Source organism: Lactuca sativa, chromosome 9 (assembly GCF_002870075.4).
Source record: "Lactuca sativa cultivar Salinas chromosome 9, Lsat_Salinas_v11, whole genome shotgun sequence".
NCBI classification, from domain to species: domain Eukaryota; kingdom Viridiplantae; phylum Streptophyta; class Magnoliopsida; order Asterales; family Asteraceae; genus Lactuca; species Lactuca sativa.
Genome location: NC_056631.2, coordinates 58404196 through 58476284, shown reverse-complemented (window position 1 = coordinate 58476284; position 72089 = coordinate 58404196). Strand labels below are relative to the sequence as shown.

General features: G+C 36.0%; 3 protein-coding genes across 7 annotated transcripts; 2 read left to right on the top strand and 1 right to left on the bottom strand.

Moving 5' to 3' along the window:
- Positions 1 to 39375: 39375 nt before the first annotated feature.
- LOC111911219 (cationic amino acid transporter 6, chloroplastic) lies at positions 39376 to 44405 on the top strand. Its single transcript, XM_023907032.3, has 5 exons — positions 39376 to 39808; positions 39898 to 40120; positions 40220 to 40568; positions 41555 to 41789; positions 43531 to 44405. The coding sequence occupies exons 1-5, from the start codon at positions 39391 to 39393 to the stop codon at positions 44103 to 44105; spliced, it is 1800 nt and encodes a 599-aa protein (XP_023762800.1). The 5' UTR covers positions 39376 to 39390; the 3' UTR covers positions 44106 to 44405.
- Positions 44406 to 45936: 1531 nt separating this feature from the next.
- Positions 45937 to 49562, bottom strand: LOC111911139 (crossover junction endonuclease MUS81). 2 transcript variants are annotated; one of them, XM_023906955.3, is made up of 14 exons: positions 49038 to 49562; positions 48796 to 48875; positions 48637 to 48715; positions 48479 to 48565; positions 48290 to 48418; positions 47938 to 48172; positions 47568 to 47825; positions 47340 to 47485; positions 47195 to 47252; positions 46964 to 47122; positions 46793 to 46872; positions 46474 to 46711; positions 46278 to 46364; positions 45937 to 46162 (listed from the first exon to the last, which is right to left on the bottom strand). In XM_023906955.3, exons 1-14 carry the CDS (start codon positions 49208 to 49210, stop codon positions 46058 to 46060), a joined length of 1914 nt encoding a protein of 637 aa, XP_023762723.2. In that variant the 5' UTR covers positions 49211 to 49562; the 3' UTR covers positions 45937 to 46057. The 2 variants fall into 2 exon arrangements, with proteins under 2 accessions (XP_023762723.2, XP_052623560.1); XM_052767600.1 differs by having other exon boundaries at positions 47574 to 47825; positions 49038 to 49560.
- A 404-nt stretch (positions 49563 to 49966) lies between these two features.
- On the top strand, positions 49967 to 51077 carry LOC111910869 (40S ribosomal protein S17). 4 transcript variants are annotated; one of them, XM_023906704.3, is made up of 2 exons: positions 49967 to 50124; positions 50456 to 51077. In XM_023906704.3, the coding sequence occupies exon 2, from the start codon at positions 50469 to 50471 to the stop codon at positions 50907 to 50909; it is 441 nt and encodes a 146-aa protein (XP_023762472.1). In that variant the 5' UTR covers positions 49967 to 50124; positions 50456 to 50468; the 3' UTR covers positions 50910 to 51077. The 4 variants fall into 4 exon arrangements, with proteins under 4 accessions (XP_023762472.1, XP_023762515.1, XP_023762629.1 ...); XM_023906747.3 differs by having other exon boundaries at positions 49979 to 50124; positions 50459 to 51077; XM_023906861.3 differs by having other exon boundaries at positions 50020 to 50124; positions 50433 to 51077.
- The last annotated feature ends 21012 nt before the right edge of the window (positions 51078 to 72089 follow it).

Here is a 72089-nt window from a genome sequence, read left to right as displayed (position 1 = left end):
CTAATTTGTTAATTGATAGAGATTCGATTCGAATGGACAACATCATGCTTGTTAAACAGCGTAATATTTACTATAATTATGCGAAAAGGTTGTATGCTAAAATTATTGAATTGCATCATTCAACTAAATTTGTAGTGAACAACATCGTGAACTTCTTCCTTTTCTTGCTTACAAAAGAGAACAAATAGATGAAACTACTTATGATTGGGAAAGTAAGATCGCAGAATTTGACAAGATTCCAAATGATCCGTATGCGTATGGAATTATAAACATTAATGGCCATTTGAATGATGATGACCTTGTGCATATTGTGAATGAAACTTTAACTAAAATGAATAAGTCAAGATTTTGAACATGACTAAGAAGTCGACACTTGATTCTCAACAAAAATTTTCTGATATCGAAAATGATTATGATGATATCAGTGAAATTGAGGCTGAGGAGAGCGTCGATTGCTCACGATTGTCAGTTATTAATGTCAATTTGATGGCTAAAGGCAAAGAAAAATGTCATGATTTAATCTCGAAAGTAAACAGTGATTGACCTTCTACATCCAAAGTCTATGATCCTCTTGATCATGTTGTGGTTGAAGACTATGTGAGTGATGATGATGATGTCTCGAATGAGAAACCTATTCCTAGAGTAGTAGTCAAAAAAGTTTTCGAAGAATTAAAGGAGTACACAAAGGTGTTGAAAGATAAAGAAAGGAAAACATTATCTGGAATAAAATTCATTGGTCTATCCAAGGTTCAAGGATACAGATGAAGTTGTATTTCCAAATCAAGTATTTGTCACCATAGGAAATGGTGATAAGGTGAATCCAGAATTGAACATACTGGTCAAGGAAGACAATAAAGGAGTGACAAAAGAAGGTTTTTATTTGAATCAAAACACTATAGAAAATGGTTTGAACAAAAACTCAACAACAAAAACCAAAACGTGTTTGGGTTGTGAAAACTGAAAAATCAATTGTTGTTAATAAAAAGAAAGTAAAAGGAGATAACTCTTTACCCAATGTTTTAAAACCTCAAACGCTAAAATCTCAATTTTTCAAAGGAATTGTAGAAAAATTGGCTTGTGAGGAAGGACTTTCGAATTCGAAGGCACGAAACAAATCCTATTGGAAAAATGTAAAAACTTTTCATAAACAAAAAGGTATTTAAGAAAAAATCTTCTGAAAACGCTCAGACATTTTGATGAAGAACAGGAATTAGGGTTTAATGAAATTGAACGAATACAAAGAAGATTTGTAAGAAAGAAGATGAAATAGATTGAAAATTAAACACAATCAAGAGATTGCTCCAGGGGAAACCCCTCTCTCACAGCCACAAGGCTTGAGTCGATACAAGAGTATCACTATCACTAAAATATCTGAATCCGTACAAATTAAATCATTCCTACCTATTTATTACTCTCTCTCTCTCTCTCTATATATATATATATATATATATATGTATAACAGATCTTAGCCATTTTCCAAATTTACCCTTATTACATCTTCCAGAATAATCCTGTAGCATCTCTGATTCATTTTCCCTTTTAACTACCATATTAGGATCTATATCATTACTCACGCCTTCAAAAAAAGTCTTGTCCTCAAGACTTGCTTCTTGAATATGACTTGTAATATTCAACACAACCTCTCTTTGAAATTGACTTGTAATATTCAACACAACCACTCTTGTAGCTTCTCCATCCGGTCGACCATTCCACTGGATTAACCACTTGTGTACTTGGTCCAATCAACTCTCAACTGCACAAGTAACCAAGAAAACCATAGGAATAACCCAATAAACAACCCTAGTTTTCATATCAGGAGGTAAAAAGAAACTTAAACCAGAATGCACGTTGGACTTCTTCAAAAAATCATCCCATTCTTGCCCTTCTTTCATCATTTCTTGGAACCGTACCCCACCTTAAAGTGTGCCCAACCATTGCTGCAGTGATGCTTGAACCTGCTGGCCCGTGATTAACCTTTGAAAATGAACCGCTATACCGTTATACATAAATCTCATCCATGCCTTGTCCCAATTGTATGTCATCTCACTTAAAGAAAGCAACAATTCCATTCCTGAAATCATGTCTATATGCCCTGTGTCAAAAATCAGAGCATTTACCCTAAAAAAAGATGTCTATCTCTCATTATCATATTATTGATCCCCTGAAAGTCCATATCTGTAAACCCGGTTGCCAAAACTAATGTCTTCATCACAACTGAACAGCTACCCATTTGAATGTTTGAATTCATGTATTGTTCAATAAACAACACCACAAATCTCTTACCGATTGTGATGTTCACACCACTAAACACAAACCCAGGTACCTCTAAAGAAATTACCCTCTATGGGTGAACTAAAATGTGGGTAGCCCTACTAACTACAAGAATTACCACAATGACCATTGTAATATCACAATTGATTCCTTTTAATTTCAAAGTTTTACCTATTGATTGAGAACTAGCCACAACTCCAAAGAACTCCAAAATTTGACACGATCCAATAGAAGCCTTCTTTGACAAATGATCGATTAGTAACTGATTAGCATCCAACGAATAAAGATTGCAGTCTTCTTTGCATTTATGACATTTGTGAGACAAGCCAACTTGAGAACCACCATTTAAACTTAGGCCCTTCTTCTTTCGTTCCTTCCATTCTGTGCGAATCGATGACCTAACTCTCCAATCCTGTTGAAACACGTAAGCCATTGTTGGTGTTGGGGACGGTGATGGTAGTTGATTATGATAAACGTCGTTATTTTCATTCCAATTAACTAGTGTGCTTATATTTTGTTTGCTCGTTAAAACCAAGTCCATATTTCCATTCAACAATTATGAGCCCCATGAATCAACTGCAGCCCAATTGTCATTTTTAAGCTCATTGGAAGGGTAACCTAGATAACCCCATTCTAAACAGTTGTTAAACAGAGCCGCTTTCTCCCATGTGCTCCGTTGATGCTCTGTCAGCCTCTCGACATGGAAATCCGTTGCACGCTGCTCTTCTATCACCGATTTTTCTGCTCCTGGAACTTCCCTACCGGAATTATCCCCGTCACGGAGGATTAAGCTCAAAAACTTGTTTAGTTTTTCTTGTTTCCGACCTGCACTCTTGACACTAGTCTCGAACCATGGAGGTGGAGATGGTGGTGGTGATGGTGGTATCAGAAACGGCGGTGGTGTTTTGGAATCCCTTTCCAACTCTTTGTCAAGGCAATCATGACCGTCATCACCCAAATCCAATGGAAATGTCGAATTCTACCCATGTTGCCTAGACCCTGTTAGGCTTACTTGGAGACGACGAACAAGAGAATTAGAAGAAGTACCATTAATCTCGAAGTGGAGATTCGTGTTCTGAATCTGCTCTTGGTAATCAATCTTCTTCACTGTTCCTGGAAAGCTCTCCACCACCGCTGATGATTTCGGGATGGAATAGTCATCCAATAAACACTCGGAACACTCGATTACCGGCTCCGGAGTGACTAAAGAAGTATCAAAACCATTAAACTCTGCTAATTTCTTATTCTTCACTGCCCATGGAAAACTCTCCACCTCCTTTGATGTATTCGGAGTGGAATTGCCACCAAAGAAACACACAAAACCCTCACTCATAGGAACATGGGTGACCGGAGAAGTACATGAGGAATCTCAAATTCCAGAAGACGTGTCCCTTGGAGCATCATCAACCACCGATTCTAGTAACATCTAGATCGAATCTGGAAAACTGCTAATATCAGAGAAAAACTCAGGATCCCATTGCTTCATCCAAGTCAACATCGCTTTTCGGAATGCTATTTCTTCTTCCGGTTCACGAGCCATCATTTTGTGAAACTCATTGATATCAAACATGGTGAACAAAGGCAGGTCGTAGCAGGTCGGACCAATGATGAAGAACAGGAATTAGGGTTTAATGAAATTGAATGAATACAAAGAAGAATAGTAAGAAAGAAGATGAAATAGATTGAAAATTAAACACAATCAAGAGATTGTTCCAGGGGAAACCCCTCTCTCACAGCCACAAGGCTTGAGCCGATACAAGAGTATCACTATCACCAAAATATCTTAATCCCTACAAATGAAATCATTCCTACCTATTTATTTGTAACAACTAGTTTTCAAAACAAAATTTTCATTTTTCAACAACCAAATTACATTTAAAAACATTCTCAAAAGAGTATTTCACCATTGTTATTACTCAAAACATATTCCCAAGATCATAAACAAATATCCACTCTGTGTGTATGGTTCACGTCGGCGCCTTCCCACGGATCTCGCTAGTACCTGAAACACATAACACAACAACTATAAACATAAATGCTTAGTGAGTTCCCCAAAATACCGCATAAAACACATACACCACTCGAGGCTATCGCATGACCCTCCGGTCATTGTGTCTCAGCGGGTCCCTCCAGTCTCGTAGCTCGTTGGACCCGCTGGTCCGGTCATAGCTCGTTGGGCCCTCTTGCCTGGTATGTATCGTTGGACCCTCCGGTCCGGTCTGTAGCATTGGACCCTCCGGTCCGATCTATAAAATCATACAACATACATATATCACATAACACATAATCTCATACTTAGCACATAAGACCCTCTGGTCAACACATAATACCACTCTAGGTAACGTATAGTGAGAAGACTCACCTCGGATGTCTAGGTAAATCTCTGACTCGGTAGAAATAGGGTCTAGCCTCCACCTAATCACATAAAGTAAATACTCTCATAAATATAATCCTCGAGACTAGACTCAACCCTCTCTTAGCATCCTCAAAAGGGTAAAAGACCATTTTACCCCTCTCTTGACACAAAGGCCCCATTGTTGACCAAACCCTAAAACTCAACAAAAGTCAACGGTCAAACTTTGACCCAACTCGTCGAGTTCATACGAGTGACTCGGCGAGTCCATGCGAGTTCTCTCTTTTAAACCTCTCAGACACGACGAGTTCCCTCTTCACTCGCCGAGTTACTCGACAATGAATCGCGGGGCAACCCCGACTCGACTCGTCGAGTCTACTTATGGACTCGGCGAGTTGCTCCCATGACAACATTCATCTGACCTTCTAAGGTCAGATTTGCTCCTCTAATCCACAGATCTATCTTCCATGTAGTCCATAATCTCGTAAAGGTCGAATCTTGGGCCCCCATACAAAGTCCTTTATGCTCATTTGAGTGAAATCCCTCATTTCATGACAACTCTATCTCATTACCCCAAGGAGAAGGCATAAAGTCGAATGGAAGGGATCCTCTGGACTTCTTAGGGTCCAGATCTATGAATAATTTCACCATGGGACCTCTCTTACTCTAGATGCAAGCTAAATAAAGCATGAAGAAACCCTAAATTCAACCATAACAACAAAATACGAGAATGGACTCGAGTTTATACCTCAAAGATGATGATTCAAGCTGAAAGCTCTCTGGAATGAAGTCCTCTTGCCCCCTTCTTGCTGGAAACCCTTTCCTCCTTAGCTAAATCACACCACAAATGAATAAGAAGCTCTAATTCTCTCACAACGCGCTCAAGATCGAAAGGGATACTCTCTCTGGACAGGTAGCCGCAAATGGAGGATATAAAGCCCTTTAAATAGGGCTCAGACCCGGGGAATTAGGGCTTCATTAAATAGCACGGACTCGCCGAGTCCACTAGTCGACTCGCCGAGTCCGGTCATTAACTCAGATGGAGAATCGCGACTCTACTCGGCGACTCTAAGCATCAACTCGCCGAGTCCCTCTCAAAATCTCCAAAATAAATGAATAAATAATGTACCTGGAAATCCGGATGTTATAATTCTCCCCCACTAGAATCAGACTTCGCCCTCGAAGTCTTACTCTGCAAACAGCTCTGGATACTGCTCACGCATCTCTCGCTACGGCTCCCAAGTAAGCTCGGACCCTTTCCGATGTTGCCACTGGACCTGCACCAGGGGCACTTCCTTGTTCCTCAGAACCTTGATCTTCCAATCCATAATCGCAACCGGTCTCTCAACATAGTTCAGGCGCGCATCCACCTGAATATCCTCTAATGGTACCACTGCTGACACATCGGCAATACACTTCCTCAGTTGCGAAACGTGAAAGGAGTCATGAATCTGGCCCAACTCGGCAGGTAACTCCAACCGGTAGGCTTCCCGGCCTACCCTCACAATCACTCGGAATGGACCAATATAACGAGGCCCCAGCTTTCCCCTCTTCCTGAACCGGATCACTCATTTCCAAGGAGATACCTTTAGGATTACAAAGTCACCGACCTGGAACTCGAGCTCCGAGCGACGCCTGTCTGCGTAGCTCTTCTGACGACTCTGAGCCGTCAGTTGTCTCTACCTGACCTGCTGAATCTGCTCAGTCATCTGAAGTACTATCTCGATATTACTCAACATACGTTGACCGACCTCACCCCAGCAAATGGGAGTCCGACACCTCCTCCCATACAACAGCTCAAAGGGTGGCATACTGATGCTCGAATGATGGCTTTTGTTGTAAGAAAACTCAGCCAAAGGCAAAAATGTGTTCCAACTCCCTCCAAAGTCCAGTACACATGCCCGAAGCATATCCTCGAGCATCTGAATCGTCCGCTCGCTCTGCCCGTTAGTCTGTGGGTGGTATGTGGTGCTAAAATGGAGCCTCGTGCCCAACTCCTCATAAAACTTCTTCCAGAACCTGGAAGTGAAACGCACATCTCGATCCGAGACAATCGAGATTGGCACTCCATGCCTTCATACCACCTCTTTCACGTACAACTCTGCCAACCTCTCAGCAGAAGAGCTCTCACTTATAGCAAGGAAATGAGCGCTCTTCGTCAATCTATCCACAATCACCCAAATTGCATCGACGCCCCTACCAGTCCTCGGCAATTTGGTGATAAAATCCATGATAATCTGTTCCCACTTCCACTCGGGAACCTCCAACGGCTGCAACTTACCATGTGGTCTCTGGTGCTCGGCCTTAACCTTGCGACAGGTCAAACACCTCTCAACGAACCATGCAACAACCCTCTTCATACAGGGCCACCGATACTCTCTCTTCAGATCCAAATACATCTTAGTGGCCCCGGGATGGATCGAAAACCTCGACCTATACGCCTCCTCCATCAATATGGTACGCGTTTCACCCACAAATGGCACCCAAATCCGACCCTGAAAAGTCATAAGCCCTCGGCTATCGGTGACGAACTCTGATACCTTCCCAATAACCCACTCCCTCTTACGGTTCTCTGGTCTCAAGGCCTCAGCCTAGGCCCCTCGAATGGCGTCAAACACTGGGGTCATTACCGTCAGCCTCAAACAAACATCTCGTATCGGGGCGCCCTCCGCCCTACGACTCAGGGCATCAGCTACAACGTTAGCCTTGCCTGGGTGGTACAGAATCTCACAGTCGTAATCCTTTACCACATCCAACCATCTCCTCTGGCGCATATTTAGATTAGGCTGATCCATCAGGTACTTCAAGATCTTGTGGTCCGTATATATGGTACACCGAACCCCATACAGATAGTGACGCCAGATCTTGAGGGCGAACACCACTGCACCCAATTCCAAATCGTGGGTGGGATACCTTACCTCATGAGGCTTCAGCTACCTCGATGCGTATGCTATCACATGCCCTCTCTGCATAAGCATCGCTCCAAACCCCAATATCGACGCGTCGCAATATACTACGAAGCCCTCCATTCCCTCCGGAAGGGCTAACACCGGGGCTTCGCATAGTCTTTGGCAAAGTGTCTCGAAGGAGGCCTGCTGCTTTGGGCCCCAAGAAAAAGCAACACCCTTTCGAGTCAACTTGGTGAGTGGCACGACGATCTTGGAGAAATCTAGGATAAATCTCCGGTAATAGCGTTCCAATCATAAGAAACTCCTGATCTCGGTGGGGGATCTCGGCACCTCCCAACTCATCACTGCCTCAATCTTGGCCGGATCGACCAATATCCCATTATGGTTAACGAGGTTCCCCAGGAACTAGACCTCTCGTAACCAGAAATCAGACTTGGAGAATTAGGCGTAAAGCCTCTCCGATCTCAAAACTCCAAGGATCTCCCTCAAATGCTCCTCATGTTGCTCTCTGGTTCTCGAATATACCAATATATCATCGATGAACATGATCACCGAGCGGTCCAACATTGGCCTGCACACTCTGTTCATAAGATCCATGAACGCCGCCGGTGCATTGGTGAGCCCGAAAGGCATCACCACGAACTCGTAATGCCCGTAACGAGTCCTGAATGTTGTCTTTTGGATATCCTCATCTCGCACCCTCATCTGATGATATCCAGACCTCAAGTCAATCTTGGAGAACCAAGATGCTCCCTGCAACTGATCGAACAAATCGTCGATCCTTGCCAACGGGTAACGGTTCTTAACCGTCAACTTGTTCAACTCCCGGTAATCAATACACATCCGGTGTGAACCATCCTTTTTCTTGACAAAAAGGATCGGCGCTCCCCAAGGCGAGCTACTTGGTCGAATAAACCCCTTCCCCAGCAGCTCCTGCAGCTGCGAGGATAACTCTTGCATCTCTGGCAGCGCAAGGCGATAGGGCGCCTTGGCGATAGGTGCCGCTCCCGGAACCAAATCAATATGAAACTCTATCTGCCGCTCAGGAGGCACACCCGGCAACTCCTCAGGAAAAACATCCGGGAACTCACGCACTATTGGAACGTCATCCACCGAACTTGACCCCCCCCAGTGGCCTCTCGTGTGTCCATGATATAAGCTACAAACCCACAGTAGCCCTGTTGTAGACTCTGTCTTGCTCTGGCAACCGAACGGAAGGCTGACCCACAACGGGTCTCGTATCGTCACCAACTGACGCTCACAGTCTATAATTGCCCCAAATCGGCTCAACTAATCCATCCCCGCTATAAGGCAAACGTCCCCCATCGCAATCAGGACTACAATCAATCGGAAACTCAACACCGAAGATCTCGAGTACACATACTAGAACAACGTCTGTAGCATATACCACTCACTCGTCAGCTATGGAAACTCGTAAAGGTCGACTCAACGCCTCTCGCTGGATACTGATGTGCTGACTAAATGCTAATGACACAAAAGACCGACTCGCACCCGAGTCAAACAACACCAAAGCAGGTACAGAATTCACAAGAAAAGTACCTACGCTTAACATAAAATAAGCACAATATCTCAATACTCAGCATAAACAATGAAGGAATACATACCAGCCACGACATCGGGCGCAGCGCGGACCTCCACCACTGTCAACTGGAACGCTCTCCCGCGAGCACTCAGTGCCTCGGCCTTCAGTGGCTGGGTCTCACTAGCTCGAGCAGCAGGTGCAGACCCCTGCGTTGATCCCTGCAGTAGCTGTGGGCACTCGGCCTTCCGATGGTCGGTGTGGTTGCAATGAAAGAAAACTGAAAATCCCTTGGGACAGTCCCTCGCGTAATGCCCCTCCTTCCCACACTTGTAACACACCCCAACTCTGCACGCTCCCTCGTGGCTCTTGCCACACTTTCCACAAGTGCGGCCCTTCAGACCCCCAGATCTCGAATCAGCGGGCTTTGCCCGCTTGGCTGCCGGCTGAGACTGTGTCGGCTGCCGATCCGTCCTCTGAGACTCGGCCTCCTTCCTGGCCTGAGTCTCCAGCTCTATCTCCCTCTTCCGGGCATTTTCCTGGAGTTCGGCAAATGTCCGGTATGTCGAGTTCGTCATGAACTCCCGAATATCCCTCCTCAGCACACTTAGATACCGGCTCATGCGAGCCTGCTCCGTAGACACCTGCTCAGGGCAAAACATCGCCCTCTCATGGAACTTCCGTGTGATCACAGTAACTGAATCAGTACCCTGCTTGAGGGTCAAAAACTCTTGAGCTAGTCGTTCCCTTTCCATAGGGGGAATGTACTCATCACAGAACATGGTGGTGAACCTCTCCCAGGTCACCGAAGCAAGCTCAGCTGGGGTGAAATCTGCTGACACAAACTTCCACCAGTCCTTCGCCCCCATGCGAAGCTGGTTAAGCGCTAACCGCACTCTCAAGTGCTCTGGACATGAACAAGTGTAAAAACATCCCTACACATCTGCAATCCATCTCATAGCACCAATCAGATCCTGTGTCCCATCGAACTCTGGTGGCTTCGTGTTGCTGAACTCCCGATATAGCAACGAATCACCCCCCTGTGGCCTGGCAGCCGCGATAGCCGCGGTGGCCGCCGCAACAGCAGCATCAGTAAGAGCAGCATACCGCTCATCAAAAGTCTCAATCAACATGGTCTTGATAGACCCAAACATCTCCGGTATCTCCGCCCGAATGGCCGCAGCCACCTCCTCATGAATCAACCGACGGATCTCCTCGTCACTGACACCGCTGCTCTCAGGTGTGTGTCATGTCCCAACCATGATGTCTCTGAAATACGACATAAAAACATTAGAGACTTGATCGAGCATGCTCGCACTCGATAACGCAACCTTACTCGTCCTCCAGCATCCTAAGGATTCTTACTTGGATTGCTCACCGATCCGGTGTCTTCGGTAGTACGGGCCCTATACTACCGACTACACCACATCAGCATTCACCCCACGTCCTCCTCCTTGGATTCCGGATCGCAAGTACTCTACTCTCGCTATGCATTGGCTACCCTATGGTAGACCTCTCATGAGCTCCTCACTGCTACCTACTCACTCTCAAGGCATCTCATAGCAGTAATCTCCTAGGCTAAGGCATCACAAATCAGGCCCCTCTAGTCCTAATATGAATACCTAGCCTACTCTAGCATGCATAACATAACATAGCATATCTCATAACACATAATGTAAGGGTATTTTGGGGATCCACCGTTCGGGCGTTGGCTGTCCGTACACACTGCTCCACTCTGGTTGTCTCTAAACCTCTCACTCTTTTAAGAAAATTTAGTTTTTTTGTTGTTGAAAATTTCTCAAATCCTCAGTTTGAGTTCAGATACGCCCGAAGGTGCATCCGAGTCCCTCAAACCAAGGCTCGGATACCAACTTGTAACAACGTAGTTTTCAAAACAAAATTTTCATTTTTCAACAACCAAATTACATTTAAAAACATTCTCAAAAGAGTATTTCACCATTGTTATTACTCAAAACATATTCCCAAGATCATAAACAAATATCCACTATGTGTGTACGGTTCACGCCGGCGCCTTCCCACAGTCCCCGCTAGTACCTGAAACACATAAAACAACAACTGTAAGCATAAATTCTTAGTGAGTTCCCCAAAATACTGCATACAATACATACGCCACTCGAGGCTATAGCACGACCCTCCGGTCGTTATGTCTCAGCGGGACCCTCCAGTCCCGTAGCTCGTTGGACCCTCTGGTCCGGTCATAGCTCGTTGGGCCCTCTGGCCTGGTCTGTATCGTTGGACCCTCCGGTCCGGTCTATAAAATCATACAACATACATATATCACATAGCACATAATCTCATACTTAGCACATAAGACCCTCTGGTCAACACATAATACCACTCTAGGTAACATATAGTGAGAAGACTCACCTTGGATGTCTCGGTAAATCTCTGACTCGATAGAAATAGGGTCTACCCTCCGCCTAATCACATAAAGTAAATACTCTCATAAATATAATCCTCGAGACTAGACTCAACCCTCTCTTAGCATCCTCAAAAGGGTAAAAGACCATTTTACCCCTCTCTTGACACAAAGGCCCCATTGTTGACCAAACCCTAAAAGTCAACAAAAGTCAACGGTCAAACTTTGACCCGACTCGTCGAGTTCATACGAGTGACTCGGCGAGTCCATGCGAGTTCTCTGAATCCTTTTAAGCCTCTCAGACACGACGAGTTCCCTCTTCACTCGTCGACTTACTCGGCAACGAATCACGGGGCAACCCCGACTCGACTCGTCGAGTCTACTTATGGACTCGGCGAGTTGCTCCCATGACAACATTCATCTGACCTTCTAAGGTCAGATCTGCTCCTCTAATCCATAGATCTATCTTCCGTGTAGTCCATAATCTCGTAAAGGTCGAATCTTGGGCCCCCATACAAAGTCCTTTATGCTCATTTGAGTGAAATCCCTCATTTCATGACAACTCTATCTCATTACCCCAAGGAGAAGGCATAAAGACGAATGGAAGGGATCCTCTGGACCTCTTAGGGTCCAGTTCTATGAATCATTCCACCATGGGACCTCTCTTACTCTAGATCCAAGCTAAATAAAGCATGAAGAAACCCTAAATTCAACCATAACAACAAAATACGAGAATGGACTCGAGTTTATACCTTAAAGATGATGATTCAAGCTGAAAGCTCTCTGGAATGAAGTCCTCTTGCCCCCTTCTTGCTGGAAACCCTTTCCTCCTTAGCTAAATCACACCACAAATGAACAAGGAGCTCTAATTTTCTCACAACGCGCTCAAGATCGAAAGGGATACTCTCTCTGGACAGGTAGCCGCAAATGGAGGCTATAAAGCCCTTTAAATAGGGCTCAGACCCGGGGAATTAGGGCTTCATTAAACAGCGCGGACTCGCCAAGTCCACTAGTCGACTCGCCGAGTCCGGTCATTAACTCAGATGCAGAATTGCGACTCTACTCGACGAGTCTAAGCATCAACTCGCCGAGTCCCTCTCAAAATCTCCAAAATAAATGAATAACTAATGTACCTGGAAATCCGGATGTTATATTATTACTCTCTCTCTCTCTCTCTCTCTCTCTCTATAACACATCTTAGCCATTTTCCAGATTTACCCTTATTACTTCCTCCAGAATAATCCTGTAGCAGCTTTGATTCATTTTCCCTTTTAACTACCATATTAGGATCTGTATCACATTTTCTCAAAATAAAATGATATTTCAAAATAAACCGTCTCAAAAGCAAAGTGTTTTTCAAAAAGTCGAACAGATGTTCAAAATCAATTTCAACCACATAATTTTTAAAATCATGGAATGGAAGCTATGTTGAAATTCATAATCAAAGAAGTTTTGGTAAAAAATATGGAAATGGATATTTTGTTCAAAACAATGAACAAAGGATTTTTGTTAAAAATAATGGACGAAGGAATTTAGTCCAAGTCATGCTAATTTTTGATCAAAATAAAAAAAGTTTTTCAACAAAATGGTGTTGGTTATCGAAATCAAAACCAAAATCGTTTTCAAAATCAACCAAAAAGATCATTTCCAAAATGAGAATTTAAAAACTTGGAAGTTAAAGAAAGAAAAGTGAACCTTTTAAACCTAAAAATCCTCATTTTCCTAATCCTTATTCGAAGCAGAAGCTAAAAACATCATTTGCAAAAGAAAGAAGTGATGTAAGGAACATCAATCACTGGATTGAGGGAAAAGGAAAACAATATCAGTCAAGAAAGCATTCCCAAGAGCAAATTCAATCTTCTTACGAGATGTACTTGAATCATTCGATGAGTGGAAGTACTTCGTCTCAAGAATCTACTCCTATAGTGGGAAAGTGAAAAGAAATTCCAAAGAAGAAAATTGATGGATTTCAAAAAGGGATGAAAGAGTGAATGTCAATGTTGAACCTTTCACATCGGATGATTACATTTCGATGCCCAAAGCTAATGAAATTGACTTAATTGACAGTTTTAAGTCGAAAGTTTGTAGTTTGGTTATAGGTTCTTCGTTGCATAATGTGTTTCAAGCTAATATCCAAGGACCTAAATTCTTCTAATTGATCGCAGGTTCTTTGTGACAAGCAATATGATGAAAGCTGGTATATTGATAGTGGATGCTTGCATCACATGACTAGAAGGAAGGAGAATTTGCATGATTTCGAAAGCTGGATAATGCTGGAGTTGTAAAGTTTGGCAACAATAATAAGTGTAAAGTCCAAGGATACAGAAAAGTAAAAAAAAGGAAATTCACTGTGAATCGAGTTGCATATGTTGAAGGCTTAAAGCATAATCTGATTAGTGTTTCACAACTAGTTGTTGGCACTGGAAATCGGGTTCTCTTTGATGAGGACAGAAGTATTATTTACAACAAGCAAACGAAGGAGATTCTACCAAATTCGAAAAGCAAAGGGGGTATGTTCACTCATGACTTGAAACCAATCGTGGGTGTACCCTTTATATGTTTGCTTTCGAAAGCATCCTCTGATCTCATATAGTTATGGCATCGACGTCTTTCTCATCTTAACTTCAAAAATCTTAAAAAACTTGTTTTAAATGATCTTCATAGAGTTTTACATGTTTTAAAATTTGATAATGATTCATCGTGTTGCATGTGAACAGGGAAAGCAACATCGACAAAGTCATCCAATCATAATAGATTCAAAAATCATTGAACCTTTGGAACTTCTTCACATTGACTTATGTGTACCTTCGACTGTTGAGACTCTCAATAAGAAGAAGTACATATTAGTCATTGTTGATGATTTTTCCAGGTTTACTTGGATTTTCTTTCTTCGATAGAAGTCTGAAACTGCACAAGTGATGATTGACTTTATCAAGAACATAGAGTTGAGTTTAAAGAAAAAAGTTCGAAGGATAAAGAGTGATAATGGATCAGAATTCAAGAATCGAATTCTAGATTCATTCTTGTCTGAGTTGGCAATATCACACAAATTTTCGTCTCCTTACACACTGCAACAAAATGGTGTTGTTGAAAGGAAGAATCATTCTTTATGTGAAGCTGTAGGAACAATGCTTACTTATGCGAGCTTGCCTCAATATCTTTAGGCAGAAGTTGTTTTGACTGCTTGTTTCACACAAAATCATTCTTTTATTCATCGTCTTTTAATATTACACCTTACGTTAAATTCTTTCATGTTTTTGGGTGCATATGTTTCATCATGAATCTCAAGGACAATCTTTCTAGATTTTAGTCGAAAGCTGATGAAGGGATCTTCTTAGGATGTTCACACAACTCTATAGCCTATAGGGTGTTGAACAAACGAACAAGAAAGATCAATGAAACTTTCAATATTACCTTTGATGACTATTACGTCAAAATATTCGAATAATGTTTCGTTCAAAATCCTATAATGGCTGAAATAAATATTGAATCTGAAATCATGAATTCTTATGATATTGATCATGATTTGATTTTTGGAATTCCTGATAGCGCCATTAATGTGGAGAACCATGCTGATGATAATCATATTCCTGAAGAATCGAAACACTCTAATCATTCGACTGATACAAGAAAAGAAAATTACACATATTCTTCATTAACTTCAAGGGTGAATGTTGAAAGAGTATCGGTTTCGACTGATGATCAAGTGGAGGGAGAGCACTTGAATTCAAAATTACAAAATGAAAATCATGATTCAACTATTGAGTGGGAGCATATTCCAACTACATCTCAATTCGAGGGGGAGCGTGTACGGAACCATGATGATGTTGAGGGGAGCATAACTTATCAAGTCCATTGGTCGAAGGGGAGCCAAGTCGATAGAATTTTGATAGCAAGCATGATCAAAATAATGATTTTCATGATGTAACTGTCAATATCTCGATTGTTGGAGAAGGTTTAGAAGTAGATGATATTTTTGAAGATGCACCTTTAGACCTTGATTCTGCATATCCACCGATGGATAAGTGGACAAGAGATCATCCAAAGGAACATATTCTTAGTGATCCAAATTCTCGTGTGTTGACTCGATCCCAGAATCGAGCAAGAAATGAAGTGTTGAATGTTCATCAAGAATTATGTATGTTTAATGTGTTCATTTCGAAACTAGAACCAAAAACAGTAAACGTTGCATTAGAACACTCAGATTGGGTTATTGCAATGAAATCTGAACTTGCTGAATTTTGACGAAATAAAGTTTAGAGGTTAATTCCTAAACCAAAGGATGTTTTGTTAATTGGTTTAAAATGGATTTTTAAAAATAAAACTAATAAAGAACGAACTGTTATTCGAAACAAAGCAAGACTACTCGTAAAATGTTATTCTCAACAAGAAGGTATTGATTATGACTAAACCTTTTCCCTTGTTCCAAGACTCGACGCAGTACGAATTTTTCTTGCTTATGCAGCTCATAAGGATTTCGATGTTTATCAAATGGATGTCAAATGTGCATTCCTCAATGGAGTTTTAGAGGAAACAGTATATGTCGAACAACCACATGGTTTCGTTAACGATAATTATCCTGATCATTGTTATATTTTAGATAAGGTAGTCTATGGGTTAAAACAAGCACCTCGTTCCTGGTATGTAACTCTGAAAAACTTTTTGAAAATCGCTAAATTTAAACAAGTATCAATTGATCCTACTTTATATTGAAAGAAAGTAAGGGATCACCTGATGCTTGTTCAAATTTATGTCAATGACATTATTTTTTGTTCAACTGATCCTTTATTATCTAAGGAATTTGTCCAACTCATGAAAAGTCAATTCAAAATGAGTATGATGGAGAAAATTAATAAATTTTTGGGTTTGCATATTTGTCAAAGCAGGGAAGGCAATCAAGAAAAATATATGTGCAATCTACTTGAAAGGTTTGGTATGAAGAATAACACTAAAGTTAAAGTACCTATGGATGTTGGCACACGCTTGAATCCTTCGTTGGATAATCCTGCTCTGGACTTAAAGACGTATAGAAGTATGATTGGTTCACTTTTTTATTTAACTGCAAGTCGACCTAATATTATGTTTGCTGTATGTAATTGTGACATGTACCAATCAAATCCAAGAAAACCCCATCTTAATGTTGTTAAGAATATCTTTCGATACCTCAAAGGAACAGTTTCATTGGGATTATGGTATCCATCGAAGTCAGGCTTATTTATACAAGCTTTTTATGATGTAGATCTATGTGGATGTCAACTTGATCGAAAGAGTACAATAGGAGGATGTCAATTATTAGAAGGAAAGCTTGTGAGTGGGCAATCGAAAAAGCAAACTTGTGTTTCGATTTCGACTGCAGAAGTAGAGTATGTGTTTGTTGTTGCATGCACATCAGAAGTTATTTGGATTCAAATCCAATTGCAAGACTATGAAATCAATATGAAGAAAATTCCTTTGTACTATGATTCACAAAGTACCATTCGCATTTGCCACAATCCGGTCCAACTTTCAAAAACCAAACACATTGCACTTCGATATCACTTCTATAACACCCATAAAATTCATGAAAAATTTAAACTTTTTAAAACATTCAAAATCATCATTGTTTAAAAAAATGTTTCCAAAATAATATTCATATCAGAGATATCCCAAAAACGTGAAATAAAAACATAAGGAGGTGCACGATCACGCCTTCGCCTTCCTGCGATCCTGAGAAGTACCTGAAACATAATCCAACAACTGTAAGCCCAAAACTTAGTGAGTTTCCCCAAAAATACCAATACATAACAAATAACACAATATAATAACAACATGCAATGGGTCCATAATTTTACAGATTGGATTACCCCTAATCCCACATCATAAGTCTGGATTGCCTCACAGGCCCACAACTTATGTCTGGCTTGCTCCCTGGCCTGGTCAGTCAATAGAATGAATATCGCTAACCCTCAGTACAAGTCTGGCATGCCCAACCCGGCCCTCAGCTCATATCTGGAATGCTCTTGAGTCCTCAGTATGAGCCAGGCATGCCCTCCTTGGCCCTCAACTCATATATGGCATACTCCATGGTTTGTTGGTTACAGTACAAAGTAGTACAACCTCAACCCAACCCACACAATATGTCAACATATAACAGATAATATCGTAAACATATAAACATGCAATTCACAAGCAGTGCTACAGATCTACCGGACTAGCATAGCAAGACTAGCATTCATAGCTATAACATACTCATCATATCATCAATATCAGGTTATCAAACCAATCGGCCGACCTTGCTGCCTTCGACCCAAAAGTATAGTGAAGAAGACTCACCTCACAAGTAGCTGAACTGATAAGATCTAACTCAGAAACTCCGCTCCCAGCTCAAATCTTACAACCAGCATGACCAATCCATCAAAACCTCACAATACCCAAAATGCCCTCAAAAGTCAAACTTGCTCAACCATGGTCAAAGTCAAAGTCAACAGTCAAGGTCAACAGTCCATGTTGACCCAACTCGTCGAGTGCATATACCAACTCATCGAGTTTCTTCAGTACTTAGACAAACGGGAAAAACCGAGCCAACTCGCCGAGTTATCAGGACAGCTCGTCAAGTTCCTACAGTTTCCAGAAAAACGGGAATACCCAAACCAACTCGTTGAGTTTTCAGGAAAACTCTTTGAGTTTTCCCAACTTAACTCATTCAGTCCTTTTTCCTCCCTTCTAACGCTCAAGAATATAGATCTGGAACCCAGAAGTTGAGAAACCACATAAAGTTGCTAACTTTACGTCCATGTACAACATCAAGAGGCTAAAACACCCAAACAAGGATTATTAAGGGACTTAGAACATGAAAGGAGCCTAGATCTAGATAAAGCTTGAAACTTTAAGCTTGAGGAGGCCACAAAACGTCCAGATCTGAAGTTATAACTTCATGACATGCTCAAACCAAGAACAAACCCAAAAATGAGCCAAAATGACAATAAACTTCTATAGAAGAGATCTAAGCAATATATGAGCAAGTTTTTGACTTTTTACCTCAAAAGAGAAGCTAAAATCAATAAGATTTTGGATCTAAAGCTTCCCCCTTCAAGCTATGCACCACCAACTTCAAGCTTCTTCAAGAGAACACCAAGGAAACACTCTTTAAGCTCACACACACACACTCAAAAATAGGAGAGAGAACATGAGGATAGGGTTTCTAGGGGGAGATTAGGGAGGCCAACAATGGGACTTAAGGCCTTTAAATAGAGTGCAACACCCTAAAAATTAGGGTTTCATATTCAGCAACCAACTCATCGAGTTTCCTTCTCCAACTCGTCGGGTTTGTCTAAAAAGATCCGTGACCCATAGAATTTCAACACGTCGAGTTCAGGCCATCAACTCAATGAGTTCCAATGAAAAAAATGCATTTTTAAATAAAATTATCATACCTGGGAATCGAGATGTTACAACTTCATAAAGGACCATGTAGACGACGGGAACATTGAAGCCCATTTTGTCAAGACAATAGATCAACTTGTAGACATTTTCACAAAAACTTTAGATGAAAATTCATTCTTAAGGATTTTGAATGGATTGGGAATAATGGACACAAGTTCTGTTCCATGTTCTTTTTGATCGAATAACTGTCGATTTGTTGGTGTTTTTATGAACCCTTCACAGGTTACTGTTTCAGTTCAGCGTTCAACTGCATTCGCATTCGAATTCACTCTAAACTGTTCTAAACTGAATTCGCTTTTAGTATAATATGTTCGATGTGTAACACATGATTGATGGTTGCTATCTGATAGGTCGAACGTATCTCGGTAACATTTTATAGTTCATTTATTTTTGTTTGTTATTTTTCAAAAATCAAAAATTAAAATTATTTTCTTATTTTTGTGCTTGATTTCTATAAACAAAAATTCAAAAAGACATTCTTATTTTTGTGTTTGATTTCTAAAAACAAAAATCAAAAAATATTTTCTTAGTTTTGTGTGTGATTTCTAAAAACAAAAATTCAAAAAGATTTTTTTGTTTTTGTGTTTTGATTTCTACAAACAAAAATCCAAAAAGATTTTCTTGTTTTTGTACTTGATATTTTTTTTCCTAACGGTTCATATCTCATTGTAACAACATGATGCTTTGATGCATACTCAACGAACATATCCATCAAGGGAATAGGTATTCATTCGAATTGATGTACTAGTTAAGCATCCCTAGAAGTGTAACATTTCATTTAAAATAAAATAAATAAAATACAATAAGTAAATAAATAAATAATAAGCCGTAAAACCCTAAGATGTATTCTTTATATTTTTATTGTTTTATGTTGGCCCTAAATCCGTAATAAATTATTAGAGTATTAGCGCAAGGAGATAAATTTTATAAATTCTGAAAGTCGGGGTTTAAAGTGTAACTTTCGGACTAGTTATGAATAGATTTTTGGAGGTTGGGGGTTGTTTGCTAATTTTTAGACTTGAATTGAAAGGATTTTTGGAATCAGGGGGCTACAGAGTAAATTGTGGACTTAATTTGGAAAAGATTGGGGAAGGAGGGACTAAAAGTGAAAATTTGGCGTAAGTTTGAAGTTAGAGACGGATTAAGACCCGTCACACCCTCTTGGCTTTCATGTAGACACCTCCTCAAACCTTAACCTTAAACTTGTAGCTTCCACCCTTATCTCTCCACACCTCCAGCCGCCGCCACCTCCATTGTAGCCATCGTGAACCGTCGAGCACCCCGTCGCTGCACCCGCTGCCGACGAAGACGAGAACCGCGAGACGACGTCGCGTCAGTCGGGATAACAAAAGAGAGAAGCCATGTCCGTCGTGCTCTTCTCGGTTGGAGGTCATTCAAACTTGTTCCCTCTCCGTCTCTTTTCTGTTGATACGTCGTCGTCGTCGCTCCGAACGCCTGCCCATTTTCTGTGTTCTCCGGTTACCGTCTGCCACCACGAGGGTGCCTGAGTTTGGGTGCGTGATTTAATGTTGGAACTTGTGTTCGTGTGTGTGTGTTTTGCTGCTGCAAGCCGTGAAGTACGTACGGATATTTTTGTTGGCCAGAAAACATGAAGAACCACTATGACAGCCAACCATGGTGGCTGCCGCCCTTACTGCCCTTTTCTACCACCACCAGCCATCGTGTGAGGTGCCTGTGTATGTAATATGGGGTGTGTGTGTGTGTGCATTTTTAATGGTGTGATGTCGTATGGTCATTTCTTCGTCAGAAAATCAAAGAAAACCCACCACCGTGAGGTGCTGGCTACCACCTACTGCCACCGTCTGCCACCATCATGGTGGATGTATTGGACAATTTTTTTGTATCCTTTTGGTGCTAGTGTGTGCTTGTATGTGGGATCCTCTATGGCTTGGTTTTTTAATTTATCACTCGAAACTTTCGTCATGTGCGGGTGGCTGCGGCCATGGATCCCCGCCGACCACTGTTGTCGGCTGAGCATGGGTCGGTTTGGGTCGGTTTTGCCCCAAAACCGAACCCAAACCGATGAACATCGGTTTTTGAAGATTTGAACCCAAACCGACCCTAAACCCATGGGCTCAGTTGTATGGTTTATTTCGGGTTCGGTTTCGGTTTATGAGCTAAACCAAACCTGAAATTGTTTTTCTATCTTCCCATATCCTCACTTATATAAAAGTGAAGATGGCTTCAACATTGATCCCTCAAGCGATGTGGGACAAAGGTAATAGCTTAATAAAACTCAAGAGGATATATGTTGTGCTTATGTACGCAAGCATATCTAGCTACGTTTCAATCATGTGCCGATGTGGGATGGGATTATCTACATGCGAAAATAAAAGAAGTGAAATATTGCCACACAGGTTTCGAACTTGAAACCTCTAGGAAAACACACGAGATCCTTACCCACCTAAACCAACTCATGCTTTTGACATTACTTCGCTAAACATATTTATATTTGTATATAAATTATATATATATATATATATATATATATATATAATCGATTCGGTTCGGTTTCTATCGGTTTTACCAAACCCAAAAACCGAACCCAAACCGAAATTTTCAGTTTTCTAAAAATCTAAACCCAAACCGTCGGTTTATGCTTTGGTTTCGGTTTCTCGGTTTTGGTTTTGTCGGTTTTTATCGGTTTTTCGGTTTCCGAGTTCAGTTTTGCTCACCTCTAACTTCTGCCTGCGGTGACAGTGGGTGGTGCCCGACTTATTACACATTAACTTTACCTAAGCATCTAACTTTAGACCGATGGCACATGTTTGGGTTGGAAACCCTAATTAGGGTTTAGAAAACCCTAATGTCAAGAAAACCCTAATTTTGGAGTTTTGTTGGGACCTGCATTAAAATATTTAATTGAACTTTAAATAATACTTAATAATTCTCTACAATTAACTTAATGCAACATTGGTCTTAATGAATTAAGTCCTTAAGCGGTTTAGTCTGGAACACTAACCCTAGTTATGATTTTATGTGGAAAACCCTAGGATCGGGGTGCTCCATTTTGGACAATGATCGGGCGCGTATTTGGGCCATTGATTGGATTATTATTACACCCGAGAATGACTAAGTCAAACCTTAATTAGTCCTACCCTTAGGTGATTAAGTCCTTAATGGGTTAGGTGTTCTTACTTAACCCTAATCGTTATTTTATGTGAAACCCTAATCGTCATTTAATGTGAGGTGGTCACGGTTGCAAGTGAATAGACCTGTGAGCGGGTATTGACACAAGTATCTTCCTGTAGGTGATTGGAAGTGAGTTGAAGCTGCTAGAGTTCTTCGTTGCTACAGTGGTTACCAACGTGCATATCAAGGTGAGTTTCGCCTCACTGTACCTGTGGGTCGCCGCCACCTCCATTGTAGACATCGTGAACCGCCGAGCACCCCGCCATTGCACCCGTTGTCGATGAAGACGAGAACCACAAGACGACATTGCGTCAATCGGGAGATCGAAAGAGCGAATTTGTATCTGTTGTTGCTACTGTTATCGGCTGGAGGTCCTTCAAACCTATTCCCTCTCCGCCTCTTTTATGTTGATACGTCACCGCCGTCGCTCCGAACGGCTGCCATTTTTTTGTGTTCCCCGGTTACCATTTGCCGCCACGTGGATGGCTGAGATTGGGTGCGTGTTTCAACGTTGGAACTCGTTTGTGTGTGTGTGTGTGTTGTTGCTGCAAGCCGTGAAGTAAGTATGGATATGTTTTGTTGGCCGAAAAATTTGAAGAACCACCATGGCAGTTAACCATGGTGGCTACCGCCGTTGCTGCCCTTTTCTGCCACCACCAGCCACCATGTGAGGTGCCTGTGTGTGTAATATAGTGTGTGTGCATGTTTAATGGTGTGATGTCGTATGATCATTTCTTGGTCGGAAAATCAAAGAAAACCCACCACCACCACCGTGAGGTGGTGGCTGCCACCTACTCTCGTCGTTTGCCACCATCATGGTTGTTGTATTGGAGATTTTTGTATTCTTTTGGCTCTAGTGTGTTTTTGTATGTAGGAACTTTATGTGTGCTTGGTTGTTGAATTTATTACTCAAAACTGTTGCCGTTTGCGGGTGGCTGTCACCACGAACCACCGCCAACCACCACTGCCTGCAGTGGCAGTGGGTGGTGCCTAACTTATTATACATTAATTTACCTAAGCACCTAACTTTAGACCAAGTCACATGTGTTTGGGTTGGAAACTCTAATGAGGGTTTAGAAAACCCTAGTTTCGGAGTTTTGCCGGGACCCGTGTTAAAACTATTAATTGAACTTTAAATAATACTTAATAATGCCCTACAATTAACTTAATGTAGAATTGGTCTTAATGAATCAAGTCCTTAAGGGGTTTAGTCTGGAAGACTAACCCTAGTTATGATTTCATGTGGAAACCCCTAGGATCGAGGAGCTCTATTTTGGACAATGATCGGGAGCGTATTTGGACCATTGATTAGATTATTATTACATCTGAGAATGACTAAGTCAAACCTTAATCATTCCTACCCTTAGGTGATTAAGTCCTTAATGGGTTAGGTGTTCTTACTTAAATTTTATGTGAAACCCTAATCGTCATTTCATGTGAGGTGGTCACTGTTGCAAGTGAATATGAGTTGTGATCGGGTATTGACACAAATATCTTCCTGTAGGTGATTGGAAGTGAGCTGAAGCTGGTAGAGTTCTTTATTGCTACAGTGGTTACCTATACGTATATTGAGGTGAGTTTCGCCTCACTTTACTCATGGGTCGAAGGAACCAATGTTAGCCCACTAGTTTCGGTTATCTGCTAGTAGAGGGATGCTCTCAGGACTATATATAGTCATGTATGATCGACTGACAACTCTTGATCTAAGCTCTCTTACTTGTTCCCTGTTTGGTTGTGGTTCTACAATAGCATCAGCTGTCTAGGTGACTATCTCACCTCTGAGTATATACGTCCATGCATTCCTTGGATCGTTGATATTACTATGATGTTGTGTTGTAATGATCTGTTATATATGTGTTCTGGTATCGAGTATGCTGATATGTTGTAGTGATCTATTAGATCTGTGTTCTGGTATCGAGTATGTTGTTGTGTTGTAGTGATATGTTAGATTTGTCTCCTGGTATTGAGTATTTTTTTTGTTGTAATAATCTGTAGAATTGTATGTTATCTATGCTTGTTGGTTATCAGCTATGGAGTGCCCTTAGGGACTACCTGTGATCATGTAGGATAGCCTGAGAACTCTTGATCTACGCTCTCTTGCGTGTTCCTTGTAGAGTTGTGGCTCTAGAGTAGGATCACCTATTTGGGTGGCTATCTCACCTATGGTTACTTATGGTTACGCATTCTATGGAAGTTAGCTAGTAGCAGGACTGTATGTTGTGAGAGGACTAGTAGACGATAGTGAGATGTATGATTGTTGTTTGCATGTATTATATGCCTACTTGATCCTGATTATTTATATGTCAACATGTTGTGCTTGGTTTGGGTTGAGGCGGTCCTGCTTTGTGTTGTAGGCCAAGATGCCCGGTGTGGGCCAGTTGTAAGTCATATGCACGGAGGCTTAGGAAGAGCGGTAGGGTTGAGGCGGTAGGCCAACAAACCCTAGGTATTCCAGCCCGATAGCTAATTGGACCCATTGTATATCAGCATTCCAACCTAGGGTATTCCATCTCGAGGATGACTGGACCCGGAGGTTGACTGGGCCTGGGGTATTCCAACCTAATGGTTGATTGGACCCGACATGTTTGACTGTATATGTTATCCATTTGTGTGGTGGTATTTTGGGGGAAACTCACTAAGCTTTATGGTTACCCAGTTGTTTATTGTTTCAGATATCACCGGTGACTATGGGGAGGCGAAGGAGGGACTGTACACACTCCTCCGCAACATTGAGGATTCCGCATTTTCTATGATACTCTGATTTTTAATAAAAGTAAATTGGAATAAACGGTTTTCTTAATAATGGATTTATAAATTGGGAAGTTTTACCTTAATAAAAATGAAAATTTTTTGGTTGAGAAAATGGGACATTACAAGTTGGTACCAGAGCCCTGGTTTGAGTGAATTAGAGGAACACTTGTGTGAATCCAATCTCAAACTGGGATCCAAAAGTTTTCAAACTTTTTGAAATAAATAATTTATAGGGGGGGGGGGGGGGGGCTAAGGACATGATCTCGGTCTCTTGTCATGTTCTTGTTTGATTGTTGGCTTGAGATCAGAAACGTGGACCTTGACTTAACTTTGGTTTTTCAGGAAGATGCGGTGTGTATAGTCAGCCAGAGCCCGAACATGAGAGTGGTTCCCAAAATACTCATACTTGTTATGTTTGCTGTGTTTTGATTTTTACCGATATATGAATTGTTAGAAAAACAGGCTAGTGGATAAGGTTCTTTTAGAAACTATTGGATAGTGATGCTTGATTTTTGTGATGTCTTATGATTTAGGGAGTTGCTTACCTGATATACGTTTTTGATTGTGTGATTGTTGCATGTATGTTGATTAGTTGTATATGGTCGGGATTGAATAGCCTTAGAATGATCGACTTGGACTTACTTCCTGTTCCTTGTTTGGTTGTGGATTTAGGGCAGATTTGAGTATTCGACAGTCTATCTGACCCCCTATTATGTACAACAAGCATGCACAAAAGTAGCCGGTGGTGCAGGAGCGAGGGCAATCCTAGGAAGAGTGCCTAGGAAGTTATTTGTAGCTCGTAAGATAAGTGGGTGTTAGCACACATAGGTGTGGATTGGTGCAGTGACTTAGGACCTTGAAATGAATTTTGAATCAACTACAGATAGGTGTGGAAGGTAGTATGGGCCCGTACTACTGATAGCATAGGATGCATACAAGATTCAAGAGGAATTTTGAGGTTGCTAAGTGACGGTTTAGGATTTTCACAGGATTAAAGGAAAACGTGATGATCACTTTTATGACGTGGAGCTTTATGGCAGTGTATTATTGCATACCGGTTCAAATTCAAAAAATAATGTAGATTAAAAAAGGTAGTTGATGATTTCATTATCAAACTTTATGCTCTTAGATCAAATTTCTGAAAGTCCCAAATTGTTCATCATTTTCAAACAATTATGCATTATCTACAATGGATGTTCATCAACCCACTGTTGATCCAACTAGTATAAATGAAGAAGAAGTTTCGCAGCCCATGACGAAGATTCAGAATACTAATCTTTGTTTGGTTCCAATAATTGATCAGTATCTGGAGCCATTACGGATGCTTGCTCAAACGCTAAACAACTTTGTATTATCCACTTCTCTGTCTTCTTCATTTTCGGTTCCAATGACATGGATTTCTCTTGTTGGTTCCAATGTTGTCTTCAATAAAACAATGAAGGTGGCCACATTTCAATTAATGAATTCAAAGACAAGGAAGCTTACGAGGAAACAATTTTCCCAAATCATGAAGTTACCAGTGTTAGGTATGTTTTATAAAGTTTTGACTGATCATGTTCTTCATATGTTCAATGAAATGGGGCATCAACTAGTTCTTACTGTAATAAGTCATTTTAAGAAGTCGAGTCTTATTTTCATATGGAGTTTTCTGTTTGGGATTGTGTTACGTTGCCTAATAGGACAAAGTTTAGGGCTAGACAAAGCCAAACTTAAGATTTATTCAGTCATCACAGGGCTATACTATGGTCTGAATGTGGACTATGCCATACATTTGTGGGAGAAGTTTGGAATTGCAATTACTCACACCAATCTTGATAATGGTGTTTCGAGTCCTCGTTATTGGAGCTTCATTTTGAAAGTGGTTTATCAAAAAAAAAGGGGATTTTGGTTCCTTCTGGTGTCAAAACTGTTGAGTTTCCGACTATTGCTACCCCAAGGATATTTGTTGATGATCCAACTGTGTTTCCTAATGTTGCTCGTATTATGGATGCAATGCTTAAGCTTGTTGATCCTAAAAATCTGCTTCTTGTATAATATTTGTCTTCAATTTTCTCTATTGTATCAATTGGGGCTAAAGGTTCTTCTAAAGCTTCTAAAGCTCAAAAAAAAAAAGAAAATGCAATTTGAGAAACCACCAACCGTGGAGGAGGATGTTACAAAGGAAATTATTCCTTCAAAATTTGGAATTCTTAAGCGCACAAAGAAATCAACAAAGAACCCACTGATTCCCCAATTAAGAAACCCGTGCAAGAACCCAAAATTGAAACTACTGAGAAAACACATGTTCAATAGGAAAGGTGTTTTGTTTAGAGAGTATTTGTTCCTATTTCACCTGCATCAAAGAAGCGTCAAGCCCTGGATATGGCTCATAAGCTGCAACAGAACAAAAGAAAGCACCAAGATCCACTTGAATAAGTCACAGTCGAAACTGATCAAGACATTTATAGTGGCAGATCTGGGATTCACATAGAATATTCCGTCATCGGATCATATCGAAGGAATTCTCTTCTCAATTTGAATTTCGAGGTGACAGGGGATCCTGATGTCAATGTAAATGTATCTAATACAGATACAAACATCAATTCGAATGATCAAACACCAACATCTATCCCTAAGAATACTAAGGTCATACCATAAGGACACAAATGTCAATACAGATGAATGCATGCACAACAACGAATCCTCTGTTACTTCTACGTTTGAAACTTTAACCATTCACACTACAACCACCATCTCATCTACAATCAAAACTTCTATAGTTGAAACCTCCACATGTTTACCACCAATTTCATCACCCTTAACAACTTCAGTTCCAACTTCGACCATCTCACCAACCTATTCTACTATCATGCATGAACCTATTACTACTCTTTTTTCTTCTCAATCCACTAAGGCTGGGAGAATGATTCATGATGTTGAGATCATGGTGTCCTTTGCTGATCTTCAATTTGATCCTGAGGAGGAAAATGTTCCTGATGACTTAATCATGTCAGGTAAACAATTCAAAATCCTCAACTTGAAAATAAATTATCTTCTTCAAATACAAGAAGATACTAGGGGAAGGAATTTTATGACTTGGATTGAGAAGGAGTATTTTTTTGAAAACTCAAGAAAATCACAAATACTCCAGAAAATCGCTTTCGAAGCTTGGTTGAGGACATTGAGCAGAAACAAGCCGAAAATTTAGTAGTTCATTCCAATAGCTTTGACTATGAGATTTAGAAGCTTTGTGACGTTGCAAAGGAACATCATGAATTTTTTGTAGAACAAGTGGCGAAAATGAAGGAATTTGCGGATCTCAAAGTTGCTAAACCTAAATTCAAGATGTCAAAAGAAGTTCAGAAATGGAGCAAATTTATACTTTGTTGCATTGCAAAGTCGATGTCATTGCAACTGCTATCACTAAGTTGAGTTTAACACTGAGTATACGAACAAGCCTGAAGCGAAATCAGAAAAGGATTCATAGATGATTGAAAAGACGAAAGAGTCTTTGTCTAGTATCAAGGAGTCTATTTCGAAAGTTGATCTTTCGAACCAATCAACATTTTCTCAAGAGTCTATCTCTCAATTGGTTTCGACTATTGAGACCAATATCAAATTAGATCTTGCTCCAATCCTTGATTCGGTTCTTCGCTAACCAAATAATGCTCCAAGTGTGGTGCAAGTGTCATATGGGGGAGAGAAAGGATTCGGAGGAGTTGGTTCTTCAAAAGATTCTGAAAAAAGGGGTTGTTGTTGGGAAATTGAGTTCAAATTAAATTCCAACTTCACTTCCCATATCATTGACCACAACTTCTACAACAACAAGAAGCACAAGAGCATTGACAAAAGGAATTTGAAAAAATGAAGGAGCTGGGGGTTCGAGCTCAAGTTCAATTCCACCAGCTTCGAATGATGATCCAAGTAATAAAGGAAAAGCTATTTTTGTGATTCTATCAGAAGAAGAGAAGAAAAAGCAACAAACTATTGAAAACGAGAAGCAAAGGCATATCAATAGTATCTTGATGCGAAGAGTTAATGACCCACCTGGCTTGAACAAGGGTGATGCCAACAAGCAGTGGTGTTATGAAACGGTTAAGGATATTGTTTTGATTAGGTTGAATGATTACATTCGAAAGGTGCCTAAGAAGAACTATATCATTGAGAATTCCTATTACAATTATCTTGATTTCCCAATAAACCACATGTTATTCACATCTTCTCAGTTCAAGATTGTTGAAATTTTCAATGATAAAGATGAGTTCAAAAGTTTGAAGATTCGTTTCCATGCAGTCTTGGGGAAAAGAGAAGAAGAAGTATGGTCATCTGTGAATATAGTGAAGGTGATGACTATAATGCATGGCAACTTGTTCGAAGGTCTTCTGCAAAAATTTTGCTATGTCATCTTTAGAGCGAACAATGTTGCTTGTGAGTTCTCAATTGCAGATTTCCCATTGATGAAATTAAACGACATGATCATGGTCATAAAGATTTTGAGTAATGTGGATGTTTCAAAGATAATTGAGACCAACAAGGATGATTTCATTATTGGTTTTGCTCATATCAATGTTTTAATAGACAACTACTATGATTACTTGGCCATCACTGATATTGAGCTTGCTTTAGCTGTCAAAAAGCCTTCAAAAGTCCCTCAATATTTGCTAAGAGGAAAGATTAACATCGATGATTATGAATATGGTGAGATAATTCATCAGCCTCTTGGGATCATGGTTTGAGGGAAGAAAATGAACGGGAGGATGACAAAATTTATGTTCCAAGTGAGTGATTTAGAGAGGTATATGAATTCTCAGTATACTAACCTCCTTGTTCGAATTAACAACTAAAAAAAGAATGAAGTTGAAGAAAAGGAAGAGATTCAAAAGATTATTTTGTTTTATATGGAGATTCACAATGTACTTCTACAAACTCTAAAGCTGATGGCATAATTTCGACTATTCTCACTAAGGGGAGATTGTAGGGGTCGAAATGTTTGTAGTGAGGAGTCGAAATTGTATGATTCTGTAAGGAGTTGAAATCCAAAAGATTTCGACTCTCTATGTTTTTGCAAGGCACTGTTTGTATTCGAAACAAGAATGTTTAGTCCTTGTATTTTTTTGTTGAGTCTATTGTACCCTATAAATAATGTAAGTACTAGAGTAGAGGGTAAGTTTTAGTGTTCTTCAGATTGTAAAACACTCTCGATACTTTGTACTCTCTTCAGACTTAATATGAGCTAACCAGATTGTATTTACATCTTGTGTTCTTAAATGGTTTTCTTGAATCAATTGTGTTTGTAATCAAACCTAGCACACATCAATGGGGTATTTTGATATGTGCATATGTATTCATATATTTTTTGCATTTTATTAATACTTTATGATGGGTTTTAAACATAACAACATCCTATGTGTTCATGCAACCCTAATTGCTTTGGATCTAAGTTTTTCACTAATTGAACATGCAAAATAAATTCCAAATCAATAACCCTAGATCTGGAATATATATAGTTCGAAATTCATATATAAAAGGGTTAGGAAGATTACCTTACTTGTTATATATAGCAATAACAAGAATTCCTTGATTGATATTGACTCTAAAAGCTTTAGTGCCCACATGTTTCACCTCTAATGGCTCACAAACACTTGTAGCAAGAGGATGAGAAAGAGAGAGGAGGATACTCTAAGAATTTCGGCTAGGGTTGTTGGGTTTTCTATGCATCAAATACACTCTAAAACTCGGTAGCGGAAAAATCGAAACAACGATATACCTAAGTGTACATGCATCCTATGGATCTATGGCTTCATGCTAATTACATCAACCCTATAAAACTAAAACATAAGTAAGAAAACATACCTCTTATGTAGCCCTTGATCTCCATGCTTGAGATCTTGAGCCTCCATGAAGTTGCTTGGATGAAAGGATCCAAACCAGAATCCCTCTAATGGTATCACACCCAATGACAACAAAGAGTGGAATAAAAATAACTTGGATAAGGTTCAATTTCACAAACCCAAAGGGGTTAGAAATCGTCCCTAAGAGGGGGAGGAAGAAGGGTTAGCAAATACTTCAAGCCAAGGTGCAAGGAGGAATGAAATTCCTAAGGCCCTATTTATAGCCTTGGATGCCTCCTAGGGTTTAGTACTCCTTCCCATGTGGGATGGAGGCCTAACCACGAAATTTCACTCCTTTCCCATGTGGGATGGAGTGATTTTCATCCGACCCTAATTCCATAAGGTTTTGGAACATTCCTGATTAACCAACTATCAATTAATGAACATTCAACCCTTTAATTAATTAAACTGTTAATTAATTCCCAAAATATATTTCCAATTAGTTTTTAATTAATTATTAACCATAATAATTAATAAACTAATTTCTCTTTTATTTATTCTACTCAATTTGGGTCTTGAGGGCAACCCAAAAGGACCCTGCTATTATTAGAAATATTATCAATAGTTAATGACCTTGGACACTATTCCAACAGTCTCCCACTTGGACAAGTCATCAACTATACGAGGACTAATATTTCTCCATTAATCAGCAGAGAGTTAGCCATCCACCGCAACTACCGAACTCTTGATCTAATCAAGATTCAGCCCTTAGATAAATGATCAACTATCCCTTCGTTCTATGATATTTGTATGAATTCGAGACATGGATAATGGTCAATCTCAAGAATTCAAGATTATGTTTCTCGATATAGATTTGTGACAACTGCATCTGACTACTAAATTGAACACATCAATTCCCGTCAGGGCTCGACCAAGCACTTTAGATGTCAGCACCAAATCATTGAGGGGCCCATAGATATCGCTTCTCCTATTAAGTCAGAAGGAACGAATAAACTTTGACTACAGAGTTTTTGTCTATTTCATCATGTCACGCATGGACATACGCTTTATGACTACCAGTTACGGTTAGCGTTGGAGTAGACCAATACGGTTAGCGTTCTCAAAATTCGATTATGATTACGACATCCCTTTTCATAGTAAAATTTTGAGAATATGGCAAACAAAAAATTATTATGGCAAAAGACTGGTCTAGAACCATGTCTTTATGTGAAACATCATGAATCGTGTCCCATTCACTTTGGGTACAAGATCGATTACTTGTGCTATAATATTTATTCTTTCTGAATTTTCCAAATGCCTTGGGGCATTAAGGAGGAAAATGTCTAGAATTGGATATGACTAAAGTGATTAAGCAATTGTCGAGGACAATCTAAGGTTTACCAAAGATTGGTTGCTCAAGGACAGTTGGAAGTATAGTATAGTGTGAATTTTGGAAAAGCCATATTGACATAGTCTAAAAAGAGTCAACTCTTGTTCTGAAATAGTAGTCAAAATGGGAAATAGAGTTTTCTCTATAGATAGAAGCAATATGTGTAAGATTAGAAAGAACTTAGTGTAATAAGCATGTTCAAAGCAATGCATACTTTGAACATAAGACTTTATGTCCATGGAGTAGGTCTTCATTGGAATACCCTGTAATGGTTGTTGACAAGTCTTTGTGACTTTGTACACATTCATTGCAAGAGGGTAGTGCATTTAAGTTTAAAATCTAACATATTTCGATTTGGGAGTGTGAAATTAGAATCATTGAAAGTTTGGTCAATTGGTTTATTTCACAATGTAAGGATCATAGATAAACATAGAGTGCATACTTGGTGTATGGCAAAGCTATTGTTTAGAAAAACATAGTGTACATGCTTGGAGCATGGGACAACTAGTGTTTTAAATTCAAGTATAAAGTTGATAAAACCGAAACAATGAATAATGAGTAATCAGTATGGTGATAATAGAAGTGGTCTATTTATATTCATAGGGTTTGATACCATATTAGATTCATTTATTCTTGTGTTTCACTTTGCATGTTTTGACTTCCATAATAACTAGGTTATTCTTCAGGAATGACTAAGTTATTTAAACCATCTATAGTCGGTCATAAGTTGGAAGTAGATATGAATCGAGACTGTCATGGGTTGGCTTGTAGAGGTCCAAGTTGGTGGAATAAGTTGTGCTACAACGATCATGAGTGCTCATAAGTTATGAGTATTGGATTTAACCCACGCTCATTTGAATCACTTCATGGATTTTATCACGAGTGATCATGAGACGATAATATCTTATATTCTTCAATCCTAGAGATATGAGTTGTTACTATGAGTTGGTTATACATTGATTGCATGAAACTGCATTGGTAACTCGATGTTATAAAACGTGTGTTTGTGTATGATTCAACAAGTAGTAGAACAAGCCATATGAGTCGAAGTTTATCCATTCCTTTTACCTTCGGGATAAAAGCGATATCTATGGGCCCCTCGATGATTTAATGATGATACATATGAGTGCTTGGCCAAGCCAGGATTGATTTGATTTGTTCAATCAGTCAGTCATCATGAATCGGAAATCGGGAAAACAACAAATGGACAAAGAGAATGATTTATAATCCATGTCTCAGTCCATATGATATCTAGAATGGAGGAATATATGATCCCTTATCTAATGGACAAGTCATTGACAAAGGTCAGAGATCATCGGCAAGGTTAGAGTTCGACGGAAGCTTTTGAGAGCTACGATTGCCAGTTGGTTCTTGAAGCCATACACAATAATAGTTTTAGACTTATCCAAGTGGGAGACTATTGGATTAATGTCTAAGTCCATAACTATAATTGGTAAGACTCGACCCGACCCGGCATGGTCCATTTGGGTTGCATGGCATCATGCATTTGGATAGACTATAATGAGAGAAATAACACTTAAGGTTTGTTAATATATTATAAGTTATAATATATTAATAAGATTATTTAATTAGTATTGATCAAGAATTAATCTAGAATTAATTAAGTGATCAAAAGAAGACTAATTAAATATATGGGTTGATTGTGTAAATCATGCATACTTGTATAGTGGGCTAATGCTCCATGGATTGTCAAGTTGGGCTAAAACCCATAAGATGCTCCATGGATGCTCCATGGTGTATTTGAACCCATGGATCCAAGGAAATGGAAAGCCATGACAATTAGGGTTTACCCTAATTGTAACAACTATATAAGATCATATTCTTTGACAAAATCGGCCACTAAGTGATGTAAAGAAAAGGCTAGCCGATTTTCATGAAGTGTGGTGTTTCTTTCTAAGTCTTCCAAGTGTATTTGATGTTGTGTGAACCATTTGAGGTGTCACACTTGGGGCACTAGGCACTCAAGCTTCATGAGGACATTCTACATCAAAGAGGTATGTATTCTATCTTGTTATATTCATTGTTTTGTATGCTAGATAAGGATAATACCTTGGATGTTCATATTTGCATGTATAATAGAGAAAACATAGATCCAAGGTATTTAGGGTTACATGTACACTTAGGAGTGTTAGAATGCTCAAAACCCAACAACGCAGATATGGCTAACATAACCCTAATAGACTTGATCTTGGCCACTGATTAGAAGGTATCATCATAGTCAACCCCGGGGTTTGAGTAAAGCCCTTCGCAACCAGCCGTACCTTGAACGTGTGAACCTTTCCATCCATATCGGTCTTCTTCTTGAAGATCCATTTGCACCCAACTGTCTTACGACCTGGTACATTGTCAACCAAGTTCCAAACTTGATTGTCATACATGGACTAGATCTCGTTGTCCATTGCCTCTTTCCATTTAGCAGACTCATGGCCCGCCACGACTTCCTTGTAGTTAGCAGGTTCATCCAAATTTATTTGTGTACTATCACTGTTAAACGTATCACCTTCTTCTAATTTATGGAAACCATACAACACAGGTAGAACGCTAACCCTACTTGAACGCCTAAGAGGTAATGACTGGTCAATCGGTTCAACATGAATTTCTTCCTCGGGTTGAGTGCTAGTGTTAGAGGTTCTTTCATCCATTGACTCTTGAATTTCTTCAAGGTCAATAATGCTCCCACTGTCCTCTTTGCATATGAGTTCCCTCTCGCGGAAAACACCCCTTCGTGCTACAAAGACCACATTCTCACTAGGTCTATAGAACAAGTATCAAAAGGACTTCTATGGGTAGCTGATGAAAATACACCGCTCACTTCGAGGTTCAAGCTTGCCGTGAGTCTCTCATCTAACGAAAGCTTCAATACCCCAAACCTTTATATGTGCCCACGAGGGAACCTTCCCTGTCCACATCTTGTGAGGTGTTTTTTCAACCTTCTTTGCCAGGACTAGATTAAGGATGTGGGTGATAGTCTCTAAGCAATACCCCCAGAACGATATCGGAAGCGAATATCGACTCATCATGGAACGAACCATGTCCAACAATGTTCGATTACGCCTCTTAGCCACACCATTAAGTTGTGGTGTCCTAGGAGGTGTCAATTGTGAAACAATTCCACATTCCTTAAGATAGTCGTGGAACTCGATACTAAGATACTCACCACCACTATCAGATATGAGCATCTTGATCTTCCTGACCAATTGATTCTCGACTTCATGTTTGAACTCTTTGAACTTTTCAAAAGTTTCTGACTTATGCTTGATTAAGTAGATATATCTATATCTGCTACAATCATCGATAAAAGTCACATATTATTGATTTGTATCCCTTGTGGTGGATCTAAAGGGCCCACACACATCGGTGTGTATGAGATCCAACAAGCCCTCACCTCTTTCACACATACCAGTGAAAGGTGATTTAGTCATCTTTCCAAGCAAACAAGATTCACATGCCAAGTAGTTAATATCGGCGATTTCCAGGTGATTTCTAGGTGGGATATCGGTTATCGGTACTTCTAAAAATAGTGGTGTTAAATATCGGTCAAAAATATCAGACCGCAAAAATTGATGATATTTACCGATATTTCCAAGTGATGTCCAGGTGGGATATCGGTTAAGTATTTTTACTTGCTTTTTTTAGTGCTAATTCATGGCCTTAAGTCTTATGGTCTTAACTCAATTGAACCTGCTATTATGTTGATTACTTAATTGTTAGTTTTAGGTCATATACTCATGTTTTCAGTATTAACCGATCGTATTGTTATGTTAATTGTAAAATGCTTAAGTGTTAACTTGCTAGTTTCTATAGGTTTGATCATGTTGATGTGTTAAGTACTTAATTCTTAAATGATGATGATGATATTAGAGTTGATTTGGAATATCTAGATAAAATAATTAGATGCCTTGGTTGATGTGGACTTGGAGGAAGATTCCATGGCTTACGTAAAATTATGTTTCAAACATTGAAAGTTTTGAGTTTTGACTTTTTATATTACTTTTATATATGTTTTATGTTATATATATATATATATATATATATATATATATATATATATATATATATATATATATATATATATATTTATTAATTATGCATGATATAAAAATACTGATATCTCACCGATATCCCACCGTGATAACCTATATCTCAAATATCGGCCCTTGACCGATATTTGATTTTGGACCGCTATAATTGCCTAGGTCGCATGTATCATCCGACCTAAGGTCAAATGATTCCAACACTCCATCCTTTTGGAGTTGGGTAATATGTTTCTTGTTGACATGTCCAAGACGACAATGCCGCAAGCATGCTTTATCTAAACCATTCTACGAATCAATGTGCAACACACTATTTCCTAAATTGTCTACAACCATTACAGTTTCATATACACCATCACAAGGCAATGCTTCAAAATAAAATACACCATTATAATAAGCATTAATAGAACCAATTTCATTATTAAATGAATATCTAAAGCCTTGTTTGTACAAACCATGAAAAGAAATAATATTCCTCATTATTTCTGACGAGTAGCAACAATTATTCAAGCCTAAACATAATCCACTACTAAGCTTTAAAGAAAAAACACTGATCTTGGTAACAGGTGACCATCCCATATTGCCCATTATCAGGTTCATCTTCCCAAGCTCCACATCCCTACTTTCTCTTAGTCCCTGCAAGTCAGAGAAAATGTGAAAACCACATCTTGTATCAAGGACCCAAGAATTAGAATGTGATGAATTTTTAGACAAAATAGTGTAAATACCTGTCAAGGAAGGCTTGATCTTGCCATCGTTGATGTCCGACAAGTACTTGGGGCAGCTTCTCTTCCAATGCCCCTTGTCTTGGCAGTAGAAACATGTTGCCTCTTTTGGATCTGAGGCAGGGGGAGCATAACCGGATTTTGCTTTAGGTCCACTAGATAAAGACCCATCATGAGACTTTCCCTTCCAGCTTTGCTTAGATGGAGCTTTCCTCTTTTCCCCTTTTCTTGTCCAATATCCAGGATTGGAGCTGCAGCAGGAGTGGATTCGAAACCTTTTCCTTTCAATCCACTTTCAGTAGTTCTCAACAAGCCTTGAAGCTTACTAAAGGTGACCTCCTCTTTGCTCAAATGATAATTCATTTTGAACTAATCATAGAAAGGAGGTAATGAGTGCAAGACTATGTCAATAGCCAGCTCCTCATCAAAGTTCACATTCAACTTGAGTAGACGATCCACATATCTTTGCATACATTACAGGTGGGTCGTGACAAACTCTTCGTTCTCCATCTTTGTGGTAATGAGTGACCTGATTATCTCATACCTTTCTTGACGTGCACTTTGATGGTACTTCTCCATCAAGTCTTGGCACATCTCGTAAGGCCAATAGTCCTCATAGAACTGGTGCAACTCAGGAGTCATAATGGCTACCATAATGCAGGACACCTTAGTAACATCCTTGCATTGGGCCCTATACTCAACCATTTCTTCCGGAGTAGTTTTGGTTTTGTCTATCTCGTTCAACTGCTTGTCGAGGACGTATTCCTTGTCCTCGTAACGCAAGGCCATACGGATGTTGCGGATCCAATCATTGAAATTGGAACCATCGAATGTGACCCTTGCGCAAATGTTCAAGAGCGAGAAAGAGTTAGCAGAGTTGTTGTTGTTTGAGGAGCCAGAAGCGTTGTTTGAGGTCGAAATCTACAAAAGAAGAAAGACAAGATTTGATTAGATAAGGAATCCTTAATATAACACCTAAAATGAAATATTAAGGCTAGGACCCAACACAATAATTCACAATTCAGAAGAGGGATGTCGTAATCCAATTGTAAATTATTTGAAGGTAGGTAAATGACGATTTACCAGTTCCACCATGAAAACGAAATTTTAAGTGAATTAGGTTTTAAATGAAATGAAATTCCTAGATTCATTGAACTATTCAATGTCATGTTTAATCTCGATTATGCCCTTCAATGTCATGTTTAATCTCGATTATGCCCTTCAAGTTTTAAATGAAATGAAGATCGAGTATTTTTCTTACTAAAGTGAGTTTGTCTATAGAAATAATGTTCATAAAATATTTAAGGTCAACTATATAAACAATTAGACTCAGGGCCGGTCCAAACGTATATCGGGCTCGGGGCGAAAAGAAAAAAAGGATCCCTTAAAGACAAATATAATAAAGATTCAAAAATATATCATTTATTCTTCACTATAGACTAGTTCAATTAGCAATAACAAACAAACTAAATTGTTTATCTTTTGAGTTAGATTGAGTTTGAACCAATTTCAGACCCTAAAAATCATTTAGGTAATAATTTTTTTATATATATACACTACATAGCCTACAAATTTTGGGCCCCCCGGAGACGTGGGCCCTGAACGGTCGCCCGGGTTGCTCACCGTTTGGACCGGCCCTGATTAGACCTTAACAAGGAAAGTATATTTCCATGTTTCCTATATTAATTCAGTTGAGGACATTATACTAAAAATAAAGCACTCATAATATAACTTACCTATAACTTACCACTTTAAGTTCTAACTAATTAAATCCATCAAATAAAAATGATGCACTACTAATTAGTCTGTAGCTTTCCAGATTAAGTTCTAACTAATTAAGTCCATTAAAAAAAACGATACGCTAATAGATCTACATGCAAAGTCGACTATGAACATCGAAAACTTATAAAAAAATCTCAAAGTGTAGAGAAACAACTTTATAATTTGTTCAACCAAGTGAAATTTCCGAATTTGCCACTGACTTAAATGTAGAGCACATATAATTTTGAACATTAAAGTGTCATTGCATCCGATCCTTTTTATAGAAAGTTTTTGCTTTCTTTTCACTTGTAAATCTCCTTGCTATCTACACCGATGACTTCTTTTCAGGAATCAAGCAAACAAGGGTCTTAGGCTCTTAGCTTCCATAGCAAGACTTTGACTATATATTAACATAGTTCCATCCACAAATAATGATTTTCCCTTATTAGGAAATGAAAAGACGTTTTTAATTTTCATGTAATAGACTTATCAAGAAAGAAAGAATATATTTACAAGATGTTTTCACTCTAACAACAAGAATTAAATTAATTTTGAATACTTTTATTTACAATTGACCTATAAATTCTTTCAGTATATGTCAAATCACAAGTCACAGTTAGTTTCTTGGTTGATTCCATGAAGGGAATACTAGTGGAGTGTATATATCATAATATCAACATATGATAAAGGTGAACCTTTTAGAAATGATGAAAAAAGTGTAATGCTTATCTAAAACAAAAACATTGGGACCCATTTGACAGAAGTTGATTTTATAGGGACCCTAAATGAAAAGTTCATCAGCCGTTTGCTTTTCCGTCAAATGGCACAATCCACTGTTGTGTTGTCCCTATAAAATCCCCTTTCTTCGCCATGAATTACACACACAGAGAGTGTGTGAAAAAGGTGATGGACAGCCATGGTTCCTCTTTCTCGAGCTTTAACTCCTACTTCCATGCTCTTTCCGACGTCCCTAGCCGCTTCATCCGCCGCGCTGGATGTGTCTCCACCACCTTCGAGGAAACCAGCCGAATCCGCTCCCGATCCGGTGCTGATATGCGGAAGAACCTCCGTTGGTACGATCTCATCTGCTTCGGCATTGGAGGTATGGTAGGCGCCGGAGTTTTTGTCACTAGTGGTACCGCTAGCCACGACAAGGCTGGTCCCGCCGTTATATTATCGTACGCCATTGCAGGCCTCTGCGCACTGCTCTCCGCCTTCTGTTACACCGAGTTCGCCGTTCACATGCCGGTTGCCGGCGGTGCATTCAGCTACATCCGCGTCACTTTTGGTTTGTTCTCTCTCATTTAGCTCTTAGGTAGAAGAACATCAAACTCATATTCACGTGATTTGAATGTATTTGCGTTTTTTATGTTTCAGGCGAGTTTACCGCGTTTTTGGTTGGAGCTAATCTGGTAATGGATTACGTTTTATCAAACGCTGCGGCAGCGAGAAGTTTCACTACCTATCTCGGAACAGCCATTGGTGTTTCTGCAGAATCGAAATGGAGAATAACCGTTTCCTCTCTTCCAAAAGGTTTCAATCAGATCGACATCATCGCCGTCCTCATCATCTTAATTCTCACTGTCATAATCTGTTACAGGTTCTCCTTCATAATTTTCAAATCAAATGTCAACAATATGAAATCGATTTTGATTTTCAAATTGTTCTGATTTCAAGTTCGTTTGAATTGCTATCACAGCACGAGAGAAAGCTCTGTATTGAACATGATTTTGACAGCGGTTCACATTCTGTTCATAATATTTGTGATCATGATGGGGTTTTGGAAAGGAGACACGAAGAACTTCACGGAGGCATCGGATCCGAACCATCCGAGCGGGTTCTTTCCCTTCGGAGCTCCAGGGGTGTTCAATGGAGCTGCTCTGGTTTACGTCAGCTACATAGGATACGACGCCGTGTCGACGCTGGCGGAGGAGGTTAAAAATCCGATTACCGATATCCCTATTGGGGTTTCAGGCTCCGTTATCCTCGTTACCATTCTCTACTGTTTGATGGCCGCTTCAATGTCCATGCTCCTTCCCTACGATCTGGTATGTGTCCTTTTCAATTTTAAAATATATAATATTTCCTAAAGTGAAAATCTTCATTTGAGCATGATTTGACGATAATACCCTTGGATTTGGATTTCTTGTGTATGATGTTTTCCTCTCTTGGATTATCCCATTGCATGGCAGACATAATTGCAGTAATAAAATATTTTGTTAACTATAAACTGATAATCAACTTTAAGAATTAGATATAAGATCTTCTGTTAAAAAAGTAGCATAAGATTTTATCATAGAATAAATCTTATTGTATTATTATAAGTTAATAACCCAAACTTTACTTTTTAGATTTTGAATATCAAATCAAGGTAAATCTTTCTTTATTATTTTTGAATCAAACCTAGCATATCAATATCATAAATATAACAACTATTGATTTTTTTTTTCTTCCAAGATAATCATATATCTATCTGTTATATCACTTTTTATCTTGGTATGCTTCAAAAGTATTTTAACATTTGCCTCTTTCGCTTTAAAAAAAATGCATAGAGATTTGTTTTGATATCTATTTTGATAAATTCTTTGTCTAATACACAAATGCAAATTAAAGACTGCAAATATATAAATTTACTTTTTTCTTTATATATATAGGTAAATTTGTTAAGAAAAAATTTAAATGTAAATTACATATTTACTTTGTTTTCTACACATTTACTTACATATAGCCGTAACTTTATAACTCTATATGCATTTTTTAATTTGATTAAAGCAAATAACTTAGTTAAAAGCTAAGTTTTGTAGATAAGGCCCTTTCCAAAAATGTTTTTTGAAAAGGACTTTTGTCTCAACTGGTTGCCAAAAAGTACACTTGTCTCATGTCAACTAATTTCTGTTTCCTGGTCTGTTTGACTTCTTGACTAGTACATTTTGCAATAACAATGGTACCTTTGATAAGTGTACTTTTATTATGCTCCATCAAAATCTTTCTTCCCATTTTCATTAAGTAACTGAAATTTCTTTACTTTTTACAGATAAATCCAGAATCACCATTCACAGGGGCATTTATGGAAAATTCAAACGGATTTAACTGGGTTTCCAATGTCATTGGAGTTGGGGCCAGTTTTGGGATACTAACATCGTTGTTGGTTGCAATGTTGGGCCAAGCTCGTTACATTTGTGTCATAGGAAGATCTGGTGTGGTCCCAATTTGGTTTGCTAAGGTTCATTCTAAAACGTCAACGCCAGTCAACGCTTCGGTATTTTTAGGTAACTTTTTTACCCAAATTACAACAATGAACAATGTCATTACTTTTTTTTTAAAAAGAATTAATATGGCTTTTAGTTCGTTTAGAAGCTGTATTAAGCGCGATGAATAAAAAAAAGATCATTTTTTGGATTTTAGTATTTGTAGAGGTAACCAACTATGAAAGTTGTAGCATGTTTTACCTTTACAAATATTAAAATGTAAAATGTTAGCTTTTTGGATAAATTCAAAATAATTGTGGACTATAATTGAGACTATTCCTTTAATAAATTAGATATGATGATATCATATAAAGATGTTAAAAGTATCTTTTTTTTCCAATCACATATAATCGATTTTATTAGTTATTTTAAAGAAAGTATCTTTTTGTTGTGAAAATAAAGAATTGAAAGGATGCTTGTCCTATCCCGTTCAAAAAAGTAGTTTACTTTACAAATTAGAAAAGAAATATGTTAAAACGTAATATGTCTTTCGACACTTCGGGCTTAATCAAGTGCACAACGAAAAGTGAATTTTTCATTCTTTACATAAAGAAATCGTTGTTTAGAAGTATCAAATTGTCTTAATTGTTTAAGAAGGTATCACTTTAAACTACGAATATGATAAAAATATAAAAATATAAATATTCAATAAAATAATATTTTTAGAAAGTTAGGCCGTTTGGGAAATTGGTCCCATATGAACCGTTTTGGTTGGGGAGCATATGGTCTTGTTCATACCAAGTTTTATGAAGTATATGGAATATAAAATAAAAGGCTTTGGAATTCTGTGATCCAATCTCCATAATATATTCCACAATTGTCTTACATATATAAAAAGTGGTTATATATAAGATAAATATATGCATTTTTCAAATTTATATCCCATTTAATTAAAATATTTAGTATACTTAGTACACTAAGAGTACTATTATGGTACATTTGTACTCTAATAAAAAAATTCTATTATTATATGTTCTTGAGACATAGTTAAACATAGCCAGATAATACACCAAACAATAGACAACAAGTGTGATTTATAATACACTTAATCTTGTTTAAATCACATAATATAAAATATTCAAGAAGTCACATTCCATACGCATCTATGATACTTTTGTGATGTTATAGATAATAAAACATTAAAGATTATGATTTTGTATATGATTGGTGACTATCTATGTTATTTCTATTAACTAACATGCAAATGGGTATAAGAATCTTGAAAAAGAAATGTAATATTAATTGGAAGAATACTCGATACATAATTAGTTACTAAAGCATATGCTCTCAAAACTAAACTCATGAAGACTTTCCCTCAAGAATCATGTTCTAAAGTTTGGTATTTTCTTTGAAAATCTATGTGATCCCCAAAATCCTATCTTATCATATCTCCATCATGTGGGTCTTGTGAATTCCTTCTTTTACAACCACTAAATTAGATCCATTCTTTTAATGTCTTCAAAATTTTGACTTTTACTCTTCCCTGAACTAGTTAACTTTCCTTGGACAACTTCTTGATGTACTTGTCCTAAATCTTTTGTGAATTTTAAGATTTTGTTTGTCTTCCCATAGGTTTAGATAATCCTTGATTCCTTTTTGACAAAACTACAAAAATGGTCCCTATGGTATGCAATTTTCTTTTGTTTTGGTCCGAACCTAGACTTTTTTTGACTTCATGGCCCTTTTGAGCAAATTCGGTTGTCTTCTTTTTTATATAATTTTCTAGAATTCTTGACTAAATAGTATATATTTTGACTTTTAGGGATTTTGACTGCGGCGATAGCGTTATTCACCGAGCTACACGTCCTCCTCAACCTTGTCTCCATCGGAACACTTTTTGTCTTCTTAATGGTCTCAAATGCAGTTATTTACAGACGCTACGTCTCATTGGGGACCACAATCCCATGGCCCACACTGTCGTTCTTGTTAAGCTTTTCATTCACTTCCATCATGTTCACTCTGCTATGGTGGTTCGCACCGCCCGGGAAACCTAAAGGGTTTATGCTCGGTGCATGTTCTATAATTGGAGTTGGATTAATACAGTTGTTTAGTTACATGGTCCCACAAGCAAGAAAGCCTGATTTTTGGGGGGTCCCGCTTATGCCATGGATACCATGTGTGTCGATATTTCTCAACATATTTCTGTTGGGAAATATTGACACAGCTTCTTATATTCGGTTTGGATTTTTTTCAGCGGTTGTGGTGCTTGTATATGTTCTATATAGTGTTCATGCTAGCTTTGATGGTGAGGAAGATGGAATTGTTTGTCAAAAAAATGTTGAAATGGTGAAGGAATCAATTGACATAGAGGATCAAACTCTAAAAATCCAAAGTTGACCTTTGACTTTTTTTTTTAATTATTATTTTGTTGATAGAGAGCTATGAGGGGTAAGAATAGAATTAAAGTTGGTCAAGTTGTATAGTGGGTTGCATTGATCCCTTTATTGTGTGTTATGTAGTCCATCAACTTTTGAAGATGGTTCACATGACAAAAAGGGAACAATTTTTAGGTAATTGTTTTTGGTCAAAACATGACTACCCCTCAAAGTCAACTCTTTTTTGTGGCTCAATTTCACAAAAGTTCAATGATTAAAGGACTCATTTGATTATCGCTCAATGTAAAACCTTTCATTTAAAGATTCGTATCTAGATTACACTTTCTGAAAACATGCTTTGGATTATAACTGTTAACTAAAAAGACTCGTATATATCCAGATTACAAAACTTGATTTGTAGACCTCATCTCACTTCATAAAACTTCCCCTTATTATTATTTTTTTTTTATAATTTTTATTGGTCATGAAGACGAGGACAAGATCGTTTGTTTGTCATGCTAATTCCACATCACTTAATCACTCAAAATCACTAATTTTGTCTCTAAATTCTGGCCAGTCACAATGATTCATGTTGCTGAAATTTTATTGTTCCAAAATATTTTCTTTACCTTGTATTAGATCGTACCTTTTGTTTTCTTCTCATCGCCAATCAAATTGGATTATATTTTTTTGTTTTTTCTACATATTATGAATCATATCATTATTAACCATAATATATTTTATTTTGAATTATATCATTTTTAATTACATTAAGTTAGCTCTGATGTATTAAATTATCAACGAAATAAAATGGTGAGTAGAAATAAAGTCACCAAATAGAAAGTTGTCATGTGTCCTCCTAGAGTCAGGGAGAGTGAGAATGGGCATATGGAGTTTTATTTACGAAAATGGCATAATGTTTTTTGTTTTATTTTCAGTATTTTGATTTAATTAAATCACAATCCATTTAATAAACCAATATATGTTACGAAGTGAATTTTGAGAGTCAATATCACATTCAAATCAAATCCGATTTGGACAAGATATCGTTGTGACATTCTCCTCAAGATGAAAGCAACCGCATCGTAAGTTCTATCTTTTACCAAGAGAACCTACCCAATAAGTTTCTTATATTCTAAGTGAATGCACTTTTTGTCCATAACTATTACATCTTTGATTAGTTAAAGTTGTTCCACAAATTTAAAGTGCCACAAAAGGATATTTCACAAAAAGTTTGCCAAACCTCTTTTGGGTTTTCTACCAAGTTATTGATCAGAAAATCTGATGGTTGTCATGACCAATCAAGACTTGAAAAGAAAAAACACATGATAAAGCAATATAAAGACATTGGGGACTAGAAAATGATGTTTTGATAAAAGCTTTACGATTTACAATCATATATTGATATTAATAAAAAACAATTGCAAATTAGAACGTTTACCCCTTACGTATACAAAACACAAAATAAAAGCAGATGTTAGCCGGTTTTTTTTTCTTTTGTTTATACAGCTAAGCATGCATATAAAGCAGAAAAGTAAAACACATATGTGGTGATCAATTCGTATAGAAAAGGAAAAAGATATTGAAAGCTTTTCATGAGATAATGAAAGATGACATAATTGTAGATATTTAATTATTTCTTAAACCTATCAATTTTAGAAAGGTTAATAATTAGGTCGTTTTCACCAACAAAAATATGTGAATATATTATATACTGTGTGTTGCAACCATTATAGTTGAGTAAAGTTTCAAGGTAACTAAATAAAAAATAAATAATTATACTAAAAACGAGTATTTTCCTTTTAATTCTTGTAAAGATAATGGTATTTTTTTTTAAAAAAAATTTGTAAATATTTTATAGCAGAAAGTCTAATTTTCTCACTTTCTTTATTAGTTCCTTTGTAGTATTACATTAGTAAAAAAAATAAAACACCCATAAATTTTCATTTCTTTTCGCTTTCACATTACATCTAATCAACCACCCCAAATAAATTGGAAAATGTTCCTACTAGCAACTCCATTGATGACATTGTTACTCTGCTTCTTGAGAAGCTCCTCTTGTGCACACGTGTCACCATCCTAACAACCCAATATCATTAAAACACAAGTCAAAATTCTTCCTTATTTATTTATTTTTCTTTATGCCGTTATTTTCTCTTATATTTATACAAAATGATTAAAAAAAAAAACTTACAAGATGCGAGTAGGCACGAGCAAGTGATGAAACCGTTGGGTATAAATCAAGCACAGCAATGGCAACATCCTCAGTCACCTGTGGAGCCTGCAAACTTTGTTAATTAATTAACTAAAAAAAAATAATGTAGCAAAATTTAAAAAAAAAAAAAAAAAAAAAAAAAAAAGTGCATCAAAAAATGATATTATATTTATACCTGCATGAGCTGGGTGGCGAAAACATCACTAACTGTCATCTTATCCAACTCTTGACACCTCTCAATAAACTGATCAAACGGAGGGCAAATTGGGAAATCTACATGTTCCCCCTCATTGCCAAGAGATTTGTAATATTGTGTTATTGATTGTGTAAGATAACCGTATTTTCTTAGTGTATCTCCCAACCCACTTGTTCTCTGTACATCAAACCCCTCTAAAATTTCGGTTGTCAAACATCTACAAATATTATTCACACAAAAAGAAATCATTATAAATTAAAGATAATAATATTTTATAAAAAAGAAAAAATGTACTTACGCTGTTTTAATACTTTCAGCACTTTCCAAAGCATTCGGATCACCTTCTACTAGGTATATCAACCTTTTGAGCCCACACCTCTTCATGAAAAAAGAAAATAATAATTTAGAAATAATTTATTAAATAAACAGCTTCAAATAAAAAAAAAAAAAAAATAGTAAGAAACATCACCATGATCCGAACTTTCTGCTCTTTGTAACGATTATCTCTAATGGAAGATCTTAAATCATCAACATTTTTTCTTTCAACAATAAAATCAAGAACATATTCACTACCAATATGTTTATGTCTAGCTATCCAAATTCCATCTCCCACAGGTAATCGCCTCACCTATAAAAAAAATAATTAATATATTAATAAGAGACTGTTTGATAGTTGTTGATTGGGTTAAATCTAATTTACCTCTATAGGTATCTTAAAATGGAGTCGGATATTCTCAAGAAGCTTTCTAGACCTTGACCTGAAAATTAGTTAGTTTGAAAACTATTTTGCATGATAAAAAAACATTAAAAAAAATGTTTGAAATAATTAAAGTAAACTGACTCACTCCTTGGTGAATTTTTCCCGATCATCTAATATTAAAACCACTTCATATACATCCTCGAATCGGTCCCCAAGTGTCAAAGGTGGCATTGATAGAACATTTGATTTAGCTTCTAGAACATTCCTACTTCTCTTCCTCACATTCTCGTCCTATAACAAACATTAAAAAGAACAACAAAAATATTATTATGAATTCAAAAGATTCAAGATTTTGAAAAAAAGTTAGGTCAACATTTACAGATGATGAACAAGGTTTGATTGAAGTCGGGAGTTGTGTGGTTTCTTTATGAGTGAAAGAATTTGATGACGGATGATGATGTTTGACTTTTGGAACATTTTGAGAAGTCAAAGGTGAACTGTAGACTTCGACTTCACGAAGACAACATAAAACAGATAGCCAAAGTGAAGAAGGCTCTTCATTTGGTGACTTTTTTGAGACCTCAGAAAAAGCACGGATTACTTGTTCTTTTGAGTATCCCATTCTCACAAGCTGTAGAAATTAATAAACATTACATTTTTTTAAACCATAGTACTACAACCTCAAAGGGTCATCAAAGAAAAGAAAGTGTGTGTTTGCTCATGAGGAAAACAAGACACTCTACCTTATCAACAGTATCTGGAGGAATCTCAACTGGTTTTTTCTGCAAACTTGAAGAAACATGCCTAGATGCCACGTCATCAACCAACTCAGCATCAATGCACACTGAATCTTTCAGATTTTTTTGGGTTAAATCTGAAGTTTTATCCAAAGTAGCAAGATCATCTGTAGAATCAACTAATCCAGATCTCAACATACAATCACGTGCAGCTTCTTTTCCTTGCTCAGTCAGCATGTATCTAAAATACAAAAGGTTCCAAAACTACAGATGTTCAGTTCAACTTATCATGATATTTTTTTTTATATATGAATATGAGAAGGATAAATAAAAATATTAAAAGCCAAAATGTAGTTACTTTGCAGGATTACTTGATTTTACAGCCAACCCTTTATCTATCAACTTTTTCATGCAATTCCATCCACTATACCAATCCCTGCCTGAGCTAACTCCAAACTGGCCTGCTTTCCCCTTACCTATTTCAGGCCTGTAATTATATAAGAACAAGACAGACACCATTAAAAGGGGTAGAAATGTAAATACATACATTATAGGTGAGCGAGACAATCCACTTGCTTCAGCAGCATCAATTAGCTCTTGTTTTCGCATAAAATTACTTCCATTAGATGTTCCCCTAGCATCAAAGTGATGTTATTAAGCCAATGTTCCACAAAAAAGTAAGAAGGGAAGAGAGATCGTGTTTACCTGTAAAGAGTGATCAATAAAGCATAAGCTGCGGAGTTCTTTTGAGGCACATATTGCTTGTTTCCCTTTTTTCTTTTCCCTATAATGTTGAATACATAGAGATTATAGAAAATGAAAACAAGAGCTAACTGCAAGGTAACAAAAGAAAGTGTGAATTACCACTTTCTATTATCTCTTCATCCTCAGCTTCATCAACAAAGAAACCTTTCATGATTCTCAAGATCCAATTTCCAACACCTCTGACACAATTAAAAAAGAAGTTGCTTGACATCATTCAGAGTCAAATTACCCTATAATTTTCTACAACAGTGGAGTAGTACAAGATAAACGCAATTATTCGGAGAAAACTTCAGATTCACAACAAATACATAAAAGCTTATATGGTGAAAAGTGATCGTTACTTGACATTGGAGAAGTCCTTTAGGGTTTTGATTGGGGTCTTGGAACTGCACACCTTCAAGCAGGCCTTCGATATCGTCTTAACGTTATTCTCCGATAAATCCACCATTTCCTTTTGTTTTTTCAACATGAACTCCACGAGCTCCGCATTTTCGGGACACACTACTCGATCCATCCTTTATCGATTTAGGGTTTTGAAATGGGGATTTTCAAATAGAGAATCTAAAGCAAAATTTGATCCATGCTTGAGAAGAACACACGTGAGATTGAATATTTTCGGGGAAGTCTATGACTCGGAGGTGAAATCATCCTGATTCTTTATGGATTTCGGTGGGCATACATGGTAGAATGAACTTGGAGATGGTGAAGAACTTGCTCCCGCTAATTTTGAAATTCTGATTTGAAGCGAAGTAAGTGTATTATTTTTTGCAGTTTTAACCCTTCGTTTTACCTAAAGTTGTCATAATGTGACGTTTCCAAACAAAGTATGTCTCGATTGGAACTTTTTTTACTAGACCCAAGGGTTTTTAAACAATAACTATCCGAACATATTTCATCCGATTTAAAAAAAAAAAAAAAAAAAAAAAGCATTCAATGTGTTAAGTTTTTTTATATTTTTTAACACTATCTAAAATTTTAAGACTACAAATATTAGCTAACTCACTCTCTAAGACTTTATTGGTTATAATTCTTTATGTTAAAAAGTTTCAGAAAAATAAAAGTTTGAACATATTAAAAAATTAATATAGTGATTGTTTTAACGGTTAGATGAAAATAAATTGAGTTTTTCTTTAAGATGAAAATTTTTAAATTAGAATTTTAGAAAATAATAAGAATTTAATATTTAAAAAATAATATAGTAAATTTTAAAAATGGGTTTTTGTAGTTTTGGCCTTATTTCAACTAATATTGTTTTACAAGGGCAGAAACAGCATTTTTTCGAGCACCCTTAAATTACAACTTTGCCCCTCCTCTGTTTATTAAGATAATGTGTAGGGTTTTGGTTTTCATTAACACACACCCAGATACCCTATTTGCCACCAGAGAGGGGGAGTTCGCCGCCGTTCGTCACCGGAACAACCGCCACAGGTATGTAACTCATCCGTCATTACCCGCCATATAATTCAGCTCTCCCAATATTGCTACTCACATTCGACTTTCTAGTTTCGTACAAGAAGTTGATTACCTCTAATCCTATAGTATAGTTAGCTGTGATCTGTTGCGATGCTTCGAAATGGTAGGTTAGGGGTCGACATTTAACATTATATAATTAATCGAATAATTGTTACGTGATGAATGATAATGCCCTGTAGATTTCTTTTCTTCCAGATACAATTAAAATGCATCACCAAAAGCTGAAAAGCATAAAGATTATTAGCTGTTATTGATAGTTTCAGATTCATTGATCATATTGATTTAGAAGGAGCTGAAAGATGGGTCGTGTTCGTACGAAAACCGTGAAGAAATCATCTAGGGTAGTGATCGAGAGGTATTACGGGAAGATGACTCTGGATTTCCATACAAACAAGAAGATTTTGGAGGAAGTTGCAATCATCCCTTCGAAGCGTCTGAGGAATAAGATTGCAGGTTTTTCAACTCACCTCATGAAGCGCATCCAAAAGGGACCAGTGAGGGGTATATCATTGAAGCTCCAGGAGGAAGAAAGGGAACGCCGTATGGACTTTGTGCCTGATGAATCTGCCATTAAAACCGATCTGATTGAGGTTGATAAGGAGACGATTGATATGCTGGTTGCCCTTGGGATGGGTGACCTTCCTGGGGTTGTGAAGGCGACAGTTGAGCCTCAGGCGGTGCCGGCTGCCCTTGGTTTCGGTAGGGGTGGTGGAGGTGGTGGTTTTGCTAGGAGGTATTGAGAAGTGAGAAGAATTGTTTGGTGACCTTTTTTTTTCATAGAATAATTTGGTTACTTGACTATTTTTAGTGTTTTTTTGTTTTGATTTACGTTTTTTATTTTTGAGATGTAGAAGAATTATTGATTAGTAAATTTGGATTAGTAGAATCTGCCTGGAGATTTCGTTTTACTTGGAGTTTTTTTTTTTGCTTGTTTAAATTGTTTTGTAGAATATTGTAATTACTCAAATTGTAAGTTGGATTTGAGTTTGTTGTTTGCCTCTGAGGTTTATGTGTATGTTGGTGTATACATCCATGATTGGATGTTATGAATTCTTTATTGATCACTAAAACTGAAAATGACTTTTCATTTTTTTTATATATATAAACGAAAAGATATTAGTTATACGTATGGCGGCAGTAAACGAACCAAACAAATACGAACAAAGACTTGTTCATGTTTGTTCATTTAAGTTAGTCGAACAAATGAACAAACACAAATAGATAAACAAATTAATTTTGTTGTTCATATTTGTTCGTTTGACAAATTATTTTGTTCATATTCTTTTGTTTATGTTTGTGAATAAACGAAAAAAGATAAACAATCACAAATAAACATACACGAATATATAATATAGTAATGTAATAAAAAACAACTCAACATATATGAACATAAGTAAACTTAAACGTATGAACACAAACGAACATAAACAAACATCATAAACGAACATAAATGAATGAACGAGATCATTGTTCATGTTCATTCGTTTAACTAAACCAACGGTAATTTGTGTTCATGTTCGTTCATTTATTAAATAAACGAACTTAGCGTTGAACGGTTTACGAACAATTCGGTTCGTTTACAATCCTAGTTACAAGTTTCAAATTTATTTTTATTCATGTGGTGCAATATGGTTTTAGTTAATGGGAGTAAAACTATTTTTAAGGATGTCAAAAATCTTTGTGGGGTGCCGTTTTCGTATGGAGGTATTTTTACAATGTTGTGGGTTCGTGGGGGGGGGGGGGGGGGGGGGTGGAGGTGTTGGGGCGGGGGCTCTTATATAATTATCATGTATTTAACTATTTTGTTTAAAAAACAAATATTAAATTTAGAGCAGTGATTGTGTGCTATATGTTTTGTATTTAAATAATTGGTGTAATATATAAGGTAAACAAAATAAGCAAGTGAAAAATAAGATAAATAAGGTTGAACGGAATAGTTCGGGCGGAAACGGGTTAATGGGGGATTACGGGGGCGAGAATGGTGACAATCTTGAAATTCGGGTCGGGGGAAACAAGCAAAATGTGGTGGTGGGGGTGGCTATTTTCACTCCCGTTTGGACCCATTGACATCCTTAACTATGAGCGTGTTCGGCACACAGCTTTTGGGAGCTTATGGCTTCTAGCTTTTAAGAAAACGCTAGTAGAAAAAGAAAAAAGTCTCGTTCGGCGACGGGAGCGTTTAACTTTTAGCCTACACAAAACGCTCCAAAATCAAAAGCTACCAGCTACCTGTTAACCGCTACCCGCTAGTTTTGTCGAACACGCTCTATGTTTGACACGTTATAGTTAGCTTATAACCTAGTTTTATCAAAAATCATTTTTTATCAGCTAGTTTACCAAAATACTTTCAGTTTTAATCTGCTAGTAGCTAACTTTTTATCTATCAACTAACTTTCAGTTAGTTCGCCAAGAAAACCGTAAACCCATATATAGTAATTTGTTTGCCTAGGATAAACTTTATCTGTTATAACATATAACACTTACCAAAGTGATTACTACTGTAAGTAAACAAAATGATAGAAATGGTCCCTTTTCAAGGGAAAGATTAAAGAAAAGATCATTGTGTAACAAAATTACAGCAACATCTAAAACAAAATGTAAAAGAAAGTTATAGAAATGGTCCATGTCTATGACATAATTATACAAATGGTCTTTGTATGTTAGACAAAATTAAAGAAATAGTCCCTATGTAACACAATTATAGAAAATGGTCCCTCTCTCCAACGTGGGTTTAAAACACTCGTTAACCTACGGATTACAAGTCGTATGGATTAGTAAACCATCCCCACAGCCAGGCAATTTCATATGAATTTAAACATGTAGTTACATGGTTTTAAACAAACATATACATTAAATTATTGTGTTCATTTGTTTAAGTTTAACCGAACAAACAATTTATTTTTGTGCATGCTTCTTTAAAAAATCATTATGTTTATATTTGTTAAGATGCTTGACAAACATAAACGAACGAATATAAATAACATAAATAACAAATCAAAAATTGTATGTAAATATATAAAAAAACAGAAATGAACATAAAAAAATCATATATCGTTATTCCTCAAACCTCATGGAAGGTCAAACTATATGATATCATTATTTTTCTATAACAAACAAAGTAAAAAGGTTATAGTCAAAATATACACCGACAAACAAGTATTATGATATAAACAAAAGAACATAAATGAAAAATAATAAAAAAAAACATTCACAAATGTAAATAAACTAATGAGAACATTGTTCCTACCAATGTTTTAAAAACCGGTTTGAACCGGCCGGTCGAACCGGTTGGACCGGAAACCGGGAGAAGGAGCGGTTGAACTATTACCGGTTTTACATTGATTTTTGAACCAGATTGAACCGACCGGTTTTTAGAAAAAAACCGGTTGAACCGGTCAAAATATACCGGTTAAACCGAATAAAAACACATAAAAAAGAATCATTAATATAATAACTTTGGTGATTTTTTTCAAATCTATTTAGTTTTCTCTAAATAAAAACATATGGTAAATGTTATAAATTCTTTTGATGTGTTTGTATGTATCAAAAACTATATTTCGTTTCGGTATTATACTTTATTTTCTTTTTGACGTATATGGATCGATATAGACCACTAAAACTTATGATTATGTGTTATTTTAATGTATTTGGATTCATCTACAATTTATTTTTATGTGTATTTTTAATGTTTGAACTTGTACACATCAAATTCATAATTTCTATATGTATGTATGTGTATGAAAATAAAAAAAAAACGTGAAAAATTAAACCGGAAACCGGTCACCATACCAGTTCAAGTAAAAATCGGTTTTTAAAACATTGGTTCCTGCTTATTTTCTAACTACAAAAAACTTGTTTATACTCGTTGAATAGAAAAAAAACGAACTAACTTCCCAACGAACTTGTTCGTTTAATTCACTCACATCCTACACATAAAAATATAACTTAAAACTATATCAAACTTTGTCACCATTTAGCACCGGTTGTATGGAGCAATATAATTAAATTAAAAAGACGATTTTAATCCCATGAGGGAATAGCATGTTTTTTTGGTTTCGAATAATAGTAGAAATATATTACAATCATGAATATATTTTTATATATATATTTTTAAATAAAAAACAATTTAAAAAATAATAATATTTTAGTTATGTTTTTATTAGTTTGTGTATAACTAAGCATTTTTGTTATCTTTTTTTTTTTGAAATCTTTTCGTACTTAATTTCATTTTAATTTGTTACTTAAGCATTTGTTTACTATACATATGAACCTAAAATATATAACTTATTATTTGGTGGTAGATTGAATTTAAGTTTTTTTATATTTTTACTTGATCTAATACCATAAATCAATGTTTTAAATAACGTAAAAACAATAAACAATAAAGTCGAGCCTTAAATTTTAGGAGTCACACCGAAGTCTTAAGTTTTTTTTAGGCCTAATTTCCTGCCAATTGTACAATATTAGTTCGCATTTTGGTATTAGCTAATAAATACCAAAATCGAATCGGGTTAATTTTGATAATTGATTTCTATTATTTTTTATCTTTTTAATTTGTTCTAATATTATATTTGGGTCGGATCGGGTTGTATAGGGTAGGGTCCCAAATTAATCCACATTATCTGTAGCATTACCATTTACCAGTCACAGTTCAATTTTAAATAATAAAAATTACAGTTGCTGCTGCAGATAAGTGCGTCGTTCTAGTACAAAGAGGATAGGTGGTTGAAGGAAAGACAGAGGCATACTCATACCCTACTTACAACCAGAGAACGGAAGCTGACACCGGTATTCACCGGAACAACCGCTACTGGTATGTTATTTCCGCGTCATTCACTGTCACTTCAATTCATTATCTCTCCATACTGGAAATTACATTTCAGTTTCTAATTTCGTGTAAGAACTTCATCAAGCCAGTCGATATTATAGTACAATTCGTTGTAGGGGTTTTCATGTTCCGAATTTTAGGGTTTAGGGCGATGATTAGACTCTGTATCAACATATTGTTGGTTGAAACTTGAATTTAAACTAGGAGTTTACAAGGTACGTAGGTCAGAACTATTGGAAATTTACTGAATAATTTGATTTAAAAGTTCGATTTACATAAAGGAGTTTACAGAGCGAGAAACCTTTTCCTGCATAACCAAATGTAAAGGAGTTTACAATTATCAGATGTGTTGTCTATGGCTTGGTTGGGTACAACATATGGTGTATGTTATCATGGTTTATTCATCACATTTCCTAACAAAATAAGTTAACTGTCATATAGTCAGGTTATGAAAATCGTATTGGTTACATCCTTAGCTGAGGTGAGATTTGTCAACTAAGTATCCAATTTTTGATGGTTTATGCTTCCCTCATTGTTGATTTTAGTTTGTTAATCGGATGAACATCTGGGCAATGACAACACAACTTATATGGCTATGAAAATAATAAGTTGTGATTGGTAAATTTGTATGATATGCAAGTAAAAAACCATTAAAGTTAAGGATCAGGTAATGTATCTTCAGTTTTTGGTTGTTTGTTTTGTTCTTTATGGTATGAACTTACTTTATATCTCATTATATCTCCATTACTCTACATACAAGTAATATTGGCTCTCATTGTAAACCTTCTTGTGACATGTTTATTGTAATTGATCAATTTTAGTTGCTGGAGAATCTTTAGCTAGGAGGCTGATTGGCTGAATACAATCTCCAATTTCCATCAGCATGGATAACTTTTCCCTTGCTTCCTCCACCACATACTACTGCTCTACTTTCTCTGGTAAGCCTTACTCCCTTTCTACCACCACTCTCCCTTTCTACTCCATCACCGCTTGCTCCCATGACTCTTAAAACCCCACCACCACCTCCACCTCCACCTCCACCTCAACCTCCTCGTCCCTCCGCCGCCCCACCAACAACAAACCACCCTTCAAACCCATCACCACCAATCCCCACCCTCCAAAACCCAAAACCCACATTACCAATCCCCTTAAAACACTTAAAAGAAACCCAATTGGTAATAATAATAATAATAATAATTCACAAACCCTAACAGAGAAGCTCTGGTTAACCAGAAAACTCTCTCCCCCACCGCCACCTCCACCTCCACCTCCACCAGCACCACCACAACCACCTCCAGATTCTTCTGCGTACAAAACTGATTTGGATGAAATCGAGAATAACAGTGATTTGGGACCCACACGAATCGAGTACAAAGATAAAGGGAAAATCTTTGTGGGAAATCTTCCATGGTGGATAACAAAGAACGAGCTTGAAGAATTGTTCAGACAATTTGGACCAATAAAGAAAGTGATATCAATAAAGCGTTACAACGATACTGAAAGAAACATGGGGTTTGGATTTGTAATATATGGAGGTACAACAGCTGAAAATTCAGCAATGAAAGCAGTTGAGTTTGATGGCATGGAGTTTCATGGGAGGATATTAACTGTAAAACTTGATGATGGGAGGCGAATGAAAGAGAAATCTGCAGATAGAGCTAGATGGATTGAAGGTGATGACACTGTAGATTACAAGTCAAAATGGGAAGAAGAGAGACATGTTTCAAGAAAAGAGCTCAAAAATGTGTTAGGAACTCAACCAAAAAATTAGCAAGCTATTGTTGAAGCTTTTGAAAGGATCAAAAAGGTATCTAGAACCTGAACCTTCTTTCTTTACTCTAATATATAAATTCATTATTTTTTCTAAAAGTTGACTATTATAGCCTTCCAGGACAGAATTTGGGTTGATGATTAAGTATTATGCAAAGAAAGGTGACATGCATCGAGCAAGAGAAATGTTTGAGAGCATGAGGGGTAGGGGAATTGAACCAAACTCACATGTATTTACCACGTAAGGGATATTGCTATATTGAGTGCAAATTTATCCTTTTTTTTTTTTTTTTTTTTTTTTCATTTTCCTGCATTAAATTAACTTATTTTATGCAACCTAATTCACGCTTATGCAATAGGTAGAGATATGGAGGAGGCTCTTTTTTGTGTAAGGAAAATGAAAGATGAGGGGATTGAATTGACTTTGGTGACTTACAGTGTTCTTATTTGAGGATTTGCTAGAGTTGGTGATATAAATTAAGTAAAACTCTCTCTCACACACACATACATATACATACATACATATATATATATATATATATATATATATATATATATATATATATATATATATATATATATTAAATGGTCAATAGTTGCTTAAATATTCAATTTTTTTTTTATTATGGAAGTGTTGCAGATAAATGGTTCAAGAAAGCCAAAGACAAACTTACAACTTTGAATGCAATTATATATGGAAACATAATTTATGCACATTGGTGAGTATTCCTTTCTAATTATATATTTTATATACATATATCTTCCTGTATTTTTCTAAATATATTTAAGAAAAAACTAAGTATTTTATCTATTTATAATATCTTTTTTTATTCGTTATATGACTATTAAGTAGTATATATATTTTATATTTTATACATGTAATATATATAGAAACAATGAATAAAATGTTAACTTACATTTTATAAAACTCAAGTCATGTAAAATGTGTAATGATTAACAATATTTTTATGTGGCTACACATTTAAATTTATAATGTCTCCATTTTAATAATTGAACTTTTAAAATTTGATAACATTTTTTCAACATAATTTTATTTTTGGATTTATTATTTTTTAAAGATAGAAATATAATATAAATTCAAACGATCCTACAGACAAACTCAAACATATAATATTATATTTAGATAAAAGAAAATTCAATGTTATGTCCTACATGTCAATATGTCAATATTTTTTTATTAGTATACATTCAACTACCAACTTATTATCATTACATTTGTATTTATTTCGAAAGTTCATTTTAAAAAAATGTTTAATTTTTACACAGTAATTTTCAACATCATTTTTTAAAATATGTCAATGTTTTTTATTAGTATATATTGAATTATTTACTTTATTCATTATTATATTATTTTTATTTATGTAAAAGTATTATTTAAAAAAAATACATAGTTTTTACAACTTTATATTAAACTTTTACTTTTAATAAACACGTGTACTACACGGGTCTTATGCCTAGTTGTTTATATATATTTTAATTTTATAAATCTTGGAGCGAAAGAATATAATCGAGGAGATTAAATGACTCAATCAGATTTATAAAAAAAAGGAAAAATACAACTCTTATGATAAAGATAAAATGCACATTTAAAAAACGTATTTTAAATTAATTTTTATTTTAAAAACAGATGTTTAAAGACATGTATCACAAATTTATAATCAATAAGTAGTCCATGTAAACAACATTTTGTGTTATCATAAGAGCATGTTCGATACAAACATTTATTTATAGCTAATTATTATGGAAATCAACTTTATTTTCTTTTTGCTGTTTTCTTCCCCATGTTACGTCTTTATTCTAAAATCAAATATAAACTTTCAAACCTCACCCATCAACTAGTTACCTTATAATCCTTATACATTACATACATTACGGTTAATAGAAAAAATTATGGGATGAATTTTTTACAGTTAAGAAAATTATATGTTCTTCAATTTTAACAGTAAAAGTGAATAGAGGAAATTATGAGTTGGATTTATTTTTTGAAATCACAAAAATTCCTCTCTGGTCTCCATAGGCTTTTCTTCTATAAATCATTTGTTTGTTTAACGTACCATATTCTCCTTCATCTTTTTTGTAGTAATATTCATTACCAAATACCATTACTAATAGCTTAGTTTTTTTAGTTTTGTGGTTTATATATTTTTTTTATGAGAGAATAACTCACATGGACAAACTTATGCACTAGAATGACAAATTGACATATTTTAGAAGAAAAGTTATCGGACTTGCTAATCTCTCACCTCACCATGCTTCCTAAAAAGTCTCTCATAATTTGTTCCATGATATCCCTATCACAATTCCGAAAACATTCTCTGATGGTATGGAGATGCAAGGAACAACATCAATATCATATTGGTAGCAGATTTTTACGTGAATCATTTGGCGTTTGATTATAGCATTGTATTTTTTTAGTTTTATTAGGAAGTTAAATGTTAGATATGTATTCAATTTGCACATATGATTTGAGAACTTTGTACAATTTAAAGATGGAGATGGAGATTAACCTCAATGAAGTATTTCCTTTTCAATATTTTGATGTACACTAGGCTACATAAGTTTTGATTATAATTATTTTTTGTTTGACATATCTCACATTGTTTGCATTAACTTTCACGGTTATGATTTAATGGGAAATGAGTTCGGTTTACAAAATAGACGATTTTGTGATTAATAACAAATTTATTGTGCAACATAGAATAAAACTCTATTTGCATTGATAGCGTTAGCCTACGATTCTTTGTTGACAACGACAAAATGTCTTTTGCATATGGTTATTTTATTAACTTTTGCTGAGTTGTATCATGCATTTGTAAAAGAAAGTCGAACCAACCATGGTTTTATTTTTTTATTAAATACTCAGTACGTTTAGTTTATGAACCGATTTATGCTAAAATCACTTTACGGTTTCGGTTTATTTACCCTTTTAATTACATACCAGGTTTAAATATTTGTTATTTATCTATTGATTAATTATTTTCATTAAATATATAGTAGTTTCATATTTTTTATTTTTATAACTAGAACATAATAAGTTTTTTGTTTTTATGTATATAAAATAAAGACCCAACATCATTGTATTTGTATGTTTGTTTGTTGTGACATTCAATATCTATAAAAGGGTATTGTATTAAAATTATTTCTGTCTAAAAAATAATTAATTAGTTGAGGATAAAGGGGGAGGGGCGGGGGTTATAGAACATGTTAGTTAGAATGGATAAATTAGCTACATTTATAAAAGAAACTCTTGGAAGAGGTTAATTAATGAAAAGATCGAAGTTAAAGTTAATGGAACGAAGAGATGACAAATCATAGTATATCTTAACCATTAGAGATGTTCTAATAACATTTATAGAACATTCGACTAGCAGCCATCACATCACATATTGCTAGTTATTAGACTTTCAGTTATATTTATATTCTTAGGATATATATACTAAAGTCCTAATATTTTCAGCGATTTGACAAACACTAAATTCTCAATATTTTCAATGATTTAACAAAAAGTCCTAAACTTTTTTTCTTTTTGACAATAAAGTCTTAGGAGTTTAATGGGGAGTTTAATCTCGGTAAGCTCAAAATCCTTATTCTAGGAAAATGACTATGATTCAATAGAATGGGCATTTAAGTTCACAAGAAGTGTTGAACATCAAAACATACTTTAATATGCATAATATGTTAGCAATTTTTATAGAATTCTTCTTTGTAGGAGTTTTGTTTCCGATTATGATAGATTATTTTATAAACTCTGATGACAAAAATGATGAATTAGTTTCTGATCATAATTATTGATAATTGTGATATAATTTACTTTCAAGGTGTTGTTTTTGCCTCTTGTAGGAATTATGTCGAACACCTGGTGGGTAGGATGCATTTACTAGAAAACCCCAAAATGTGAATCAAAAGCAGGCGACCTAGAAAACACCAAAATTTGAATCGAATCACAATCCACATCTCAATCAATCGGTTCTTAAATCCCAAAACCCTCAATCGGAATCGGAAACAAAAACGAAAACCTACTTTATAGTGAGATAGAACTGAATCTATATGAATCATGAAGCCTATTACCTTAGTGAGAGATATGAAAAAGATGTGAACTTGAGAAATAAAAAGGAAAACATGTCTGTGGGATTAAAGAGAATGTGATATCAGGTGGTGCGTAATCAGTTAAATCAAACGACATAGTTTTAAGTATTGGGTACGTAATCTTATATACTCTTAAGGGTATATTCACTTTTCCATATATATATATATATATATATATATATATATATATATATATATATATATATATATATATACACACACACACACACACACACACACACACACACAGAGAGAGCTATGTTCAAATGTGGATTGACATCTATTGTGTGGACGTGTGGATAGTGCTATTCTGTGAGAATGACAAAGAAAATATGTTGTTTGATAATGTAAATACGTTTAATCTTACATAACTATTGTCATTATCACGCATTCTTACCAATTAAATCGTCTATAAGGTTATTATAGATTTTTTTTTAATTATTCTCATTCTTTCAGAATGTTGTCAAGATGTTTATTGAGTCATATTCTGTAAGAACTAAACGAGTGAAAAACGATGCGTCAGAACAAAAATGAATAAGAATTAGTGAGAATGCATGTAAATGACAATAATTGTGTGAGGTTGAACGTATTCACGTTACTAAATAAGTTATTCTTTTAGTAATTCTTATAAAATAACATTGTTCTCACGTCTGCACAATAGTTATCCATCCACATTATAACCTAGCCCGATATATATATATATATATATATATATATATATATATATATATATATATATATATATATATATATATATATATATATATATATATATATATATATATATTAAAATTATTTTTTATTTAAAATTTTTAATTAATGTTAATTTTAATTGTAGTTTTTAATTTTTATTTTCATGCTAATTAATTAAAAAAAATAACAATAAATAAAAAGAAAATGATAAATGATGTGGCAATCCAATAAATTGTATAGAGTTTAATGGAATGTAGAATTTAATGGGTAAAATTATATAGTGAGTGGAATGTTATATGAGTTCAATACATTGGAGATGGTCTTACTTACCAGCAGTTTTTGACACGCTTAACCTTTTTTTATGGGTTAGCCGGTAATTAGGACTTTACTGTAAAAAAATAAAGTTTATGTCTTTCTTGTTAAATCGTGAATTATAACTTTACTGTAAAAAAATAAAGTTTAGTACGTTCTTGTCAAATCGTTGAATATATTAGGACTTTAGTGTATATATCTTTTTTTTTAATATTTAATGATATGATAGTCTTTAAGTACAAGAGTTAATGAAATCTGCTCTGGCGAGGTAGATCCTATTGAAATCTTTAACGTTTGTTTCTTGTTAAATAGTTTTTTTTTTTTTTTTTTTTTTTTTTTTAAATCTCAACAAACCGACATTAAAAAAAAATAGAGATAATCAAGAAAGAAAGAAAGAATCAGGAATCTGTTAATTTTTTTCAGTCCTAAAAATGGAGAACTAAGAAACTGGAAAAGATGAAACTCCTTTTCTTACCCTTTCTCCACATTCACATCCTTTTGACTATGCATATGCTGTTTGTGTTTGTAGAATCTGCCCCCTCTTTTCAGTTGAAGATTTGGCAGCAAACCAATAAGAAAGCTTTACAAGTCTTCTCACCCTCTCTCGCTCTTTCTTTTACATATGTTTCCCCTGATCGTGATTGTAGTAGGGTAAATAGGATGATAGTAAGAGAAATAATAGTGATGCGACAAAAATCACAATTAAAAGTTCTTGGCTATGGATTAGGTCTCACGAGGCTGATAAAATTATTTGTTTATAAGAAAACCAAAACTATACACTAAAGTCTCAATATTTTCAACAATTTGACAAGAAAGTCATAAACTTTATTTTTTTAACAGTAAAATCCTGATTACTGACTAATCGACAAAAAATGGTAAGCGTGTCAAAAACTGTCAGTAATTAGGATTTTACTGTAAAAAAAAATAATGTTTAGAACTTTATTGTCAAATCATTGAAAATATTGGAACTTTAGTGTATATACTCCTATATTCTTTTATTAGTTTTGGTAAAATAAATTTAGGAAAAGTAACAAATAAATAAATTAGGGACATCTTATACAAATTAAAATGTGGTGAAAGGTGAAAGGTGTGGTGAAAGGTGTTGCGTCTGAGTTTGTTGGTCATCCAGATCATGGCGGGCTTTGAAGATGTGGTGAAAGGTGCTGCGTCTGATTTTGTTGGTCATCCAGATTGGAGCAAGTTTGTTGTGTTTAAAAACAAACTTAAATTTATTAAAAATAAGATTCGTTCTTGGAACGCAGAATCTAAGGCTGCTTCTCAAATTTCTACTTCTCATTTATTAGGTCGGTTGGTAGACATTGATAAGTCTATTGATGATGGTCATTCTAGTGGTGACCTTATTCGTGAGAGAAGAGGTATTCTTGGTGATTTGGCGAGTCTAGAAAAAGTTAGATCTCTTGATGTTGCGCAAAAGGTTAGATCGACCTGGGCTGTGGAGGGTGATGAGAATTCTGCGTTTTTTCATGCCTTATTGAAAAAAAGAAGACGTCAAATGATGATTAGAGGTGTGTCTATTGATGAGGAGTGGATTTTGGAGCCTTCTAGGGTGAAAAAGGCTTTTTATGAATTTTATGCAGCTAATTTTCAGCCGTTCTGAGGTGTTAGTCTGCATCGGAGAAGCCATAGTTTCAAGTCCCTTGATTCGAGAGTTGCTTCGTCTCTTGAAGTGTTGTTCATGGATGATGAAATTAAAAAGGCAGTGGATTGTGGAGTGGACCGTTCCCCTGGTCCTGATGGTTTCACTTTTCGGTTTCTTAGACACTTTTGGGAGATCCTTGCTGATTATGTTATGGCTTTCGTCCAAGAGTTTTTTGATAAACCGAATTTCCCGATGGGGTGTAACTCATCGTTCGTTACTTTGATTCCAAAAGTGGATAATCCGATTCATATTAATGATTATCGCCCTATTAGTCTTATCGGTTTACAATTTAAGATTATTGTTAAATTGTTGACTAATAGGTTAGTTCCGGTGTTACATGATGTTATTGGGATGGAACAGTCTGCTTTCCTTAAATCCAGGCAAATTTTGGATGGGCCTTTGATGGTGAATGAGTTGGTCAAGTGGTTTAAGAAAAAGAAGAAAAAACTTATGTTTTTTAAGGTTGATTTTGAAAAGGCGTATGATTCAGTGAGTTAGGAGTATCTGGATAAGATTCTTTCGTTTCTCGGGTTTGGTGAGAAATGGAGAGGTTGGATTCAGGGTATGTCTTCAAATGCTAGATCTTCTATGTTGATTAATGGTAGTCCTACGGATGAGTTTCAACTTTTCAGAGGTCTTAGGCAAGGGGATCCTCTCTCTCCTTTTTTGTTTATCATAGCTATGGAAGGTCTTCTTATTGCGGTTGTGGAAGGGGTGTTCCGGGGCACCCCGTTGGGATCTGATGATGTTACTATATCTCACTTGTTTTATGCAGATGATGTTATTTTCTTAGGGGAGTGGGATGCTTCTAATATCCAGATTTTGATTCGTATTTTGAGATGTGTGGGAGTCAATTCGTTGGAGGTTGCTAGCTTAGTTTCTTTTACTGGGTGTTCAACTAGTGTTTTTCTTTTTGTCCATCTTGGTATTCCGGTTGGAGAATCTATGGCGCGTATTAAAGGATGGCAAGTTATCATTGATCGATTCAAGAGGTGTTTAGCTTCTTGGAAGGAGAAGTTGTTGTCCATTGGAGGCACCCTGACTCTTCTTAAATCTGTTTTGGGGAGTTTGGGTATTTTTTTCCTATCTATTTTCCGCATTCCTGTCACCGTGTGTCGTCTTTTTGAGGCGTTAAGGGCTCGATTTTTTTGGCGTATTGAAGAAGGCCAGAATCGAATTCATTGGGTTAATTGGAATTTGATTTTAAATTCTCATGAGCAGGGAGGTCTGGGGGTTGGCAGTTTGGATGCTTTTAACTTAGCTCTTCTTTATAAATGGAGGTGGCAATTTCTTAATGAACCGGGTGCTATTTGGGTTTAAATGATTAAGTTTTGTTATGGAGATGGTGGTGGTTTTTTGGATGGGCAGAGATTAAATTATGGAGGAGGGGTTTGGAATAAAATTGTCGCCTCTATTAACCAACTTCATGAGAGGGGTATTATTCCTTTTAATTCTTTGCAAAGGGTTGTTGGTGATGGGGGTACATACTAGATTTTGGAAAGATGCTTGGTGTTCATATATTCCTCTTATGGTGAGATTCGGAAGACTTTTTGCTTTGGCTACCAATCAAGATGCTCGAGTTAGTGAGTTTTGGTCTTCAGTTGGTTGGACGTTCCATTGGAGGCGTGGGATTAGAGGAGGGATTGAATCGACTCTATTTGATGATCTTGGGAGTTGTTGTCTCCTATTCGGTTAGGGGTGTTGCCTGACAAGTGGATCTGGAATTTAGATCCTTCGGGTATTTTTACTGTTAATTCTACAAGAAATGGGTTGATGATAAAAGACTACCTTTAGGTAGTTTTCCTACTAGATGGAACCGATATGTTCCAATTAAACTAAATATTTTCCTGTGGCGAGTTATCTTGGATCGTATCCCAGTTAGAGTTAAACTAGTAGAAAAGGGGGTGGAGTTAGATTCCTTGTTATGCCCGGTGTGTCATAGGTCACAAGAAAGTGTAGATCATCTTTTCTTGTCTTGTTCGGTTGCAGTGCAGGTTTGGAGACGGGTTGGCCATTGGTTAGATTTCGATATTCCAGATTTTTCTTCTATTAGTATTATGTTGGAGTGGATGGACGCTAGACCTATTGCTCGTATGGAGCAGATGATTGTTGAATCGGTGTTTATGGTAGTTATATGGGTGTTATGGACGTATCGTAATGCTTTACTTTTTAGTAGTCCTAAGCCTAGAAAAGATAGAGTTTTTGACTCAATTGTGGAAATTTCTTTCCGTTGGTTTACTTCTAGGAATTCTATGGCTAGGATCAGTTGGATGATATGGATGCAAAACCCTATTCTGATGTAACTTGTTTTTCCTCTAACTTCTTGCTACTGTGTTTTTGTTTTATAAAATGTGCTGCAGTTCTAAGAAAAACTTTATACAAATTAAAATATTATATTAGTTTGTCAAACGTATATTAAACTATTAAAGATATTAAATTACGATTGATTGAAAAATATCATTGTAGACAAAGACAAGAGCATGGAGCAAATCCCAATACAAATTTGGTGAATGTTTTAGCGATTAAAGAAAGATCCATCATCATGTATAGTCATGACTTAGTTCTTTAGCTTGTTTTGTTTTCTTCTTGGTTAGTCGATGTACTTTGTTTTCTAGCTTTCCGTTGGTTTTTATTAATAAAGTCTTTGTTGTTCAAAAAAAAAAAAATTGTATAGTCATGACTCATGAATAAATACAATTTTAAAATATACAAACAAAAAACACAAATATAAATTAAAGAATCTTGATTTTAGTGTAATTTAAAGATCTCTCACAACATGTATAATTCAGATTAACGTCAATTAATTAAAAACCAAAATACAAATCATCTTAAAATAACATATATGCACTAATATATATATATATATATATATATATATATATATATATATATATATATATATATATATATATATATATATATATATATATATATATATATATATATATAATTGTGAAGATTAATTTTATGCATTTTGTAGTTAGGATGAAAATGGGGTTTGTATGGGGAGGGGTCTGTTCCTATCCCCAAACGCTTAACCTCATCTCCATCTCCATCCTCATCCCCGATGGATGCGAGGAATCGAATTTCCTCCCCTTTAAATTTTAAGCTTTTCTCTGGCTCATTCTGAACTCATCCTCGTTCATCCCCGATCCATCAAAATAATAAACTAAACTTATACAAAAAAATCAAGTTTAATAAGTGACAAAAAAACAAAGACCATAATCAAGATTATGTTTACATCAATCATAAAATCTAATTACAAGCATCAAAACAAGAAGTGAGAATTTGGTATACGGATTGTCGAACAAAAGGAGGATTTAAGAACTCTTGGAATTAGAAACATAATTTGGTATATGGACTCTCGGTCCAATACAAATCAATTCATTCTTAGTGAGGTATATATATATATATATATATATATATATATATATATATATATATATATGAGAAATTAACTAACCTCATATATTTTCTTTCTACTTATCTTTTTACCCACTTGAAATAGTGACATCTGTCATTTTTTGATAAAAGTAATTATATTTTAGGATACTTGTCATCATTTCAAGTGGATAGAAAAATATTTAGGAATAAAAGTAGAAAGATATTTAATTTTTTTTTCTCTCTCTCTCTCTCTCTCTCTCTCTCTCTCTCTCTTTCTTTCTCTCTTATATATATATATATATATATATATATATATATATATATATATATATATATATATATATATATATATATATATATATATATATATATATATATATATATATATAATGTCATCCATGCGGGGGCCGGATGAGTTGGGGATTGGTATACCCGACCCCAGCCCCATCTCCAGTAATAGGGATCCCTAACCCCATCATTGGTACCTGTTTTTGTAGGGAATACACATCCCCAATTGGGGCGGGCCAGTCGGATTCCCGGCGGGATCGAATGAAATTTCCGTGTCTATTTGTAGTTCTCATTTATGTATACAATTTTAAACAACAATTTTTTTTTCAAAAAAAGATTAAATATATTTATGCAATCAAATATTAAAATTAAAATATTTGTATACATTTAACTTAAAAGGGGGAAAAATAACATTTAATTAAAGTCAAACACAATCAAATTGATCTTTGTCTTTGGATTAAGTTGTTATGTCCATGATTATTGCACTATGTTCAATTTGTTAATAACATTTGACATCAAGTGCACATGCTAATACATTGACTTTGTTGATCATTAGAACCTTAAGTTTGACTTTGTCAAAGTGGGTAGACTTGATCGACAAGTTTTGATTTGATTGTGCTTTTTTTAACGAATATATTAGTAAGTTAGCAAGAAGCTACATTGAAAAAGAAATACTTACAAAGAAAAAATAGCTAATCTAGGTTATACAACCAACCAATGTAATTTATTATATATTTTTTGCTCCTTAACAAATACAGAAAAAACGATTGGAAGACAATGTTATCATAAAACTATGTTTTCCTCTGATTTTTGTTTTCAAATAAAAGATTATTTTGAAAATTCCAAATGTTGCGTAGAGTAGTAAGAATGAAAGCCTTCACTATGTTTATCAAGGTAAATTGTAAGATCATGAATTTAAGCGGTCTAATTGATTCGTGAATTATATACAACTAATCGTTTCAGTTTTGATTTTCCTAATTTTTTAGAAGAAAATGTCCCTTCTATAAACTTTCAATGAGATTGCATTTTTTTTTATATGCGTTTATACATATACAAGTTTTAACGGGTATAATTGTCATTAATAAATTTTGAGATATTAAGGTAATACATAAAAGGCTGTCTAAAGGTATATGTTAGATATAGTCAACCTGTTTTGGATATTTTTGTTTTAACTTCTTACGAATTAAATATAATTTCAATTTTTTTTTTTATGTCTTCATGGTTTTGACTTTTATCACTTTGCATATGGTCTTACATCCATATTAATTTTGTAACTTAGGTACACACATTCTATGCGTTGTTATTTGATGATTCTTGGGACTTGGGTAGTCCATCGTTGTTATTTGATAACTCTTTGGTAGTTCATTCTACAAAATATTTTTTTTAATGTCTGAATTTTTATTCAAAAACAACTAACAGGTACTTACATAGAAAATAGATTTACAAGATATTACAAATCAATGGATTTTGTAATCATAAAGTCCAATTAATACTACTTCTAGTATACCTATTGGACCATTGGAAGATCATATTGTTGTGTAATTCCAAAAGCAATCCAAATAGTAGTCAATATGATCACCTCAAGGACTTTCATCTTCGTAGCAATCAAGTTAAACGTATTCACCCATATCATAAGCTCAATAATGCTAATCAAGAGAGGAGATGGGATGTCTAGCCATTTTTCAATCCACAACCATATCAAATTAGCCATCTCATAGAACAAGAACACATGACTAGTGTTTTCAATACAAAGATCACACACAGGTAATTAGGGGTGAGCGCAGTGCGGTTCGGTGTGGTTATTGGCAAAAACCTCACCACTAACCGCAAATGCGGTTAATCCATTTTTGAAACCGCTTGGTGCGGTTATTTTTGCGGTGCGGTTTTGTTTTTTGTGTTTCGGTTATTAACCGTATGAATTTGATGCGCTTATTTTGTGTGGTTTTTAACCGTACTTTGGAGTTCAAACAATTTTAAGAGTTTAAAGATATTAGTTGTAATAATAAAAACCGTAAGGTATAAGACAATTAGCTTAAATTACAAACAACTAATATCTTAAAAACGTTAAATCACTAGTAATTAACAATAAATATCTTAAATTATCAAAATTCATCATTTTCCAAAGTTAAACATAAGAAAAAACAAACACTTTTGTATTTTAGAATTTTATCTTCTTTCATCCATAAAACTTGTCTTATTTTTAGTATTTAATATATTAATAATTACTAATAAAAAGTTGTATATAATATATGCGGTGCGATGCGGTTTTGAAAACTAATAACCGCACCGCACCGCAAATTTGCGGTTTTAGAAAAACAAAAACTTCACCATCGATTTTTATTGCAGTTTCAGTTAATCGGTTGCGGTTAATGCGGTTTTTACGGTTAATTTTAATTGCGATGCGATTTTTGCTCATCCTTACCGGTAATAAAAAAGATGGGATACTTCTCCCACTCAAAACATCCTACAATTATTGGATGTAATGCATTATTGCACTTGGATCTTTTTAATGGGTTGTAAACTGATAAAAAAAAAACTATTATAACCACACCTAACTTAAAGAACAAAATCAAGAAATGCCATGTAAATTAGGAATATAAAAGATGTTAAACAACTATTTTACTTTAATAAGATCTTCGACAACAATCTCAAATGTTTTATAAATGACAATTATAAGGCCACGTTACGACTCTTTTTAGTCCAAATCACATTACTTTCATTCACCACTAGGGGTGCACATACTAACGAGGTCAAAATAAAAAACAGACCGGTTATTTTTATAACCGATTCAACTAAAATTAAACCACCGGTTTGATATATATTGTTGTGTATGGAGAAAAATTGTTATGTACGAATCAACTCCCTTATGAAAACCATGAAGTAATTTTTATCCCGATTTTATAATCGAACTGGTTTTTAACTGAAATTAGCCGTTTTTTAACTCATTCACTTCAAAAAAGTCTACAAAACCGCTTAGGTTTTAATCGAAACTGAAATGAAAAAAAGAAAAATAAAATAGTCAAAAACCAAACCGGTTTTTTTGAAAACCACAACCAGGTGTAACCAACCTTTACGCACATCTACCCTCCACTCCACTTTTGAAGCAAGACAATATTGAACCCCTCAAATAGTTTTCAATCACGATACCACACTTTTCTTTGGAAGCGATCACCGAATCTCATCTAACCCATTGTATCTTTCTTTCATTGTTCTCTTCACATTAATTTTTTTGACCTCAAGGACTCCAAATTTTTTCGACTGCATCAACATCCAAAACAATCGGCCCAAGATGTGAACGAGAATAAGAAGTTCTTTGTATCGACTTTGAAGGGAGATAAGATGCCACATGAGAGGGGGAAAGGGATGGAAAAGAAATTTAGTTAGGTGCAATTGACTCGTTGAATGTATCATATATCTTATGTGTTGTGCTTGGTAAGAAAAGTTATGTGAACTTGATTCCTAACCTCTATAAAGTTTGCATGAATGAAGGATTTCATGAGCTGGAGATTAACTATGTGGGTGGAGAATAGAGATCGAATGCTTACCTCTTTGTTCTTGGCATCAAGAGAATTTAAGAAGGCTGCAAGTGAATTGAGAGACGTGACGTTCATTGATAAAGATCAAGAGAGGAATATATCTATGGAGAGAGTGTGTATTAAATGACTAATATGTTTTTGATGTTCGAAAAGGTATGGGTAAAGATTGGCGATATGAACTTTGATGTACATGCTACCGATATATATGGTTGGGCGCCAAATGCATATTTGATTCATAACTTTGATTAAGAATGTAACGACCCAAATTTTCTACACATACATCTATAAGGATATATCAAAGTTTTCTATACAAATGCGAAATTCTATAAAAATTAAAACACTTTACATCACAGGGTTATTCACGGGTTAACGATAAATCTTACATACAAATCGAAACAACAAGGAAATAAAATTTATTCTTCTATTCTAGGTGCTTGTTCTCCTGTCTTCTCACGTACCATGGCTTCTACTTAAACTTGTAAAATATGAAAATATACTACATCAGACCACATATCGACCACATATCTGGTGAGTTATATTCTAATGTGTTTTCATGTTAATCTAACTCTTTTTCTTTATCTTTTGATCTTTACATACTCTACAATCTAATCTCTTCCTCTAATTATCTATCTATTCTGCTCTTTTTCTTATCTTTATTTTCTACTCGCTCTATCTCGTCTCATTTATATTTATTTCATACTTTGTCTGCTACTCTTCTACTCTATTCTTTTCTTCTCATCTCGTACTCTTTCTTAGCCTCTTCTTAGGCTCATCCCTCACTTTGTGCATACTTTTTCTTAGTCTATTCTTAGGTTTTTTTCATACTCTATCTTCCCTTTCTTTATCTCTCTCATACTCTTCTTTCTACTTCTCTTTTCTTGTCCCTTACTCTTATCTTATATCATACTCTATGTATGCTCTTCTAGTGTTCTTACTCTGCTTCACACATCTCTTACTCTTAGCATCCATGTCTCACACTCTTCTTACTTTTCATTTATTTATTCTCAAATCTAATGTCTCGGCATTCTATTCTAATCTAGACCCAACGGTCCCATATCCTACTATAATCTTCTCTATCTTCTAAAGGAAACAACATCCCACCACATTACCGAGTATACCTATCCGGACTTACTCCCCTCTCTTATGATCCATTGTGGATCTTTAATCATTCTTTTTCTCTTGACCCCCTCATGTATTCCTTACTCTTAGTCCATTGTGGATTACATCTAAGTTCTTAAAAGAACACTCTTGCCTTGTTCTACTCATGGAACCTTTTCTCTATCTTCTCTAACCACACATAATATTTATTAACACAAGAATCATCTATCTACATCCCTAAAAG

Excerpts from the sequence above, each read along its gene's own strand:
- LOC111911219 (XM_023907032.3), top strand. The coding sequence starts at position 39,391 with ATGAATTACACACACAGAGAGTGTGTGAAAAAGGTGATGGACAGCCAT. Across the intron at positions 40,569-41,554 it reads TGCTCCTTCCCTACGATCTG|ATAAATCCAGAATCACCATT; the intron begins GTATGTGTCCTT and ends TACTTTTTACAG. Across the intron at positions 41,790-43,530 it reads CAACGCTTCGGTATTTTTAG|GGATTTTGACTGCGGCGATA; the intron begins GTAACTTTTTTA and ends TTTGACTTTTAG.
- LOC111911139 (XM_023906955.3), bottom strand. The coding sequence starts at position 49,210 with ATGGATCGAGTAGTGTGTCCCGAAAATGCGGAGCTCGTGGAGTTCATG. Across the intron at positions 47,123-47,194 it reads ATTTTAAGATACCTATAGAG|GTGAGGCGATTACCTGTGGG; the intron begins GTAAATTAGATT and ends TTTTTTTTATAG. Across the intron at positions 46,873-46,963 it reads AGCAGAAAGTTCGGATCATG|AGGTGTGGGCTCAAAAGGTT; the intron begins GTGATGTTTCTT and ends TTTTTCATGAAG.
- LOC111910869 (XM_023906704.3), top strand. The coding sequence starts at position 50,469 with ATGGGTCGTGTTCGTACGAAAACCGTGAAGAAATCATCTAGGGTAGTG.